The following is a 72,089-nucleotide window of genomic DNA, read 5'->3' as shown; positions in this document are numbered from 1 at the left end:
AGACCACTGCAAGTAACTCTTTTTCTGTAGTTGTGTAATTCTTCTGTGCATCATTTAGAACACGGCTGGCATAATAAATGACGTGCAGAAGCTTGTTATGCCTCTGTCCCAACACTGCACCAATGGCATGGTCACTGGCATCACACATTAGTTCAAATGGCAATGTCCAGTCTGGTGCAGAGATGACTGGTGATGTAACCAGCTTGGCTTTCAGGGTCTCAAATGCCTGGAGACACTGTGTGTCAAACACAAATGGTGTGTCCGCAGCTAGCAGGTTGCTCAAAGGTTTTGCAATTTTCAAAAAATCCTTTATAAACCTTCTGTAGAATCCTGCATGCCCCAGAAAGCTTCTGATTGCCTTAACATTGGCAGGTGGTGGTAATTTTTCAATTACCTCTACCTTTGCCTTATCCACCTCTATTCCCCTGCTTGAAATTTTGTGCCCAAGGACAATTCCCTCAGTCACCATAAAGTGACATTTCTCCCAGTTTAAAACCAGGTTAGTCTCTTGGCACCTTTTCAGGACAAGTGCTAGGTGGTCAAGACAGGAGCTGAATGAGTCTCCATATACTGAGAAGTCATCCATGAAGACTTCCAGGAATTTCTCCACCATATCAGAGAAGATGGATAGCATGCATCTCTGAAAGGTTGCAAGAGCATTACACAGTCCAAAAGGCATCCTACTGTAGGCAAACACGCCAGCAGGGCAAGTAAATGCTGTTTTCTCTTGGTCTTGAGGATCTACTGCAATTTGGTTGTAACCTGAATAGCCATCCAAAAAGCAATAATAATCATGACCAGCTAGCCTTTCTAGCATTTGGTCTATGAATGGTAAAGGAAAATGATCCTTTCTGGTGGCTGTATTGAGCCTTCTGTAGTCAATACACATACGCCACCCTGTGACTGTTCTTGTAGGAACCAGTTCATTTTTTTCATTATGAACCACTGTCATGCCTCCCTTTTTGGGGACAACTTGGACAGGGCTCACCCAGGGGCTATCAGAAATAGGATAAATAATCCCAGCCTCTAGTAATTTAGTGACCTCTTTCTGCACCACCTCCTTCATGGCTGGATTTAGCCTTCTTTGTGGTTGGACCACTGGTTTGGCATTATCCTCCAATAGGATCTTGTGCATGCATCTAGCTGGGCTAATGCCCTTAAGATCACTTATGGACCACCCAAGAGCTGTCTTGTGTGTCCTTAGCACTTGAATCAGTGCTTCCTCTTCCTGTGGATTTAAAGCAGAGCTTATAATCACTGGAAAAGTGTCACCCTCTCCCAGAAATGCATACTTCAGGGATGGTGGTAGTGGTGTGAGTTCAGGTTTGGGAGGCTTATTCTCCTTCTGAGGAATTTTCAAAAATTCCTTTGTTTCCTCTAGTTCTTCTTGATCAGGCTGAGCATCTTTGAAGATGTCCTCAAGCTCTGATTCTAGACTTTCAGTCATATTGATCTCTTCCACCAAAGAGTCAATAATGTCAGCGCCCATGCAGTCAATTGGTGTGTCTGGATGCTGCATAGCTTTTACAGCATTCAACTTGAACTCATCCTCATTGACTCTCAGGGTTACTTCCCCTTTTTGTACATCAATGAGAGTTCGTCCAGTTGCTAGGAAAGGTCTTCCTAGAATGAGAGTTGCACTCTTGTGCTCCTCCATTTCCAGCACCACAAAGTCAGTTGGAAAGGCAAATGGCCCAACCTTGACAATCATGTCCTCTATTATGCCTGATGGATATTTAATGGAGCCATCAGCAAGTTGGAGGCATATCCGGGTTGGTTTGACTTCTTCAGTCAACCCAAGCTTTCTGATAGTGGATGCAGGTATTAAATTGATGCTTGCTCCAAGATCACACAGGGCTGTCTTGGTGCAAGCACCTTCTAATGTGCATGGTATCATAAAGCTTCCTGGATCTTGAAGCTTTTCTGGTAAGCTTTTTAGAATGACTGCACTGCATTCTTCAGTGAGAAATACTTTTTCAGTTTCTCTCCAATCTTTCTTATGACTTAAGATCTCTTTCATGAACTTAGCATAAGAAGGTATTTGCTCAAGTTCCTCTGCAAACGAAATCTTTATTTCAAGAGTCCTCAGATAGTCTGCAAAGCGGGCAAATTGCTTATCCTGTTCCGCTTGGTGGAGTTTCTGAGGATAAGGCATCTTGGCCTTATATTCTTCAACCTTAGTTGCTGCAGGTTTATTCCTTACAGAAGTGGTTGAAGAAGCCTTTTTAAAGGGATTACTGTCAGCACTCTCAGGTGTCTGATCCTCCCTTGGCGTCTGAACGCCAGGATTGGGTGAAGATTGGGCGTTTAACGCCAACTTCTCCCCCTTCTCTGGCGTTTGAACGCCAGAACTGGGCAGGGAATGGGCGTTTAACGCCAGCTTTCCCCCCTTTCCTGGCGTTTGAACGCCAAAAGTGCTCCTCTCTGGGCTCTAACTGTCCTCGGAGGGATTTTGAACAGTGGTTCGGTTATCCTCTGTCAATTGTTCCTTATTTGGCTTTTTGCTACTTTGAGTAGTGTTATTCAATGTCTTCCCACTCCTCAGTTGAACTGCTTGACATTCTTCTGTTATCTATTTAGATATCTGCTGTTTTGCCTGATTCAACTGTAGTTCTAAGTTCTTGTTAGCAATTTTAGTTTCTCGGAGCATCTCTTTAAATTCTGCTAACTGTTTTGTCATCAGTTGTAATTGCTGATTAAGCTCAACCATCTGTTCTTGAGGATTAGGATCAGTGGCTACTGCCATAACTTCTTCCATTGTAGAGGACTCATTGCTAGAGTACAAATATTGATTTCTAGCAACAGTATCTATAAGCTCTTGAGCCTCTTCAATCGTCTTCCTCATATGTATAGATCCACCAGCTGAGTGATCTAAAGACATCTGAGCTTTTTCTGTAAGCCCATAGTAGAAGATGTCTAACTGTACCCACTCTGAAAACATTTCAGAGGGGCATTTTCTTAGCATACCTCTATACCTCTCCCAGGCATTGTAAAGGGATTCATTATCCTCTTGTTTAAAGCCTTGGATGTCCAGCCTTAGCTGTGTCATCCTCTTTGGAGGGTAAAATTGACTCAGGAATTTGTCTGATAACTGTTTCCATGTCTTTATGCTTGTTGTAGGTTGGTTGTTTAACCACCTCTTAGCTTGATCTTTTACAGCAAATGGAAACAGTAATAATCTGTAGACATCCTGATCCACCTATTTATCACGTACTGTGTCAACAAGTTGTAAGAATTGTGCCAGAAACTCAATAGGTTCTTCCTGTGGAAGACCGGAATACTGGCAATTTTTCTGCACCATGATAATGAGTTGAGGGTTTAGCTCAAAGCTGCTTGCTTTGATGGGAGGTATACAGATGCCACTCCCATATGCAGCTGTAATGGGGTTAGCATATGACCCCAAAGTCCTTCTGGACTACTCAATTCCACTTAGGTCCATGATGGAGAAAGGGAAATGATATGGGTTGCAAGTAGATTAAAATATATTTTATTTTTTTTACCGAAAATAATAAAATAAAACAAAAGGAAAATAAAATAAAATGTCGAAAACTAAAAGAAAAATAAAATCAAAGCAAATTGAAAATTAAATCAATCAGTCAATTAAAAAGATTTTGGAATTAGCAATTGAAAAGATATGATTGAAAATTATTTTGAAAAAGATTTGATTGATTTTTTTTTTTGAAATGAGGAAAGAGAAAAACAACAAAATGACGCCAAACTTAAAATTTTTGGAAAATCAAACACTAATTTTTCAAAAATTTTAAGGAAAAAAAAAACACAAGGAGGACACCAAACTTAGAATATGAAACTAGACTTAACTAAAAGACTCTAAACCAACAAAAATAAAACCGTCCTAATCTAAGCAACAAGATAAGCCGTCAGTTGTCCAAACTCGAACAATCCCCGGCAATGACGCCAAAAACTTGGTGCACGAAATTGCAATCACACTTTTACAATTCCGCACAACTAACCAGCAAGTGCACTGGGTCGTCCAAGTAATACCTTACGTGAGTAAGGGTCGATCCCACGGAGATTGTCGGCTTGAAGCAAGCTATGGTTATCTTGTAACTCTTAGTCAGGATATCAATAATTATCAGGGTTGATTGTAAAAAGCAAAAGAACATGAAATAAGTACTTGTTTTGCAATAATGGAGAACAGGTTGAGGTTTTGGAGATGCTCTATCTTCTGAATCTCTGCTTTCCTACTGTCTTCTTCTTCAAGCACGCAAGGCTCCTTCCATGGCAGGCTGTATGTAGGGTTTCACCGTTGTCAATGGCTACCTCCCATCCTCTCAGTGAAAATTTTCAACGCACCCTGTCACGGCACGACTATTCATCTGTCGGTTCTCAATCAGGTTGGAATAGAATCCAGTGATTCTTTTGTGTCTGTCACTAACGCCCAGCCTTCAGGAGTTTGAAGCTCGTCACAGTCATTCAATCATTGAATCCTACTCAGAATACCACAGACAAGGTTTAGACCTTCCGGATTCTCTTGAATGCCGCCATCAGTTCTAGCTTATACCACGAAGATTCTGATTAAGGAATCCAATAGATATCTACTCAATCTAAGGTAGAACGGAGGTGGTTGTCAGGCACACGTTCATAGGTGAGAATGATGATGAGTGTCATGGATCATCACATTCATCATGTTTAGGAGCAAGTAATATCTTAGAATAAAAGCAAGCGTGATTGAATGAAAAACAGTAGTAATTGCATTAATCCATCAAGACACAGCAGAGCTCCTCACCCCCAACCATGGGGTTTAGAGACTCATGCTGTAGAAGATACAATGAGAAACGTGTAAAGTGTCCTCTGGTCCAGATACAATGTCAAAAGATCCTATTAATAGTGAACTAGTAACCTAGGGTATACAGAAATGAGTAAATGACGTAAAAATCCACTTCTGGGTCCACTTAGTGTGTGCTTGGGCTGAGCATTGAAGCCTTCACGTGTAGAGACTTTTTCTGGAGTTAAACGCCAGCTTTTATGCCAGTTTGGGCGTTTAACTCCAATTTTTATGCCAGTTCCAGCGTTAAACGCTGGGAATTCTGAAGCTGATTTGCAACGCCGGTTTGGGCCATCAAATCTAAGGAAAAGTATGGACTATTATATATTGCTGGAAAGCCCAAGATGTCTACTTTCCAACGCCGTTGAGAGCGCGCCAATTGGGCTTCTTTAGCTCCAGAAAACCAACTTCGAGTGCAGGGAGGTCAGAATCCAACAGCATCTGCAGCCCTTTTCAGCCTCTGAATCAGATTTTTGCTCAGGACCCTCAATTTCAGCCAGAAAATACCTGAAATCACAGAAAAACACACAAGCTCATAGTAAAGTCCAGAAAAGTGAATTTTAACTAAAAGCTAATAAAAGTATACTAAAAACTAACTAAAATATACTAAAAACATACTAAAAACAATGCCAAAAAGCGTATAAATTATCCGCTCATCATTCCTCCATCCAGGGTTGTATGTCTTGGAGTATGGATCATGGTTCTGTCTAGGTGAATTCCCAATGTAGTTGGCTTGCTCAAGGTTACCCTCTGTTTCTTCTTCAACTCCTTCTTGGGTTGTTGAGGAGGTGGTGATTGCTACCACTTGGTTCCTCTCCATCTTCTTGGTGAGGTCAGCTAGCTACTTGGAAATGAGCTTGTTCTGAGCTAGCAGAGCATCTACATTGTTTAGCTCTATTACTCCTCTAGTGTTCCCTCTTTCGGAAGCATAGAAGTAATCATTCTCAGCTACAGTCTCAATTACATCTATGACTACTTCAATGGTCTTCTTCTTGTTCAATGATCCTCCAGAGGAATGGTCTACTGCCTTCTTTGATTCATATGACAAGCCTTCATAGAAGATGTGCAACTGCACCCATTCATTGAACTTATTTGGTGGACACCTCCTTGTTAGGTCTTTGAACTTTTCCCAAGCTTCATAAAGTGTCTCTCCATCTTGCTGCCTGAACGTCTACACTTCAGTTCTCAGCCTATTGATCCTTTGAGGGGGGTAAAACCTTGCCAAAAACTTATTCACTACCTCCTCCCAATTTGTCAGGCTTTCTTTTGGGAAGGATTCAAGCCATTTGGATGCCTTGTCCCTGAGTGAAAAAGGGAACAAGAGCAGCCTATAGACTTCCGGGTGGACTCCATTGGACTTCACTGTGTCACAAATCCTCAAGAAGATGGTCAAGTGTTGATTCGGGTCTTCTTGAGTACCTCCTCCAAATGAGCAATTATTCTGCACAAGAGTGATGAGCTGAGGTTTTAGCTCAAAATTGTTGGCATGTATGGTGGGCTTCTGAATGCTACTCCCACAGTTGCCTGGGTTTGGATTGATGTAAGAGGCTAGCACTCTTCTACCCTCCCCAGCATGATTTGCTCTACCTCCTCCACCATGGTTATTAGCTTTTTCTTCATGTTAGTTTTCCATGTTGCCTTCCATGTTTAGTTCAAAGTATTCCTCCTCCTCTTCAGCACCGATTGAACGTTTTCCTCTTGCTTCCCTCCTTAATCTAAGGAGGGTCCTCTCTGGTTCAGAATCGAAGAAAGTTGAAGCCCCGCTTCTTCTCCCTGTCATACAACCAACAAGTACAAGCAAGTAACAATATGTGCAGATAGTATTGCTGTCAGAATTACTGTTAGTTGTCAGTGATGCAATATATCAAACAGTTAGTGGGTTAGCAAACTGAATGGTAAATAACAACGAACACGAAAGAGTAGATGGGGAAGGGGAGAGGTTAACTAATACAGAAAGTAAAGTACTCAAACATAAAATTAAATTAACAAAACAAAAATGCTTAATCTAGTGATCACCTAATTTAATCATTGTTGATGCACAATCAATCCCCGGCAACGGCGCCATAAACTTGATGCAAGTGGAAACTGTCTCTCAACAAATTTCCTTCGGCAAGTGTACCGAATTTGTCGTCAAGTAAAAACTCACAATAGAGTGAGGTCGAATCCCACAGAGATTGATTGATCAAGCAACTTTAATTAGAAGAAAGTTCTAGTTGAGCGAATTCAGAATTTGGGTTGAGATTTGCAGAAATTAAAATGGCGGGAATGTAAATAATAGAAAAAGTAAATGCTAGAATTAAAGTGCTGAAAGTAAATGACTGAAAGTAAATTGCAGAATTGTAAATGGGAATGAGGTGTTTGCTCAAGAAAGTAAATGCAGAAATTAAAGAGAATGGGTGAGATCAGAATTGGGGAGTTCATTGGGCGCAGAAGATGTTGCAATTCTCCGGATCAAGTTCCTTTTCATCTCTTCCTCAATCAATTCACTCATTGATCTCCTTGGCAATCTTAATTGATTGAATTATAATTTCTTGCAATTCAATCTCTCAAATCTTGATCAATAGCCAATTCCTTGGTCAATTGCTCATGAGAAGAGATGAAGTGTGGTCACTGATTATACCACATGCATTTCCCAAATCACGTATTGAGAGGATTATAGTCACATATCCATCCAAACCCAATTTGGTCCAGCATGAGAAAGCATTTCTAGCTTGATCTCTTCATTCCTCTTTCAAGGTTCAGAAGAGATCCAAGTTTGAATAGCTCATTTTCCAAGATAACTACTCAATGGGATGAAGATCGAAAGCTTTCAAGTAAAATCAAGAGAAAAGATAGAAGAAGAAGAATGAAAATTAGTACTGATCCATCAACTTACAACAGAGCTCCCTAACCCAATGAAAGGGGTTTAGTTGTTCATAGCTCTAGAAAATAAAAACAAAGATGGAGAATACATCATGGAACTAGAAGAGCAGAGTAAAATACAGAGAGTAGTGTTATTTTCCCCAACTTTTTCTCCACACCACAATAATTCAATAGCTTCTAGTTGGTTCTTCAAGTCTTGGGCCTTTAGATCTTGAGTTTGAAGCAATTCTGTTCTTCATTTGGGCTTGTGTTTACTTGCAGAGAGAAAGTGTGAAGTGGGCAGAGACTTTAGCTCAGGACGTTAGGGGTGTTAACGTTTTAGTGAAAGAATGAGTTCGAGAACGTTAGTGACACTCAACATCGCGACTAACGTTCCAATGTACCCCTTTGCCTCACGTTAGATCCCACGTTAACTAGGTTAACGTGGCTTCTAACGTGGCCTTGCCATCCTTCGAGAACATTAGTGACACTCAACATTGTCACTAACGTTCCAATGTGCCTCTATGTCTCACGTTTGAGTCCACGTTAACTAGGTTAACATGGCTTCTAACGTGGCCTTGCCAACCTTCGAGAACGTTAGTGACATTCAACATTGTCACTAACGTTCCAATGTGCCCCTATGTCTCATGTTAGAGTCCATGTTAACTAGGTTAACGTGGCTTCTAACGTGGCCATTCTTAGCCATCCCCAACGTTGGTGACAATGTTGAGTGTCACTAACGTTGGCTCATCTTTCACTCATCATCGTTAGCTTTCCACGTTAACTCAGTTAACGTGGAAGTTAACGTGGCTCCTTGGGGTTTTGTGGTTGCTTCCAACGTTAGTGACAATGTTGGGTGTCACTAACGTTGTCGACCACCCTTGCCTCTTACGTTAGCTCCCACGTTAACCAAGTTAACGTGGGAGTTAACGTGGTACATTGCACCTTAGGCCAACGTTAGTGACAATGTTGAGTGTCACTAACGTTGGCTTCCTTCCCCCTTTTAACGTTAGAGGCCACGTTAACTAAGTTAATGTGGACCTTAACGTAGCCACTTATGATCATTGGCCAACGTTAGTGATAATGTTAAGTGTCACTAACGTTGGCTCAAAGTCCCTTCTTCACGTTAGAGTTCACGTTAACTTAGTTAACGTGACTCTTAACGTGGGCAATGATGGCTTCGAGAGCGTTATTGGCAATCACTTTTCTCATTAACTTTGCAAGTTACCTCCCATTCCACGTTAGTAGTAACGTTAATTAGATTAACGTGACTACTAAGTGGTTCTTCCTTGCTTCCTTTGGTCCTAAAATTAAGCAATAGAGTGCATCAAAGTTCTAGTCCAAGTCATGGGTAATGCAACATACAATTTGTTACTAAACTCATGCAAAATCCTCATAAAATCATGTAAAATTCACAATGTATGCTTGAATCAAGGTGTAAGTGAATATCTACCCAAAACTAGCTTATTTCCTAAAGAAATGCATGAAACTACCTTAAAAACAGTAAAGAAAAGGTCAGTAAAACTGGCCAAGATGCCCTGGCATCAACGTGCTTGTCAAAGTTGGTTTAGATCTCATGAACCTTGATTTATTAACTACTATTAAAGATTAAAAGGAGCGGATATAAAACATGGGTTACCTCCTATAAAGCGCTTCTTTAACGTTATTAGCTTGACGTCTGGCCTTTGTCAGGGTGGTTGGTGGTGCTTCAAATATTCCCCTCTTGCAGTGAATCTATCTCCATTGGCTTTGTTAAGAAGCTCCACATGTTCTAAGGACAGAACTTTGCTGATGGTGTACACTTGAGGTAGTTGAGATGGGATGGTGGGGAGATGAGGTGGTGTAGGTGGAAGGTAAGCAGAGACCACTTCATCTCCTCGAGAAAAATCCTCTGCGAGGATCTTCTTGTTCCTCTATCCCCTTGGGGCTTTTTTCCTTGTTTCCCTTGATTTTACTTTGACCCTTGTGGTTCCTTCTTTTAGGATGATTTTGTTGCTTGTCTCATGTGACTCTGGTGGGTCTAGCTCCTCTTGGGTTACACTTGGCTGTTGTTCCTTCTGACCACATTGCTTGTCAACCATAGGGTTCTCAGGTGTGGTGCTTGTGCCCCGTGCTTGTCTCTTCCATTAATTCCTTATTGTGCTCTTTCCTTGACTCTTTGTTATCATGATCTGCTTCTTGTGAGGGTTTGAAGACATTGAAGGTGAGTTGTTCATTATGTATCCTCAATTTTAGTTCTCCTCACTCTAAATCTATAAGTGCCCTGGCTGTGGCTAAGAATGGTCTCCCAAGGATGATGGGATCGATGTGATTCTCTTCCATCTCCAAGATAACAAAGTCTATAGGGAGGAAGTAGTTCCCAACCTTCACTAACACGTTTTCAGCCACTCCTATTGCCTGTTTTTGAGTTTTGTCAGCCAGTTTGATGATTACGTCCGTGGGTGTTAGCTCATTGATTTGGAGTTTTTTCATGAGGGATAGAGGCATTAAATTGATGCTTGATCCCAGATCACAGAGTCCCTTATCAATCATTGCTTCTCCTATAGCACAGGGGATGTGAAAACTCCCTGGGTCCTTATTCTTTGTAGGTAGTTCTGTTTGAATGAGAGCAATGCACTCCTTATTCATCACTATTGTTTGCCCACCCTTCAGTGAACCATTTTTGGTCAGTAGCTCCTTTATGTACTTGATATATGAGGGCATCTGCTGTAGAGCCTTAATAAACGGTATGTTCTCATGAAGGGATGCAAACAGGTCGAGGAACCTTGAATATACTCTCCTTTCTACACCACCCTTGAGCCTAATGATACGTGGTCAGGAGGGCATTTTCGTTATCTTAGAGCTAAGGGACGGAATGGTAATCTTGTCATATTCAAGGATCTGAATACTAGAAGAATTATACCATGCCAGTCTTGGACATCAAGAAAACCAAGAGTCCATCTCAAAAACAGTGGTACTGAAAGGGTGACAACTCATAAAGCCCATTGAGCTAAGTCAGGACAGCAAGAAGCCCAATAATATTTTTCAAATTTAATGTGAGGCATAATTTATTATTAATTTTTGAATTTTTAGGCATTTAAGTTAGTTAAATAGGCACCTAACAAACTAACTAAAAGATAAGATAACTAATTAAAATCAGATTTGATCTTATTGTATTAGATCAGATTTGATTTAAATTTTAAAATCCTAATGATATGATAACTAATTTAAATTAGATTTTATCTTATTAGATTAGATCAGATTTGATTTAAATTTAAAATCCCTAAAAATACTACTAAGCAAATCAGGAGTAATTCAAATCTTTCAACAAACTCTAACAACAAAACAAACTAACTTAAATGCCTAAAAATTCAAAAATAAATAATAAATTATGCCTCTCATTGAATTTGAAAAGTATTATTGGGCTTCTTGCTGTCCTGACTTAGCTCAATGGGCTTTATGAGTTGTCGCCCTTTTCAGCACCACTGTCTTTGAGACGGACTCTTGGTCTTCTTGATGTCCAAGACTGGCATGGTACAATTCTTCTAGTATTCAGATCCTTGAATATGACAAGATTACCATTCCGTCCCTTAGCTCTAAGATGACGAAAATGCCCTCCTAACCACGTATCATTCTCTCTTCCTGCTTTTCCTTTATATTATCTTAGAAGTGTTCTATTTGTGTGTATGCTTCTTCCACACTCCTCTCATCACTTAGAGTGATCATTTTGCATTCCTCCCATCTTACTTTCTTTGCTTCTCCTCTTGGGTTCTTCTCTATGTCACTTGGAAAACTATCAGTAGGTTTGGGCAATTGTTGAGATAGATACCCCACTTGGGACTCCAGCCTTTTGATGGTGTCACCCTGGTTTTTGATATTGGCTCGTACTTCATCCTTGAACACTTTATTGTGTTGAACTTTCTTACATATGTCTTCAAGTAAAGTCTCAATTCTGGAGAGTCTATCTTCAGTTGGTGATGGTGGGTTGAAGTTAGGAGGTTGAGAAGGGTGATTAGGTGGGTGTTGATATGATCTCTGTGAGAGGTGTTGGTGAGTTGCATTGTTGTTGGGATTGTGGTTGTGGCATCTCTGGTCTTGACCTTGGTCTTGTTGGTTCCCCCACCCAAAATTAGGGTGGTTTCTCCAACTGGAATTATAAGTTTTGGAGTATGGATCATGGGTCTGCCTGGGTGAGTTCCCCACATAATTGGCTTGCTCCCAATCACCTTCTTCTCTTGCATTCACTCCTTCTTGAGCTGGTGCTGAAGTGATGGCTGCTGCAACTTGGTGCTCTTCCACCTTCTTGGTAAGGTCAGCTAACTGCTTAGTGATCATCTTATTTTGAGCTAGCAGTGCATCCACATGGTTCAGCTTTATCACTCATCGAGTGTTACTCCTTTCAGAAGCATAGAAGTAGTCATTCTCAGCTATAGTCTCAATGACATCTATGGCCTCTTCAATGGTCTTCTTCTTGTTTAGAGAGCCCCCTAATGAATGGTCCACGGCCTTCTTTGACTCGTAGGAAAGACCTTCAAAGAAGATGTGTAGTTGAACCCATTCATTGAATATGTCTGGTGGGCACCTTCTTGTTAAGTCCTTAAACCTCTCCCAAGCCTCATAGAGAGTTTCACCATCTTGTTGCCTAAAGGTTTGTACCTCAGCTCTCAGCCTGTTAATTCTTTGAGGGGGTAGAATCTTGCCAAATATTTGTTCACCACATCTTCCCAATTTGTTAAACTCTCATTCGGTAAAGATTCCAGCCATTTAGATGCTTTGTTCCTGAGTGAAAAAGAGAACAAAAGCAGTCTATAGACATTCAAATGAACACCATTAGACTTCACAGTGTCTCATATTCTTAGGAAGGTGGTTAGATGTTGATTGGGGTCTTCTTGGGCACTCCCTCCGAATGAATAATTGTTCTGAACAAGGGTGATGAGCTGGGTTTTTAATTCAAAATTATTGGCATGTATGGTTGGCATATGGATACTACTTCCACAATTTCCTGGGTTTGGATTGATGTAAGAGCCTAGAAGTCTTCTCTCTTGCCCAGCATGATTCATAGGGCCCTCTCTGGCATGGTTGTGAGCTTCTCCTTCAGGGCTGTTTTCCATGTTCTCCTCAATGTTTGTTTCAAAGTATTCTTTTTCTTCCTCAGCACCAACAACTCTTTTTCCTCTTACTTCCCTCCATAATCTTGGGAAGGTCCTCTCAGGTTCCGAATCAAAAGAAGTTGAAGCTCCGCTTCTTCTTCCTATCATACAACTAACAGAGTACACAACAAGCAATAAAATGAAGAGATTATTTTCGTTCGAGTGGCTGTTAGTATGAGTGGTGCAATTTATCAAATAGTTAGTGGGTTAGTGAGAAGAATTGTAAATAATAACAAAGAAAAAGAAAACAAAGAGGGGAGAGGGGATGAGGAAGAAAATAACTAAAACTAAAGGTAATTGATCAGGTAAAATAAACAATCAAAAGCAAAGTGCTTGGTGGGAGACAACCCACTGCGGTATGATCGTTCTTTTCTTCACTTTTAGTTTTTCTTCTTTAAATAACTCTTCTCCTTATTAGTGCTTTCGTGCTCTTTCAATTACATGTCTTTATCTTTCTTAAAAAAATAAAAAATAAAATTCGCCGCGCGACGCGATCGCACAAGCGACGCGTCCGCGTGGCAGGGGGAGTAAAGAAAAATATAAATGAACAGAAAGTTACGCAGGAGCAGCGCTGGAGTCGTGCCAAAGGCACAATTTACTCCACGCGACCGCGTCGCTAATGCGACCGCATCGCATGGAAATCATGGCCTCCCACACGACCGCATACTCCACGCGGCCGTGTGCCCTGCATTTTTGACGTAAAAGGGTGCACAATGCTATATTGTGCGAGAGTGGTGCTGGATTGGTGCTGGACGCACAATCCTTGTCACGCGACGCGTGACGCGGCCGCGTCAATTAATTTCTGATGCACACTCACGCGATCGCATGACCCACGCGATCGCGTTACCTTAATTTGGCAATTGAATTATATTGAACAGAGAGTTGTGCTGGAGCGAGGCTGCACTCGCGCCAGCAGCACAATGTAGGTCACGCGATCGCGTGACTGACGCGATCGCGTCCCCCTTCCTGACGCGCATCCACGCGAACGCGTGCCTTCCGCGGCCACGTCGCATGCGCCGTACAGCTCAACCCAATAAGCCAACTTATCTTATCTTTCTCTTCTCCAAACCATACTTTTTCTTTTCCATCCTTCTTTCTTCTTTCTCCCTTTCCCCTTCTACCTCACCTTTCACTTTCTCTCTCTTGCACCACCATTAACAAGGTTTTACCTTCTTCTTCCTTCTTCTCTTTTCTATCATTCTTATTATAGTATGTATATATTATTATTTTCTTTTTCTTTTCTTTTTCTTTTCACATCTTTATTTTTCCTTCTTCTTCTTTTACATGGTGTTAGAAACCTTTTGAGTCATCATTCCTCATTATATGCTTGTGGATTATTGCAAATTGTTTGACAATTATTTTTCTCCTATTTAAGGGATTGCTTGCATGTTCAATTCCATACTTTTTATATCTTGTTTACCATGCATGCCATGTATTTGTGAAAAAGCCCATATAGCACTATGCACTTTTCTATATTACTTTACTCTACTCTGCAATGCTTGCTTTTCACAAATTCCCTTTCATATTTTATTATTTAAATTTAATTGTCAATACAAACATGATAGTTAGTTTGTTACAAATGGTAACCTAACGTGGACATTGAATGTTTGATATATGCTACTCATGCCTTTGCCTGCATGCCAATAAACCTCTTGCATTCCATTGTCCTACATGCACTTGCTATATTTCCATTGATGAGCTTTTCACATGTAATCCGGACCATGTGTTCATGCCATTTATCTTTATTGTGCATTGACTATCACTTACAATACCCTCTTCCTTGCTTTATCTCTATGAATTTAATTTTCTTTCTCTTCCATTCTTTCAGGATGGCCACCAAGAAAGGACAAGAGAAAGCTACTTCCAAACCATCAGCAAGAAGAGGAACTAAAAGAGCATTAGTGGCAGAGCCTTCTTCAACCGCAGTCAAGCCCTCAACAAAAAGAGTTAAGAGGATAATCAAGGTTGACGACAAAGAGAAAGCCTTTCCAGCAAAGGACACTGCGCGATTTCCCAATCGCTACTGTGAGCAGATGTTCCCTATCCTAGCAGAAAGGAACTATAACAAAGAATACCTTCTCATCCTCCCTCCCAATATTGCTACCTTTGTTGAGCCACAAATTGAGCGAAGACAATGGGGTTTCCTACGGAGACAGCCAAGTCTGTTTATGTCCAGCAGAAGCAAGTCCCCATTACAGAAGAGGCCATTCAGCAAGTTCTGAGTCTTTCCCCTATTCCAGAAGGAATGGACGCTTTTCAAGATGCCACCCTTCAGCGCCAGAGATACCAATTTGACTGGGACTCTGTTCTCAGAGACATTGCTTTACCTGGCAGCCGTTGGATCTACAGATACCACTGTAACCGCCCTAAGGGAATCTTGGCTTCCGCACTTACCTTGGAGGCTCGCGTATGGACACAGATCATGTCCCATTATGTCTTTCCAAGCACTCATGAGTCCTCCTTCACTGCGGACATGGCTGTTCTACTATGGTGCATCCTTACAGAGGAACCTCTGAATCTCTCAAGACACATCCGGCATGCTATGGAGCATGTACAAATCGCGGGCAACTTACCTTTCCCCGCATTAGTCTCAAATCTTGTCTCCGCAGCCAGAGTCTCCTGTAGAGCTGGGGACACCAAAGTCATGCTTCCATGGGATGATCAATATGTCCCTAATGGGAATTACCTCAGACTTTCAGCAGCCACTACAAGCCAGCCTACTGAGCCGGTTGAAGATATTCCTTCTTCAACACCACAAGTATCTACCACTGAGAAAGTGCTCCAGTAGATACTTAAAAAGTTGGATCGGCATGAACAAAAAGCAAAGATGAGAGAGCGCCGTAACGAGCACCAATTCAAACACCTCAAGGAGCTACTCAAGGGACGCTTCAGAGACTCAGACACCCCGGACTCCACTTCTTTTACCAGCACCGGGAGCCATACTGGTCCCGACTGTGGAGATACTGCCACCAGCCCACCCCTGTTCCTGACAGATGGCACCAAGGACGGCGCAACGCCTTAAGTGTGGGGAGGTCGGCCAGTACTTGACTTCCGGAGGTAAATTCTCTTCTCTGACACCAATAATTAGGATATTTTAGTTAGATTTTTTCTTTCTTTTGTAGAATAGAATAAATTGCATAGGTTAGGATAGTTGCATGCATGTTCTACTTGATTGAAAAGACAATAAGTTTCTTTAAAAAAATCTATCTTTGGAACAAAATTTCACTAATTTTTTTTTCAAAATTTTTATGATAAATCTGCTTGAGTTGTATTTGGAACATGATGTTTGAGCTAAAGAACACATAACCTGTGAAAGATTTGAGCCTTTATGTATGGTTACACTATTTAACCATAATTATTGTATTCTTGTATGTTTACTTCTCTATGATTGTAATCTATATTTTGTTTTATCTTATATGTCCAATATTTATTATATTTACATGCTTGCACATGATTGAGGCCATTATTTGTTTAAACTCACTTATCCAAATCAAGCCTACCCTTTTCAATTACCCTTGTTAACCACTTTGAGCTTTTAAAACCCCATTTGTTCTATATTTCACCACATTACTAACCTTAAGCTGAAAAAACAATTGCATATCCCAAATTGAATCTTTGGTTAGCTTAAGATAGAATTGTGTGTGCTAGTTAAGTATGGGAAATTGTGGGAACAGAAGTTGTTAAGGGAATGTGTCATGAAAATTTAAAGGAAATTTGGATACCCACTCATGTGAAAATATAAGAATGAAAAATCTATGTGCATTGATAAGCTTTATTTATTCAAAAAAAATTCAATAAATAAGGGGACAAAATTACCCCAATTTTAAATTCAGAATTCAAAGATCAATGCACATATGATAGAATTAAAATACAAGGTTGAAACATGAGTATGGGTTGAAAAAGGGAATTATGGGTAGCTAGGCATGAATTTAAAAGTATATAGAATATATGTATATTAGGTGAGAGCTTAGGTTAATTAAAGATTCAATTTATAAAGCTCACTTAGCCATATGTATATCCTTACCTGCACCTTGGCCCCATTACAACCCTGAAAAGACCTCATGATATTTGCATTGGTATATTAACTGTTGTTGATTGGTTAGGAGAAAAACAAAAGTTAGAAAGCATGACTAGAGAAGAATAGAGTGATTACCCTATACACTAGAGATTAGAGTGTACATACATTATCGGTGAGGGTTCAATGCTTAAATTTTCATGTTTCCAGCCTTTATAAGCTATCTTCTTGCACTTTTATCGGTTTTATTATATGATGATAGAATTAGTGGAATTTGATTTGTAATTGTTTTGAAGGGCTTATTTACTTTTGATCAAGTGGATAATAATCATATAGTTGCATTTATTTATGTATGTAGGATTGCATTGCATTTCATGAGTTTCTGCATGTTCATACTTATTTCCTTGTCTCCTTCAATTTAGCATGAGGACATGCTAATGTTTAAGTGTGGGGAGGTTGATAAACCACTATTTTATAGTTTATATTGTGTTTAATTGTGTGGTTTTGTCGTGATCCTTACCCACTTATTCATCAATTTAGCATGCATTTAGATTTCCTTCCTGAATTTATTACATGTTTGAAAATTGCTTCCCAGAGACTTTAATTATTTAATTTTAATTCTCCTTTATTCCATTCGATGCCGTAATCTATGTGTCAAGCGTTTCAAGCTTTATAGGGCATGAATGAGATGGAGATTGGAGAGGAAGCTAGTAAAAATGGAAGGAACACAAGAGTTTGAGGAGATAACCAGCGAAAAGTGACGCGGTCGCGTGGCTCACGCGACCGCGCGAAGGAGCGCAAATCGCAGTGACGCGGCCGCATGGCTTGCGCAGCCGCGTGGATTGGAAAGCACAAGCAACGCGGTAGCGTGGACGACGCGAACGCGTGAAGAGGAAAAGCGCCAGTGGCGCGTATGCATGGACGACGCGATCGCGTGACATGCGCGATCTGCATAAACTGCAGAATCTGAAACCAGCGATTTTAGACCCTATTTCGGCCCAGTTTTCGGCCCAGAACAGCAGACTAGAGTCAGAGAATATGCAGAAACAACAAGAAAACATTCATTGAGTAGTTTAGATCTAGTTTTTCACTCTCTTAGGTTTTTCTCTCTAGTTTTTAGAATTTTAATTTTCAATTGATCTTAGCATTGGAACATTGAGAAGTGTTATTTTCCTCATCAAGACTTCATCACTCTAGTTTGTTCTCTTAACTTGGTTTTATTCTTCCATGTTCTTTGTTATGTTCAATTTTGTCATTCAGATATTTTTATGATTAATTAATGCAACGATTGTTTCTTTTTAATTTAAATTCCATTCCAATAATCATGTCTTCTTTTAATTCCCTTTCATGTGCCATGGATTCTTTATTTACAATGCGTGAGTAGTTTCATTACTTGATGGGGAGTTAATTAAAAGGAACTCTTGAGTTGGAAGGATTGAAAGAAAAATTTGTAATGGGTTAAATGTTGGATTACTATCCTGTCACCGACGCCAATCCCTTTGAACTAAGTGGGTTGTAAATTATGAACAGATCTGGCATTTCCACTTGTTTGACTTTCTCTTACCTAGTAAGGGATAACCAAACAGAACAACTATTAATTATAAATTAATCTTACAATCACACCATCAATGATAGAGATTCTAACCAATCAATTCCCAGTTAACGCCTCTTATTTTTATTATTTAAAATTCCTCAATTTAAATCCCAATTTACTTAGCTCAACTCTTTTTGGAATATCTGATTAATAAAACAGCACATTTTTCTGCAACTCGTTGGGAGACGACCTGGGACTTAAAACTCCCAGTAATTTTAATTTGAGCTTTCAGTGACATATTTCTAAATTGATAGGCAGATTTTCGGTGAGTTAAGAACTATACTTGCAACATAACCATTTTAATAAATTTTTAATTCACCAGCTTCTGCACTCCATCAGCCATTCCTAAGATCCAGAAAGCCTAAACCTTGTCTGTGATATTTTGAGTAGGATGACTATGACGAGCTTCAAACTCGCGAGTATTGGGCATAGTGACAGACGCAAAAGGATCAATGGATCCTATTCTAATATGATCGAGAACCGACAGATGATTAGCCGTGCTGTGACAGAGCATTTGGACCATTTTCACTGAGAGGATGGGAGGTAGCCATTGACTCCGGTGAAACCCGAACATACAGCTTGCCATGGAAAGGAGTAAGAATGATTGGATGAAGGCAGTAGGAAAGCAGAGATTAAAGAGGGATAAAGCATCTCCATACACTTATCTGAAATTCCCACCAATGATTTACATAAGTATCTCTATCTTTATTCTACGTTTTATTTATCTTTATATTCGAAAACCATTATAACCATTTGAATTCGCCTAACTGAGATTTACAAGATGACCATAGCTTGCTTTATACCAACAATCTCCGTGGGATCGACCCTTACTCACGTAAGGTATTACTTGGACGACCCAGTGCACTTGCTGGTTAGTTGTGCAAAGTTGTGACAAAGTGTGATTCACGTTTGAGAGCTCCAAGTTATTGGCGCCATTGTTGATGATCACAATTTCGTGCACCAAGTTTTTGGTGCCGTTTCCGGGGATTATTCGAGTTTCGACAACTGACGGTTCATCTTATTGCTCAGATTAGTTAATTTTCCTTTCAAAAATTTTTCAAAAATCTTTCAATAATTTTTTTTCTCTTTTTCGTTTTTCCAAAAAATAATTTTTTAAAAAAAATCCAAAAATAATTAATAAAATCATAAAAATAAAAAAAATATTTTGTGTTTCTTGTTTGTGTCTTGTGTCAATTTTTAAGTTTAGTGTCAATTGCATGTTTAAAAAATTTGTGCATTTTTCGAAAATTTCATGCATTGCATTCTTCATGATCTTCACGTTGTTCTTGGTAAGTCTTCTTGTTTGATCTTTAATTTTTCTTGTTTTGCGTCTTTTGTTGTTTTTCTTATGCATTTTTGCATTCATAGTGTCTAAACATGAAAAACCTTTAAGTTTGGTGTCTTACATGTTTTTCTTTTATTGATTTTTTTTTTAAAATAAATCTTGATGTTCATCTTGATCTTCAAAGTGTTCTTGGTGTTCATCTTGACATTCATAGTGTTCTTGCATGCATCATTGGTTTTGATCCAAAATTTCATGTTTTGGGTCATATTTGTGTTTTTCTCTTTCCTCATAAAAAATTAAAAAATAAAAAATATATTTTCCTTATTTCTCTCATAAAATTTGAAATCTTTGGGTTGACTTAGTCAAAATTTTTTAAAATAAGTTGTTTCTTGTTAGTCAAGTTAAGATTTCAATTTTAAAAATCCTATCTTTTCAAAATCTTTTTCAAAAATCAAATCTTTTTCATTTTTTTATTATTTTCAAAAATTTTTAAAATTGATTTTCAAAATCTTTTTCTTATCTTTATTTCATGATTTTCGAAAACTGTACTAACAATTAATGTGATTGATTCAAAAAATTTAAAGTTTGTTACTTTCTTGTTAAGAAAGGTTCAATCTTTAAATTTTTTAGGATCATATCTTTTAGTTTCTTGTTAGTCAAGTAATCAATTTTAATTTTAAAAATCAAATCTTTTTAATTTTCTTTTCAAATTTTTTTCAAAATATCTTTTCAATCATATCTTTTTAATCATATCTCTTTTTAATCATATCTTTTTCAAAATTAATTTCAAAATCTTTTCTAACTTCTTATCTTTTCAAAATTGATTTTCAAATCTTTTTCAACTAACTAATTGACTTTTTGTTTGTTTCTTATCTTTTTCAAAATCACCTAACTACTTTTCGCTCTCTAATTTTTGAAAATCACCTCCCTCTTTTTCAAAATTCTTTTAATTAACTAATTGTTTCAAATTTTAATTGTAATTCTATTTCTTCTTTTAATTTTCGAAAATCACTAACTATTTTTCAAAAACAATTTTCGAAAACTCTTCTCTCTCATCTCTTTCTATTTAGTTATTCATTTACCAACACTTCTCTTCATCTAAAAATTCGAACCCTCTCTTCCCCTTTTGTGTTCGAATTTTTGTCCTCCTTCTTCTATGTTTTTCTTCTTCTACTCACATAAAGGAATCTCTATACTGTGACATAGAGGATTCCTCCTTCTTTTCTATTTTCTTCTTTTTCATATGAGCAGGAGCAAGGATAAGAACCTTCTTGTTAAAGCAGATCCTGAAACTGAAAGGACTCTGAAAAAGAAGCTAAGAAAAGTTAAAGCACAACAATTCAGAGAAAACCTTACAGAGAATCTCGAAAAAGAAGAAATGGCCGAACCCAATAATAATGGTGGAGGCACAAGGAGGATGCTTGGTGATTATACTACACCTACTTCCAATTTTTATGGAAGAAGCATCTCAATCCCTGCTATTGGAGCAAACAATTTTGAGCTGAAGCCTAACTAGTTGCTCTAATACAACAGAACTGCAAGTTTCATGGACTTTCATCAGAAGATCCCTACCAATTTTTAACTGAGTTCTTGCAGATCTGTGATACTATTAAGACTAATGGAGTAGATCCTGAAGTCTACAGGCTCATGCTTTTCCCCTTTGCTGTAAGAGACAGAGCTAGAACATGGTTGGACTGACAACCTAAAGATAGCCTAGACTCTTGGGATAAGCTGGTCACGGCCTTCTTGGCCAAGTTCTTTCTTTTTCAAAAGCTGAGCAAGCTTAGAGTGGATGTTTAGACCTTCAAGCAAAAGGATGGTGAATCCCTCTATGAAGCTTGGGAAAGATACAAGAAGTTGACCAAAAAGTGTCCTTCTGACATGCTTTCAGAGTGGACCATTTTGGATATATTCTATGATGGTCTATCTAAGTTATCTAAGATGTCACTGGACCATTCTGCAGGTGGATCCATTCACCTAAAGGAAACTCCTGCAGAAGCTCAAGAACTCATTGACATGGTTGCAAATAACCAATTCATGTACACCTCTGAGAGGAACCCTGTGAGTAATGGGATGCCTCAGAAGAGGGAAGTTCTTGAAATTGATACTCTGAATGCCATATTGACTCAGAACAAAATGTTGACTCAGCAAGTCAACATGATTTCTCAGAGTCTGAATGGATGGCAAAATGCATCCAACAGTACTAAAGAGGCATCTTTTGAAGAAGAAGCTTATGATCCTGAGAACCCTGCAATTTGTCATGGAAACACCTATAATTCCTCATGGAGAAATCATCCAAATTTCTCATGGAAGGATCAACAAAAGCCTCAACAAGACTTTAATAATGGTGGAAGAAATAGGTTTAGCAAAAGCAAGCCTTTTCATCATCTTCTCAGCAATAGACAGAGAATTCTGAGCAGAACCCCTCTAACTTAGCAAACATAGTCCCTGATCTATCTAAGGCCACTTTAAGTTTCATGCATGAAACAAGGTCCTCCATTAGAAACTTGGAGGCACAAGTGGGTCAGCTGAGTAAGAAAATCACTGAAACTCCTCCTAGTACTCTCACAAGCAATACAGAAGAGAATCCAAAAAGAGAGTGCAAGGCCATTGATATAATCAAAATGGCCAAATGCACAAAGGAGGAGAAGGACGTGAATCCCAGTGAGGAAGACCTCCTGGGACATCCTCCGAACAGAAAGGAGTTCCCTATTGAGGACCTAAAGGAATCTGAGGCTCGTATAGAGACTATAGAGATTCCATTAAACTTCCTTCTGCCATTCATGAGCTCTGAGAACTATTCTTCCTCTGAAGAGGATGAAGATGTAAATGGAGAGCAAGTTGCTAAGTATCTAGGAGCCATCATGAAGCTAAATGCCAAGTTGTTTGGTAATGAAACTTGGAAAGATGAACCTCCCTTGCTCATTAGTGAACTAAATACATGGGTTCAGCAAACTTTACCTCAAAAGAGACAAGATCTTGGGAAATTCTTAATATCCTGTACTATAGGCACCATGACCTTTGACAAGGCTCTGTGTGACCTGGGGTCAGATATAAATCTTATGCCACTCTCTGTAATGGAGAAACTGGGGATCTTTGAGGTACAAGCTGCAGGAATCTCATTAGAGATGGCAGACAAGTCAATAAAACAAGCTTATGGATTGGTAGAGGATGTGTTAGTGAAGGTTAAAGGCCTTTACATCCTTTCTGATTTCATATCCTAGACACTGGGAAGGATGATGATGGATGCATCATCCTTGGAAGACCTTCCTAGCCACATCAGGAGCTGTGATTGATGTTGACAGAAGAAAGTTAGTCCTTCAATTGAATGGGGACTACCTTGTGTTTAAAGCTCAAGGATATTCCTCTGCAACCATGGAGAGGAAGCATGAAAAGCTTCTCTCAATACAGAGTCAAACAAAGCCCCCACAATTAAACTCTAAGTTTGGTGTTGGGAGGTCCTAACAATGCTCTGAACATCTGTGAAGCTCCATGAGAGCTCACTGTCAAGCTATTGACATTAAAGAAGCGCTTATTGGGAGGCAACCTAATTTTTATTTATCAATATTTCTATTGTTCTTTTATGTTTTATTAGGTTTATGATCATGTGGATTCAGAATACAATTGCAAAAATTAAAAACAGAATCAAAAATAGTAGAAGAAAAAGTACACCCTGGAGGAAGAGTTGTCTGGCATTTAAACGCCAAAAACAAGCATCTGTCTGACGTTTAACGCCAGAAACAAGCACCAAGCTGGCGTTTAACGCCATAAACAAGCATCAGGCTGGCATTAAACGCCAGAAACATGCTACATTTGGGTGTTTAACGCCAGAAACAAGTATCAGTCTGGCGTTAAACGCCAGGATTGCACACTAAGGGCGTTTACACGCCTAATTGGAGCAGGGATAACAAATCCTTGACCCCTCAGGATCTGTGGACCCCACAGGATCCCCACCTACCCCACCTCTTTCTCTCTCCCTCCATCTCATCCATTCTCTTATTCTCCCCTTTCTTTCTTTCTTCTTTTGCTCGAGGACAAGCAAACATTTTAAGTTTGGTGTGGTAAAAGCATTGCTTTGTGTTTTTCCATAACCATTTATGGCACCTAAGGCCGGAGAAACCTCTACAAAGAGGAAAGGGAAGATAAAATCTTCCACCTCTGAGTCGTAGGAGATGGAGAGATTCATCTCAAGGGTCCATAGCTCAGTAGTAGAGCATTTGACTGCACATCAAGAGAGCCCACTCATGGACCTCAACAAGAGCATGAGGAATTCTATCATCAAGAAATCCCTGAGATACCTTAGGGGATACATTTTCCTCCACACAACTATTGGGAGCAACTAAGGATAGGAGCACCAAAATCACTAGGGATGAAGCAACAGAGGCAAGGAAGAGACATAGTGTAACGACCCAACTCCCAGTATGCCATGGTCATACAAGAAGCTAAGTGTTACTAACTTATCCTTCCTAATTATTAATTATTATTTAATATATGAGCCTATTCCTTGTTAGAACGATGCCCATTTTTTATGAGTAACTTTTTTTATCGTTGCGAATATAGGGTAAAATAAACAAGCATACATTGAAAGTAATAGAAAAGCAGCATAAAGAAACATAGAAATACAGCTGATAATATACATCATGTACACTATAACAAAACATATAGCATTTACACAAGATCAAGTCAGTCTACATCCTCGTCATCCTATGTAGCTAACATATACACGACACTCCCAGGGCCTGGCCCGTACAAAAAGCCGCTAAACTGGCACCCAGGGTAGCCTAACCACTATATAGCTCCTAGCTCTCGGGTGTACTAACACAAGTGAGAGACTAACTAAAAGATAATGTTAGACTAGAGTGTCATCAAAAGAATGCCCTTTTTGCTGTCAAACTATATCTACACATGGCCATTCAGAGAATCGCCGTGAGGCTCGTCCATCTCCTCATCATGCTCTATCTCTATCTCAGGATCTTCCTCCTCCTTATCGTCCGCAGCTACAGCTATACCCTCAGATCCACCAGAAACACTACTGTCACTGTGTACAAAATCATTCGCGAGCACAGGTCCGTTTGCGTATATAGGGGCTACCCCACCATTCGGTAGTGCCAACTCATCAGACTGTGGAAAGTCAGGGATCGGCTCAGGCGAAAAGTCCCACTCTGGTGGTATCACAGGTACGTAGTCACCATCTAACTCAGGCTCATCAGGAATGATAGGCTCAGGTTTCACCTCATTCAAAGGTGGAGCCGGTATAGGGTTCTCAGGATCATCAGGAAAAGGATGTACAAGTACGTCAAGATGTAACCAGGATAAGGAAAAGTTGTAAGGAGCATCCGGATCGAAATGCGGGCTAGACAGAGGATGTTGAAAGGCTCAATTAGATAACGCATATCATCTAATACGAGGCTCCAATCCCATGATGAAGTAATTATGATGTACCGGATCCTCGTAGACGTAAGGGTCCTCGAACTCATAGAAGATCATGCCCGTCTCCATCTGAGGGGGAGGAAGGGAGAGAAAGGGTAAGAACTGGGGAGTTCTTAGTAGGGTCGGGGTTGTTAGTTACATTTATTTATTCGGTTTTGATTAACAGATGGATAATAGGATACAGTAAAGTAGTAAACACAAGTAAAAATAGATAGAAAAATAGAAAACAGAACACAAACAGAAGAATACAAGAAAACAAAGCATAGACATAGCACTCAAGCAAAGAAATAGATCACACACAAGTAGGAATGCAACAGAGTATAATGCGCAGACAAGAATGATGCATGTCTAGTCCTAGTGCAGGTAATGAGCTCATTTGTCGGTTTCTACCCGCTCCGAACGTAACCCAGCATTACCAGCCAAATATGGCTTTTCTGTTGGTTATACCCCTGTGTACAGGAAAGAACCCCTCTGCCACCACAGGGTCCAGTGCACGCAGGAAATAACACGTCTGTCACTGTAGGGATGTATGCCGACACACCTTCTGTATACAGGAAATAACCCCTCTACCACTACAGAAATGGAATAGGTGGTCACGGTACTTCTGTAGCAAGAAATAACCCCTCTGCCTTACAGAAATGGAATATGAGTTTATACCGTAGGAAAGCGCTCTCAGTGGTCACACCATCATCTATCTGACTGCCACAATGCAACAGATGAACACATAAATATCTCTGGGGTTGCCTTAATGAAACAAATGACCTCTCAATAGGTCTTCTACTCTTTATCATATTACTCTCTTCTCTTTGTCTTTTTATTCTGCTCTGTTTATTCTTTTCTCTGCGCTTCTTTATTCTGCTTTCTCTGTTTAACTTATGTATTTAAAGCTTATGTAAATTTCAGTATGATTAGTTAACCTGCCCCAAGTATAGGTTCGTTAAGTCTATACAGAAACAGTTTAACTTTTCATATAATACCTAACCCTATTCACTATTCAAAGACTAACTATGTTGCCCTAGTTCGTTCGCTAGTCTCTGTCTATTTTTTTGTCATTAATGCTTTACATACTTTTACTTCGATTTTTATCTTTTCTTCAATTTTTTATCTTTTATTTATCTTTGCCTCACTAATATGTTCTTACCACTCCCTAAGTATCTTATGATGGTAATTATGAGATCCTGCGCTTAAAGCTATCTTTCTAAGCTTTTACAGAAAACTGCCTTTTTCGCATTATTTTATTATTTTTATTAAAATATTATTTTTAATTAAATATTATCATTTAATATTTTATTATTATTTATTATTTTATCATTAATTTTTGAAAATTACCTTGCCTTTACCTTTTAACCTTTAAAATTAACTTTTTACCCCAATAACTTTTAATATTTCTACTTTAACCACCCTAACTTTCAGAAATTACCAAATAACCCCTCAAACACCAAAATAATTACAAACTTGCCCTTTCTAAGATCTAAAAGGTGTTCTTCAATGTTCTTCACCACACTCAAAGTGTTACCTGAGAATAGATGCGAGTAATCAGCTTTCATCTTATCTTCCAGTTCCCAGGTGTGCTCTTCTTCTCCTATTTTTCCCTAAGCTACTTTGACTAAGCAAACAGTTTTGCCTCTTAGCTGCTTATCACTTCTTTCTACGATCTGAACTGGTGATGCTTGATATGTCAAATCGTTTCGTAACTATACTGTTTCTAGTTGTAGAATGTAACACTCGTCTGGAATATAGTTCTTAAGTTGCGAGACATGAAAAGCATCATGAAGGTTTGACAGATATGGAGGAAGGGCTATTTGATAAGTTACTAGACCGACTCTTTTAAGTATTTGGAAAGGTCCTATGTATTGAGGGTTAAGCTTTTTAGTCTTAAGGGCTCTATCTATTCCAGTAGTCGGGGTTACTTTTAGAAAAATATGGTCTCCCTCACTAAACTCTAAGGGTCTACATCTATTATCGGCATAGCTCTTTTGGCGGCTTTGTGCTGTCTGAATCTTCTGACGAATCCCTTTTATCTTCTCAGTAGTTTCATGTACTAAGTCTGGACCTAACACACTAGCTTCTCCGTCATCATTCCAACACAATGGTGTCTGACATCTTCTTCCGTAGAGAGCTTCATATGGTGCCATCCCGATACTTTATTAGTAACTGTTGTTGTAGACGAATTCGACCAACAGCAGATACTTATCCCAGCTGCTTTGGTGTCTATCATACATGATCGTAACATGTCTTCTAACGTCTAGATTGTCTGCTCTGATTGTCCATCTATCTGAGGATGGTACGCTGTACTCGTGTGCAATTATGTTCCCAACGCTTTCTGGAAAGCTCCCCAGAATTTAGAAGTAAACCTCAGATCTTGATCTGAAATAATTGACGAAGGTATCCCATGCAATCGTACGATTTCTCGAATATATATATCCGTGCCAGCCTTTCTAATCTATAGTCAACTCAAATCGGAAGGAAATGCACCGATTTTGTCAGCCTGTCCACAATTACCCAAATAGCATCGTGTCCTATTGAGGTCCTTGGCAATCCCGTGACAAAATCCATAGTGATTTGCTCCAATTTCCATTGTGGTATTTATAAGGTTTACAGGGTTTCTGATGTTCTACCTTCACCTTCTGGCATGTTAAACATTTTGAGACATAGTCAGTGATGAGCGAATAATTTATACACTTTTTGGCATTATTTTTAGAATGTTTTTAGTATGTTTTAGTTACTTTTTATTATATTTTTATTAGTTTTTAGTTAAAATTCACTTTTCTAGACTTTACTATGAGTTTGTGTATTTTTCTATGATTTCAGGTATTTTCTAGCTGAAATTGAGGGACCTGAGCAAAAATCTGATTCAGAGGCTGAAAAGGACTACAGATGCTGTTGGATTCTGACCTCCCTACACTCGAAGTAGATTTTATGGAGCTACAGAAGCCCAATTGGCGCGCTTTTAACTGCGTTGGAAAGTAGACATCTTGGGCTTTCCACAAATGGATAATAGTTCATACTTTGCCCGAGATTTGATGGCCCAAATCGGCGTTCTAAATCAGCTCAAAACTGCCCGGCGTTAAACGCCGGAACTGGCACAAGAATGGGAGTTAAACGCCCAAATTAGCACAAAAGCTGGCGTTTAACTCCAAGAAAGTCTCTACACATGAAAGCTTCAATGCTCAGCCCAAGCACACACCAAGTGGGACCGAAAGTGGATTTTTATGTCATTTACTCATCTTTGTAAATCCTAAGCTACTAGCTCTCTACAAATAGGACCTTTTTCTATTGTATTTTCACCTTTCAATCTTAGAATCTTTTAATCATGTTTTTATGATTGAACCCTCTTTGGGAGGCTGGCCATTCGGCCATGCCTAGACCTTGTTCTTATGTATTTTCAACGGTGGAGTTTCTACACACCATAGATTAAGGTGTGGAACTCTGCTGTACCTCGAGTATTAATGCAATTACTATTGTTCTTCTATTCAATTCAGCCTATTCTTGTTCTAAGATATCACTTGTTCCTCAACTTGATGATTGTGATGATCCGTGACACTCATCATCATTCTCACCTATGAACGTGTGCCTGACAACCACCTCCGTTCTACCTTAGATTGAGTGAATATCTCTTGGATTCCTTAATCAGAATCTTCATGGTATAAGCTAGAATTGATGGCGGCATTCAAGAGAATCCGGAAGGTCTAAACCTTGTCTGTGGTATTCTGAGTAGGATTCAAGGATTGAATGACTGTGACGAGCTTCAAACTCTTGAAGGCTGGGCGTTAGTGACAAACGCAAAAGAATCACTGGATTCTATTCCAACCTGATTGAGAACCGACAGATGATTAGCCGTGCTGACAGAGCGCATTGAACATTTTTACTGAGAGGATGGGAGGTAGCCATTGACAACAGTGAAACCCTACATACATCTTGCCATGGAAAGGAGTAAGAAGGATTGGATGAAGACAGTAGGAAAGCAGAGAGATGGAAGGGACAAAGCATCTCCATACGCTTATCTGAAATTCTCACCAATGAATTACATAAGTATCTCTATCTTTATTTTATGCTTTATTCATAAATCACTCATAACCATTTGAATCCGCCTAACTGAGATTTACAAGATGACCATAGCTTGCTTCATACCAACAATCTCCATGGGATCGACCCTTACTCGCGTAAGGTTTATTACTTGGATGACCCAGTGCACTTGCTGGTTAGTTGTGCGAAGTTGTGATAAAGAGTTGAGATTGCAATTGAGGGTACCATGTTGATGGCGCCATTGATGATCATAATTTCGTGCACCAAGTTTTTGGCGCCGTTGCCGGGGATTGTTCGAGTTTGGACAACTGACGGTTCATCTTGTTGCTTAGAATAGGTATTATTCTTCTGAATTTTTAAGAATGAATTCTAGAGTTTCAAATTGATGTTCTTATCATCACCAAAGTTGATTGATTCTCATCAATTTAGCTCTTGAATGTAATGTCCTGCTGAAGCTTGGCTAGCCATGTCTAATTTCTTTAGACTAAAGCTTTAGACTAACATTGCATGATTCCTGGAATTCTTATTAAAAATCTTGAATCTCTTTATTTTCTTTTCCATATAATTTTCGAAAAAGCACAAAAAAAATTATAAAATCTTAAAATCAAAAATATTTTTATGTTTCTTGTTTGAGTCTAGTGTCTAATTTTAAGTTTGGTGTCAATCGCATGTCTTTATTCTTCTAATTTTCAAAAATCACATGCATTATGTTCTTCATTGATCTTCAAGTTGTTCTTGATGATTTCCTCGCTCTGATCTTTAAATTATCTTGTCTTGAGTGTTTTGTTGTTTCTCATATGCATTCTCAACTTGTTAGTGTCAGTAGTATACAAACTTCTAAGTTTGGTGTCTTGCATGCATTGTTTATTTGATTTTAGTTGCATTTTGATTATTTCTCATCATTAAAAATTCAAAAAAAAATTTAATTTGTGTCTTTTCAAGTCAATAATACAGAGAATTGAAGATTCAGAACATACAGCAGAGGAATTACACATAAAAAGCTGGGCGTTCGAAACGCCCAGTGAAGAAGGAAAACTAGCGTTTAAACGCCAGCCAGGGTACCTGGCTGGGCGTTTAACACCCAAAAGGGTAGCATTTTGGGCGTTAAATGCCAGAATGGATACCATTCTGGGCGTTTAACGCCAGGATGGCACAAGAGGGAAGCTTTTGTTTTTAATTCAGATTTTTTTTTAAGTTTTCATAATTTTTCAAAATTAAATCTTTTTCAAATCATATCTTTTCAATCATATATTTTCAAAATTAATTTCTTTCCATTTTCAAAAATACTTGCTAACAATTAATGATTTGATTCAACATTTTAAGTATGTTGCCTTTTCTGTTGAGAAAGGTTTAATGTTTGAATCATATCTTTTCTTGTTAGCCAAGTCATTAATTTTCAAAATCAAATCTTTTTAAATTGTTTTTCAAATCATATCTTATAAATCATATCTTTTTAAAACCATAACTTTTCAATCATATCTTTTTAATCACATCTTTTTCAAAATAAGTTTTCAATCATATCTTTTTGATTTCTACTTTCAAAAATCTTTTTCAAAATCACTTAATTTCTTTCCGACTCTTAGTTTTTGAAAATCAATTACTTTTTTTCAAAATGTTTTTAAAATCTTTTTAATTTATTTTCGAAAATTTCTTCCCCTCTTCTCACATCCTTCTATTTATGGACTAACACTCCTCCTCAATGCACAATTTGAACTCTATCTTTCTTGATAAGTTCGAATTCTTCTACCTCTTCCTTCTATTTTTCTTTTCCTCTGACACCTTAAAGAATCTCTATACTGTGACATAGAGGATTCCATATTTTCTTGTTCTCTTCTCTTTCATATGAGTAGGAGCAAAGACAAAAGCATTCTTGTTGAGGCTGACCATGAACCTGAAAGGACCTTGAAGCGAAAGCTAAGAGAAGCTAAAGCACAACTCTCTGTAGAGGACCTAACAGAAATCTTCAAAGAACTCCAAAATGGCACGCTCTCAATGGCGTTGGAAAGTAGACATCCAGAGCTTTCCAACAATATATAAAAGTCCATACTTTATTCGTAATTAGACGACATAAACTGGCGCTCAACGCCAGTTTCATGCTGCATTCTGGAGTCAAACGCCAGAAACACGTCACGAACCAGAGTTGAACGCCAGAAACACGTTACAACTTGGCGTTCAACTCGAATAAAAGCCTCTGCACGTGTAACATTCAAGCTCATCCCAAGCACACACCAAGTGGGCCCCGGAAGTGGATTTCTGCATCAATTACTTACTTCTGTAAACCCTAAGTAGCTAGTTTATTATAAATAGGACATTTTACTATTGTATTTTCATCCTGGATTGTATTTTTGATCCTGTGACCACGTTTGGGGGCTGGCCTCTTGGCCATGCCTGAACCTTCATCACTTATGTATTTTCAACGGTAGAGTTTCTACACACCATAGATTAAGGGTGTGGAGCTCTGCTGTACCTCAAGTTTCAATGCAAGTACTACTATTTTCTATTCAATTCGCCTTATTCCTATTCTAAGATATTCGTTGCACTTCAATATGATGAATGTGATGATCTGTGACACTCATCATCATTCTCACCTATGAACGCGTGACTGACAACCACTTCCGTTCTACCTAAGACCGGGTGCATATCTCTTGGATTCCTTAATCAGAATCTTTGTGGTATAAGCTAGAATTGATGGCGGCATTCATGGGAATCCGGAAAGTCTAACCTTGTCTGTGGTATTCCGAGTAGGATTCCAGGATTGAATGAATGTGACGAGCTTCAAACTCGCGATCACTTGGCGTGATGACAAACGCAAAAGAATCAAGTGATTCTATTCCAGCATGATCAAGAACTGACAGATGATTAGCCGTGCTGTGACAGATCATTTGGACCATTTTCACTGAGAGGATGGGATGTAGTCATTGACAACGGTGATGCCCTACATACAGCTTGCCATAGAAAGGAGTGACAAAGATTTGGTAAAAGCAGTAGGAAAGCAGAGATTCAAAAGGAACATAGCATCTCCATGCACCTATCTGAAATTCCCACTGTTGAATTATATGAGTAACTATTTACTATTTTATTCCTTCGCGTATACTATAATTTCTTAATACAATTGAATCCGCCTGACTAGGATTTACAAGATGACCATAGCTTGCTTCATACCAACAATCTCTATGGGATCGACCCTTACTCACGTAAGGTATTACTTAGACGACCCAGTACACTTGCTGGTTAGTTGTGCGGAGTTGTGACAAAGTGTGATTTATGTTTGAGAGCACCAAGTCTTTGGAGCCATTGTTGATGATCACAATTTTGTCCACCAAGTTTTTGGCGCCGTTGCCGGGGATTGTTCGAGTATGGACAACTGACGGTTCATCTTGTTGCTCAGATTAGGTAATTTTCTTTTCAAAAACTTTTCAAAAATCTTTCAAAAAAATTTTTATTCCTATTTTTGAAATTTTTTTTAAAATAAATCATTCTATGGCTTCAAAACATTTAAGAATGGATTCCAGAGTTTCATGAAGCATGTTGAATCATGGCTGGCTGCAAAGCCATATTCAAACTCCTTTGGAATTGGTCTTCAACTAATCACCGCAATGCATGTAATTCCATCCTAAAGCTGACTGGCCATTAAGTCATGTCCAACCCTTTGATTGGAGCTTTGGGCTAATATTGAAAGATTCCTGGAATTATTCTTAAATATTTTGAATGTCTTATTTTCTTTTTCCTATATGTTTTTCGAAAAAATAAAATAAAATACAAAAAAATTAGAAAAAAAATCAAAAATATTTTGTGTTTTTTGTTAGAGTCTTGTGTCAAGTTTTAAGTTTGGTGTCAATTGCATATTCATCATGCATTTTTCGAAAATTGCATTCATGCATTGCATTCATCATGATCTTCAAGTTGTTCTTGATGAACTTTCTTGTTTGATCTTCATATTTTCTTGTTTTGTGTTGTATGGTGTTTTTCATGTGCATTTTTGCATACATAATGTCTAAACATGAAAGATTTCTAAGTTTGATGTCTTGCATGTTTTCTTTACATTGAAAATTTTTCAAAAATATGTTCTTGACGTTCATCATGATCTTCAAAGTGTTCTTGGTGTTCATCTTGACATTCATAGTGTTCTTGCATGCATCATGTGTTTTGATCCAAAATTTTCATGCATTGACTATTTTTAGTATTTTTCTCTCTCATCATAAAAAATTCAAAAATAAAAAAATATATTTTCCTTTTTTCTCTCAAAATTTTCAAAAATTTGAGTTGACTTAGTCAAAAATTTTTTAAAATTAGTTGTTTCTTACAAGTCAAGTCAAATTTTCAATTTTAAAAAAAAATCTTATCTTTTCAAAACTTTTTCAAAAAATCAAATCTTTTTCATTTTTTATTTATTTTCGAAAATTTTAAAAATATTTTTTTCAAAAATCTTTTTCTTAATTTTATCTTTATTTTTGAAAATTATGCTAACAATTAATGTGATTGATTAAAAAATTTAATGTTTGTTACTTTCTTGTTAAGAAAGGTTCAATCTTTAAATTCTAGAATCTTATCTTTTAGTTTCTTGTTAGTTAAGTAATTAATTTTAATTTTAAAAATTAAAATCTATCTTATCTTATCTTTTATATCATATCTTTTTCAAAATCTTATCTTCTTATCTTTTCAAAATTTGATTTTAATATCTTTTTCAACTAACTATTTGACTTTTTGTTTGTTTCTTATCTTTTTCAAAACCACCTAACTACTTTTTCCTCTCTAAATTTCGAAAATATCTCACCCTTTTTTTAAAAATTCTTTTTAATTAACTAATTGTTTTAAATTTTAATTTTAATTGTATCTCATCTTTAATTTTCGAAAATCATTAACTCCTTTTCAAAATTAATTTTCAAATTCTCTCTCTCATCTTCTTCTATTTATTTATTCATTTACTAACACTTCTCTTCACCTCTCTTCATCTCCAATCACTGCCTCTATCCTTACCCTTGCATTTGGATTCTCCTTTCTTTATTTTTTTCTTCTTCTACTAATAATAAGGATCCTCTTTACTGTGACATAGAGGATTCCTCTTCTTTTCTTGTTCTTTTCTCTTTCATATGAGCAGGAACAAGAAAAAAGAGAAGGAGATGGCAGCCGAACCCAACAACAATAATGCAAGGAGGATGCTTGGTAATTTTACTACCACGTCCAAGTTTGATGGAAGAAGCATCTCAATTCCTGCCATTGGAGCAAACAATTTTGAGCTGAAACCTCAATTAGTTGCTCTAATGCAACAAAACTGCAAGTTTCATAGACTTCCATCTGATGATCCTTACCAGTTTTTAACTGAGTTCTTGCAGATTTGTGAGACTGTTAAGACGAATGGAGTAGATCCTGAAGTCTACAGGCTCATGCTTTTCCCTTTTGCTATAAGAGACAGAGCTAGAACATGGTTTGACTCACAACCTAAAGATAGCCTGGACTCCTGGGATAAGCTGGTCACGGCCTTCTTGGATAAATTCTTTCCTCCTCAAAAGCTGAGCAAGCTTAGAGTGGATGTTCAGACCTTCAAGCAAAAAGATGGTGAATCCCTCTATGAAGCTTGGGAAAGATACAAGCAGATGACCAAAAAGTGTCCTTATGACATGTTTTCAGAGTGGACCATATTAGATATATTCTATTATGGTCTATCTGAGTTTTCCAAGATGTCATTGGACCACTCTGCAGGTGGATCCATTCACCTAAAGAAAACGCCTGCAGAAGCTCAGGAACTTATTGACATGGTTGCAAATAACCAATTCATGTACACTTCTGAGAATAATTCCGTGAACAATGGGACGCCTCAAAGGAAGGGAGTTCTTGAAATTGATGCTCTGAATGCCATATTGGCTCAGAACAAAGTGTTGACTCAGCAAGTCAACATGATTTCTCAAAGTCTGAATGGATGGCAAAATGCATCCAACAGTACTAAAGAGGCATCTTCTGAAGAAGAAGCTTATGATCCTGAAAACCCTGCAATGGCAGAGGTAAATTACATGGGTGAACCTTATGGAAACACCTATAATTCATCATGGAGAACTCATCTAAATTTCTCATGGAAGGATCAACAAAATCCTCAACAAGGCTTTAATAATGGTGGAAGAAATAGGCTCAGCAATATCAAGCCTTATCCATCATCTTCTCAGCAACAGACAGAGAATTATAAACAGAATACCTCTAACTTAGCAAATTTAGTCCCTGATCTGTCTAAGGCCACTTTAAGTTTCATGAATGAAACAAGATCCTCCATCCAAAATCTGGAGGCACAAGTAGGCCAGCTGAGTAAGAAAATCACTAAAACTCCTCCTAATACTCTCCCAAGCAATACAAAAGAGAATCCAAAAAGAGAGTGCAAGGCCATTGATATAATCAATATGGCCGAATGCAAGGAGGAGGGAGAGGACGCGAATCCCAATGAGGAAGATCTCATGGGACATCTCTCAAGCAGGAAGGAGTTCCCTATTGAGGATCCAAAGAAATCTGAGGCTCATATAGAGACCATAGAAATTTCATTAAATCTCCTTCTACCATTCATGAGCTCTGAAGATTATTCTTCCTCTGAAGAGGATGAAGATGTAACTGGAGAGCAAGTTGCTCAATATCTATGAGTCATCATGAAGCTGAATGCCAAGTTATTTGGTAATGAGACTTGGGAAGGTGAACTTCCCTTGCTCATTAGTGAACTTGATACATGGGTTCAGCAAACTTTACCTCAAAAGAAACAAGATCCTGGGAAATTCTTAATACCCTGTACCATAGGCACCATGACCTTTGAAAAAACTCTGTGTGACCTAGGGTCAGGCATAAATCTTATGCCACTCTCTGTAATGGAGTAGCTGGGGATCATTGAGGTACAGCCTGCCTTATTCTCATTATAATTGGCAGACAAGTTAGTAAGACAAGCTTATGGATTAGTAGAGGACGTGTTGGTAAAGGTTAAAGGCCTTTACATTCTTGCTGATTTCATAATCTTAGACACTAGGAAGGAGGAGGATGAATGCATTATCCTTGGAAGACTTTTCCTAGCCACAGCAGAAGCTATGATAGATGTTAACAGAGGAGAATTAGTCCTTCAATTGAATGGGGACTACCTTGTGTTTAAAGCACACAGCTATCTTTCTATAACAAGGGAGAGTAAGCATGCAGAGCTTCTCTCAGTATAGAGTCAAACAGAGCCCCCACAATCAAACTCTAATTTGGTGTTGGGAGGCCACAACCAAACACTAAGTTTGGTGTTGAATCCCCACAACCAAACTCTAAGTTTGGTGTTGGGACTATACAACATTGACCTGATCACCTGTGTGGCTCCATGAGAGCCCGCTGTCAAGCTATTGACATTAAATAAGCACTTATTGGGAGGCAACCCAATTTTTTTATCTAATTTTATTTTATTTTCATTGTTATCTTATGTTTTATTAGGTTCATGATCATGTGGAGTCACGAAAAAAATATTAAAATTAAAAACAGAATCAAAAATAGCAGAAGAAAAATCACACCCTGGAGGAAGGACTTAAAGGAGCATCTGGCTGGCGTTCAACGCTAGAACAGAGCATGGATCTGGCGCTGAACGCCAGAAACAAGCATGAAATTGGCGTTCAACGCCAGAAACATGCTGCACATGGGCGTTGAATGCCTAGAACATGCATCACTTCGGCGTTTAAACACCAGAATTGCGTGCAATGGCATTGTACATGCCTAGTTGGTGCAGGGATGTAAATCCTTGACACCTCAGGATTTGTGGACCCCACAGGATTATCTCAAGATCTGTGGACCCCACAGGATCCCCACCTACCTCAACTCTTAACCAATCACCTCTTCACCACTCACATCCATCCATCTATTCCCCACCCAATCCCACCCATATGGCCGAACGATACACATCTCTCCCTCTCCTCCATATCTTATTCTCCTTCCATTCTTTCTTCTTTGCTCGAGGGCGAGCAACATTCTACGTTTGGTGTGGTAAAATCATATCTTTTTTGTTTTTCCATAACCATTAATGGTACCTAAGGCCAGAGAAACCTCAAAAAAAAAAAAGAGAAGAAGAATAGAAAAGGGAAGACAAAAGCTTCCACCTCTGAGTCATGGGAGATGGAGAGATTCATCTCAAGGGTCCATAGCTCAGTAGAAGAGCATTTGACTGCACATCAAGAGAGCATGAGGAATTCCCTCATCAAGAAATTCCTGAGATACCTCAGGGGATACATTTTCCTCCACACAACTATTGGGAGCAACTAAGGATAAGAGCACCAAAATCACTAGGGATCAAGCAACAGAGGCAAGGAAGAGACATAAAGGAGCTCAAAAAGCACCATTAGTCCTTCAAAAAGGCGCCACCCTCACTAAGGTGGAATCATTCCTTAACTTCCTTGTTCTTATCTTTGTTTTTCGATTTTTATGCTATATGTGTGTTTATGTTTTGTGTCTCTACCTCATGATCATTAGTATTGAGTAACTATGTCTTAAGGCTATAAATAATTCCATAAATCCTTCACCTTTCTTAAATGAAAAATGTTTTTTAATTCAAAAGAACAAGAAGAACATGAATTTCGAAATTATCCTTGGATTTAGTTTAATTATATTGATGTGGTGACAATACTTTTTGTTTTCTAAATGAATGCTTGAACAGTGCATAATTTTGATCTTGTTGTTTATGAATGTTAAAATTGTTGGCTCTTGAAAGAATGATGAACAAAGAGAAATGCTATTGATAATCTAAAAAATCATGAAATTGATTCTTGATGCAAGAAAAAGCAGTGAAAAAGCAAAAGCTTGTGAAAAAAATGGCGCAAAAAAAATCAGAAAGAAAAAGAAAAAGCAAGCAGAAAAAGCCAATTGCCCTTAAAACCAAAAGGCAAAGGTAAAAAGGATCCAAGGCTTTGAGCATCAATGGATAGGAGGGCCCAAGGAAATAAATCCAGGCCTAAGCGGCTAAATCAAGCTGTCCCTAACCATGTGCTTGTGATCCAAAGCTGAAAGAGTGTGCTTAAGAGCACTGGACACCTCTAACTGGAGACTTTAGCAAAGCTGAGTCACAATCTGAAAAGGTTCACCCAGCTATGTGTCTGTGGCATTTATGTATCCGGTGGTAATACTGGAAAACAAAGTGCTTAGGGCCACGGCCAAGACTCATAAGTAGCTGTGTTCAAGACTCAACATACTTAACTAGGAGAATCAATTAACACTATCTGAACTCTGAGTTCCAAGAGAAGCCAATCATTCTAAACTTCAAAGGATGAAGTGAGATGCCAAAACTATTCAGAAGCAAAAAGCTACAAGTCCCGCTCATCTAATTAGAATTAATATTCATTGATATTTTGGAATTTATAGTATATTCTCTTCTTTTTATCCTAATTGATTTTCAGTTTCTTGGGGACAAGCAACAATTTAAGTTTGGTGTTGTGATGAGCGGATAATTTATATGCTTTTTGGCATTGTTTTTAGGTAGTTTTTAGTATGATCTAGTTACTTTTAGGGATGTTTTCATTAGTTTTTATGCTAAATTCACATTTCTGGACTTTACTATGAGTTTGTGTGTTTTTTTGTGATTTCATGTATTTTCTGGCTGAAATTGAGGGACCTGAGCAAAACTCTTATAGGAGGCTGACAAAGGACTGCTGATGCTATTGGAATCTGACCTCCCTTCACTCAAAATAGATTTTCTGGAGCTACAGAACTCCAAATGGCGCGCTCTTAACGGCACTGGAAATTAGACATCCAGAGCTTTCCAGCAATATATAATAGTCCATACTTTATTCGTAATTAGAAGACGTAAACTGGCGCTCAACGCTAGTTTCATGCTGCATTCTAGAGTCAAACGCCAGAAACACGTCACGAACCAGAGTTGAATGCCAGAAACACGTTACAACTTGGCGTTCAACTCCAATAAAAGCCTCTGCACGTGTAACATTCAAGCTCAGCCCAAGTACACACCAAGTGGGCCCCGGAAGTGGATTTATGCATCAATTACTTACTTCTGTAAACCCTAAGTAGCTAGTTTATTATAAATAGGACATTTTACTATTGTATTTTCATCCTGGATTGTATTTTTTATCCTGTGACCACGTTTGGGGCTGGTCTCTCGGCCATGCCTAAACCTTCATCACTTATGTATTTTCAATGGTGGGGTTTCTACACACCAAAGATTAAGGGTTTGGAGCTCTGCTGTACCTCAAGTTTCAATGCAAGTACTACTATTTTCTATTCAATTCGCCTTATTCCTATTCTAAGATATTCGTTGCACTTCAATATGATGAATGTGATAATCCGTGACACTCATCATCATTCTCACCTATGAACGCGTGACTGACAACCACTTCCGTTCTACCTTAGACCGGGCGCATATCTGCAAAAGAATCAAGGGATTCTATTCCAATATGATCGAGAACCGATAGATGATTAGCCGTGCTGTGACAGAGCATTTGGACCATTTTCACTGAGAGGATGGGATGTAGCCATTGACAACGGTGATGCCCTACATACAGCTTGCCATAGAAAGGAGTGACAAAGATTGGATAAAAGCAGTAGGAAAGAAGGGATTCAAAAGGAACGCAGCATCTCCATGCACCTATCTGAAATTCCCACTATTGAATTATATGAGTAACTATTTACGATTTTATTCCTTCGCGTATACTATAATTTCTTAATAGAGTTGAATCCGCCTGACTGGGATTTACAAGATGACCATAGCTTGCTTCATACCAACAATCTCTGTGGGATCGACCCTTACTCACGTAAGGTATTACTTTGACGACCAAGTACACTTGCTTGTTAGTTGTGCGGAGTTGTGACAAAGTGTGATTTATGTTTGAGAGCACCAAGTCTTTGGATCCATTGTTGATGAGCATATCTCTTGGATTCCTTAATCAGAATCTTCGTGGTATAAGCTAGATTGATGGCGGCATTCATGAGAATCCGGAAAGTCTAAACCTTGTCTGTGTTATTCCGAGTAGGATTCAGGGATTGAATGACTGTGACGAGCTTCAAACTCGCTTTTGTTGGGCGTGATGACAAATGCAAAAGAATCAAGGGATTCTATTCCAACATGATCGAGAACCGACAGTTGATTAGTTGTGCCGTGACAGAGCATTTGGAACTTTTTCACTGAGAGGATGGGATGTAGCCATTGGCAACGTTGATGCCCTACATACAGCTTGCCATGGAAAGGAATAAGAAGGATTGAAGAAAGGCAGTAGGAAAGCAGAGATCCAACAGGGACAAGCATCTCCAGACACTTATTTAAAATTCCCGCCATTGAATTACATGAGTAACTCTATCTTTATTTTTTGCTTTATTTATTATTCGAAAACTCCATAATATTTACTATCCGCCTAACTGAGATTTACAAGATGACTATAGCTTGCTTCATACCAACAATCTCCATGGGATCGACCCTTACTCACGTAAGGTATTACTTGGACGACCCAGTGCACTTGCTGGTTAGTTGTGCAGAGTTGTGACTAAGTGTGATTCACGTTTGAGAGCGCTACCAAGTTTTTGGCGCCATTGTTGATGATCCCAATTTTGTGCACCACCATACAAATAGTGCCTCCAGATCTTCAGAGCAAACACCACTGCAGCAAACTCCAAGTCATGCGTCGGATATTTTCGTTCATGAGGTCTCAGCTGCCGGGAAGCATAAGTGACGTGAGCGGAAATTGGCAGATTAAGAAATAACTAGAAAATGGCGTTGCGAGTACAGTTTTTAACCGGCAAAAATCCACTCGTCAATTTAGAAAGGGGTTGTCACAAATTTTAGAAATAAAATACTAGGAGTATGAGTCCTAGGTCGTCGCCCAACGAGTTACAGGAAGATGTGCTATTTTATCAATCAGGGGTTTTCAAAAGAGGTTTTGAATTTGATGACCAAAAAATTAAATTAGAGAAATTATATGATTTTTAAATAAAATCTTGACCGGGAGAAGATTAATTGGATGTTCTATCCTTGTTAGAATTTTATCAAGAGCAATTAATAATTAGTCATTGTTTTAATATAGTTAACCCTCAACGAATGAAGGAAAATCAAATTAAAAGTCAACTTCTATTCACAAGTCCTAATCCTCTCCCTTGGGAAGGATTAGAGTTAGTGATTTACAAGTCAACCAACAATAAACCAATTACATTTGAACTCTTGAGCATTCTAACTCAAGGTTCTCCTTTTAATCATCTCCCAATCATGTGTTGGGACTACTTGATGAGCGGATAATTTATACGCTTTTTGGCATTATTTTTAGGTCGTTTTTAGTAAGTTCAAGCTACTTTTAGGGATGTTTTCATTAGTTTTTCTGTTAAATTCACATTTCTGGACTTTACTATGAGTTTGTGTGTTTTTCTGTGATTTCAGGTAATTTTTGGCTGAAATTGAGGGACTTGAGCAAAACTCTGAAAGAGGCTGACAAAAGGACTGCTGATGCTGTTGGAATCTGACCTCCCTTCACTCAAAATGAATTTTCTAGAGCTACAGAACTCCAATTGGCACGCTCTCAATGGCGTTGGAAAGTAGACATCCAGAGCTTTCCAGAAATATATAATAGTTCATACTTTATTCGGAAATTGACGATGTAACTTGGCGTTGAACGCCAAGTACATGCTGCTGACTGGAGTTAAACGCCAGAAAAACGTCATGATCCGGAGTTGAACGCCCAAAACATGTTATAACTTGGAGTTCATCTCCAAGAAAAGCCTCAGCTCGTGGATAGATCAAGCTCAGCCCAAGCATACACCAAGTGGGCCCCGGAAGTGGATTTATGCATCAATTACTTACTCATGTAAACCCTAGTAGCTAGTCTAGTATAAATAGGATAAGTTACTATTGTATTAGACATCTTTTGACAGTTTAATCTTTTGACTTTGTAGTCTTTGATCATTCGGTCTTTTGATCATGGAGAGGGCTGGCCATTCGGCCATGCCTGAACCTTTTACTTATGTATTTTCAACAGTGGAGTTTCTGCACACCATAGATTAAGGGTGTGGAGCTCTGTTGTACCTCAAGTTTCAATACAATTACTATTACTTTCTATTCAATTCTCTTCTATCCTTATTCCAAGATATACGTTATACTTAACTTTGATGAATGTGATGATCCGTGACACTCATCATCATTCTCACCTATGAACGCGCTTGATTGACAACCACTTCCGTTCTACTTTAGGCCGGGCGCATATCTCTTAGATTCTCCAACAGAATCTTCGTGGTATAAGCTAGATAGATGGCGGCATTGATGAGGATCCGGAAAGTCTAAACCTTGTCTATGGTATTCTGAGTAGGATTCTGGGATTGAATGACTGTGACGAGCTTCAAACTCCTGAAGGCTGGGCGTGATGTCAAGTGCAAAAGAATCAAGGGATTCTATTCCAACCTGATTGAGAACCGACAGATGATTAGCCGTGCTGTGACAGAGCATAGGAACGTTTTCACTGAGAGGATGGGATGTAGCCATTGACAACAGTGATGCCCTACATACAGCTTGCCATGGAAAGGAGTAGGAAGGATTGGATGAACGTAATAAGAGAGTAGAGATTCAAGAGGAGCACAGCATCTCCATACGCCTATCTGAAATTCCCACTATTGATTTACATAAGTATTTCTATCCCTTTTTATTTTCTTTTTATTATTAATTTTCGAACTCACCATAAACCAATTTAATCTGCCTAACTGAGATTTACAAGGTGACCATAGCTTGCTTCATACCAACAATCTCTGTGGGATCGACCCTTACTCACGTAAGGTATTACTTGGATGACCCAGTTCACTTGCTGGTTAAGTTGAACGGAGTTGTGGAAAGAAAGTGCTGAGTTAGTCTTTTTTGGCACATGCCAGAGAGCCATTATTGTTGATCACAATTTCGTCCACCACTACTCACTCATCATAATTATAGACTTCACAAAATCAATGGGGAAAATAAGAGAAGACATAATAAATAATAATAAAAGAGATTAATTAAAAATAAAGATAGTCTGTATTAATAACTTGTGAAAATAATCCAATGTCAACTCTGGAGGAATTAAGAATGTGGAAGAATAAATGAAAAGTAAATAACAAGCTATAATGACTAGTACCGGAGGTAGACTCTTCTCAAAAGCTAAAGCCAAAATTCTTCAAACTCCTAATTTAGGAATGTTCAAGTGAGAAACCTAGGGGAGGAGTAAATTCAAATCTAAAAACTTGAAATTATGTGGAATGAATTCTTTTTCTGTCTCTGCATGTTCCCTGGCTCTAATCTGTGTTTCTGGGCCGAGAACTGGGTTGAAATCTGGCCCAGAATCTCTGTCAGCGACTTTTGTAATTCTGCAGATCACGCACGTCACGCGGCCGCGTCGTCCATGCGATCGCGTCACTAAGCGTTTCTCGTACCACGCGTGCGCGTCGTCCATGCACTCGCGTCGTTCGTGCATCTTCCATTTCGCGCGGTCGCATGAGCTATGCGACCGCGTGACTTCTCGCTGGTCATCTCTTCAATTCCTTCTGTTCATTCCATTTTTGCATGCGTCCTCTTCATTTCTTACGCCATTCCTGCCCTATGAAGCCTGAAACACTTAACACACAGATCACGGCATCGAATGGTACGAAGGAAGATAAAAATATACAACTAAAAGGTCTTTAGGAAGCAAGTTATCAATCATATAATACTTTTAGGAAGGAATTGTAAATACATGCAAATCATATGAATAAGTGGGCAATGATTTGATAAAACCACACAATTAAACACAATATGAATCACAAAATAGTGGTTTATCAACCTCCCCACACTTAAACATTAGCATGTCCTCATGCTAAGTTGAAGGAGATAAATATGAATGAATAGGAACATGTAAGACTCATGCAATGCAACCTATATACATATGAATGCAACTATATGATTTTGTCTACATGATTAAAAATAGATAAGTTCTTTAAGACAAAACATGGGGCAGATTTCACTAATTCAAATCATATTGTAAAAGCAGATAAATTTGTAAGAAGATAGCTCGTGAAAGCAGGGAGTACAGGATTGAGCATTGAACCCTTACTGTTGGTGCGTGTGCACTCTAATCACCTCTAGCATATGGGGTAATCACTCTATCCCTCTCTAGTTATGCTTTCAAAAATTTTGTTTTTCACCAAATCAATCAACAATTTTAAAATGCCAATGCAAACATCATGAGGTCTTTCCATGGTTGTAATGGGGCTAAGGTAAAGGTGAGGATACACATATGGCTAAGTGAGCTTGTATATTGAATCTTTAATTAACCTAAGCTCCTACCTAACATACATATACTCGATATAAATTTAATATTCATCTTAGCTACCCAAAATCTCCTTTTCACGTTCCATATTCATGTATCAACCTTTATTTTAAATTTTTATCATATGGGCATTGATTATTAATTCTGACTTAACATTGGGGTGATTTTGTCCCCTTATTCACTAAAATAAAGAAAATATTTTTTAAATTTTTTTATTTTTTTTCATTTTTATAAAAATGTAAATGTAGTATGCAGATGAAATGCAAGATATAGGCATTAGTACTGAGAAGAGTTATAGATGAGGGAAGATAAGGAGAGAGGGAGGAACGATCATACCATGGTGGGTTGTCTCTCACCCAGCACTTTGCTTTAACATCCGTAAGTTGGACGCTCCACTAGCTCAGTCTTCTGCTGTGGGCGGATCTTCCAAGAGGAAGACCTCTAGTTCCTGGTTTTTCGCCATCTTTTCGCCATGGAATAGCTTCAAGCGATGTCCATTGACCTTGATAAGTTTAGAGCTTGAACGATGGCTCAAGTGAAAGACTCCATATGGTTCCACCCGCTCTACTCGATACGGACCATCCCATCTGGATCTCAGCTTGCCTGGCATAAGTCGTATTCTAGAGTTGTAAAGTAGGACTAAGTCCCTAGGTTGGAATTCTCTTCTCTTAATGCTTTTGTCATGCACAGCCTTCACTTTCTCTTTATACAGCCTAGAGTTTTCATAAGCTTCAAAGCAAAGGCTCTCTAATTTTTACAGTTGCAACTTCCGTTTAGCTCCGTCTCTCTCATAGTCCATGTTGCATTCCTTTACCGCCCAGAAGGCCTTATGTTCTAACTCGACTGGAAGATGGCAGGCCTTTTCATAAACCAAGTAGAAAGGACTCATCCCAATCGGTGTCTTTTATGCTATCCGATATGCCCAAAGCGCGTCTTGGAGCCTGGTGCTCCATTCCTTCCTATGAGGCTTGACTACCTTTTGTAGTATGCGCTTTATTTCTCTTTTAGACACCTATGCTTGCCCATTAGTCTGGGGGTGATAGGCGGTTGATACTTTATGAATGATCCCGTGCCTCTTCAGTAAACCTGTTAGTCTCCTTTTACAAAAGTGAGTACATTGATCGCTCACGATTGCTCGTGGTGATCCAAAGCGACAAATAATATGATTTCTAACAAAGTAAACAACGGAGTTAACATCATTAGTACGGGTAGGAATGGCTTCCACCCATTTAGAAATATAATCTATAGCTAACAGTATATAAAGGTGGCCATTAGAATTTGGAAATGGACCTACGAAGTCAATGCTCCAAACATCAAAAATTTCACAGAAAAGCATAATTTGCTGAGGCATTTCATCCCTCTGTGATATATTACCAAACTGTTGGCATGGAGGACAAGATTTACAAAGATTAGCAGCATCTCTAAAAAGAGTAGGCCACCAGAATCCACAGTCTAAAACTTTTCTAGCAGTTCGTTGGGGGCCAAAATGTCCTCCACTCTTAGATGAGTGGCAGGCCTCTAAAATGGACTGGAATTCTGACTGAGGTACACACCGTCTAATTACCTGGTCCGTGCCACACCTCCATAGATATGGGTCATCCCATACATAGTATTTGGACTCGCTTTTCAGCTTGTCTCTCTGATGCTTAGTAAAATTAGAAGGGAAAGTATGGCTAACTAGATAATTAGCTACAGGTGCATACCAAGGGGCTACATCAGATATTGCCTGTAAGCTATCAAAAAGGAAATTATCATTGATAGGAATGGAGTCATCTTTAATGTGCTCAAGGCAACTCAAGTGGTCAGCCACTAAATTTTAGTTCCCACTCCTATCTTTAATTTCCAGATCAAATTATTGCAACAGTAGCATCCAACATATTAGCCTTGGCTTAGACTCTTTTTTAGCTAATAAATATTTTAGAGCTACATGATCTGAGTACACTACTACCTTAGTACCAAGTAAGTAGGTTCGAAATTTATCTAGAGCAAAAACAATAGCTAGAAGCTCTTTTTCAGTAGTAGTATAATTAGATTGAGCAGCATCTAAAGTCTTAGATGCATAAGCAATTACAAAGGGGTCATTACCTTCATGTTGAGCCAGTGCTGCTCCTACTGCATGATTGGAGGCGTCACACATGATTTCAAATGGTTGACTCCAGTCTGGTCCCCTCACAATTAGAGCTTGAGTCAAGGCGGTCTTTAGCTTATCAAAGCTTGTTTGCAATCCTCACTGAAGTCGAACTCAATGTCTTTCTGCAGTAGTCTGGTCAAGGGTAGTGCTACCTTACTGAAGTCCTTAATGAATCTCCTGTAAAAACCTGCATGGCCAAGGAACGAACGGACTTCCCTCAAAGAGGAGGGGTAAGATAAACTAGAAATAACATCCACCTTTGCTGGGTCTACAAAGATACCAGTATCAGAAACAACATGTCTTAGAATAATACCTTGTTTTACCATAAAATGACACTTTTCAAAATTTAAAACAAGGTTTGAACTAACACACATATCTAATACTTTAGACAAACTATCCAAGAAAAGGTTAAATGAATCACCATAGACGCTAAAGTCATCCATAAAAACTTCCATACAAGTCTCAATGAGATCAGAGAAAAGACTCATCATGCACCTTTGGAAAGTAGCTGGTGCATTGCACAAGCCAAAGGGCATTCTTTTGTAAGCATAAGTCCCAAAAGGACATGTAAAAGTAGTCATTTCCTGCTCTTCTGGAGCTATATGGATTTGAAAATAACCTGTGTAACCATCTAGAAAGCAGTAGTGAGATTTACCTGACAGTCGATCAAGCATCTGATCAATGAATGGCAAGGGATAGTGATCCTTGCGCGTGGCTTGGTTGAGACGCCTGTAGTCAATGCAAACTCTCCATGCGTTCTGCACTCTAGTTGTCAGAAGCTCTCCTTGCTCATTCCTTATTGTTGTGACCCCAGACTTCTTGGGCACTACTTGTACTGGGCTGACCCATTCGCTATCTGAAATAGGGTAAATGATATCTGCCTCAAGTAGTCTGGTTACTTCCTTCTTGACAACTTCTAAGATGGTGGGGTTCAATCTTCTCTGAGGTTGATGGACAGGCTTTGCTCCTTCTTCTAAGAATATTCTATGTTTACAAACTTGAGGGCTGATGCCTACTATATCCGCCAAGCTCCATCCAATTGCTTTCTTATGCATCCTCAACACACTAAGAAGTTGTTCTTCTTCGTGGGAAATGAGCTCCCTTGCAATGATAACTGGAAACTTCTGCTTGTCCTCAAGGTATGGATACTTGAGGTATGGGGGAAGGGGCTTTAATTCCATTTTCTGCTCATGGTTCGGTTCTGGATTCTCTGGCCCTGGCGAAAATGGTGATGAATCTTCAGTATGTTCAGAGAATGTCCCCACACTTGGATCTTGCTCCATGTGACTCTCTTCCGTTTCTTTCTGGTGAGTTGCAGCTATAATCTCATAAATGATGTCATATTGGAATATGGAGTGATCTTCTAGGGGATGCTTCATAGCTTCATCTAGATTGAAGCTCACTGTTCTGCCATCTACTTCAAAGGAATAGGTACCCGATAAGGCATCCAGCTTGAATTTTGAAGTCTTAAAAAATGGTCTACCAAACAGGATTGACGAAGGTCTCCCTGAGTCATTTTGGAGCATCTCCAGGATATAAAAGTCAATGGGAAACGTGAGCCCCTTAATGCTCACCAATACATCTTCAGCAATTTCAACCACTGTGATAATGCTCTTATCTGTTAACACAAAACGAGCTACCGACCTTTTTAAGGGAGGGAGCCTTAAAGAATTATATATAGACAAGGGCATATACTCACACATGCTCCTAAATCACACATACAGTCAGAAAATATCACACCTCCAATGGTACAGTTAACCATGCATGGGCCTGGGTCACTACATTTTTCAGGTATATTTCCCATTAAAGCAGATATAGAACTACCTAAAGGAATAGTTTCTAATTCATTAATTTTATCTTTATGTCTGCACAATTCTTTTAGAAACTTTGCATATTTAGGCACTTGCTGAATAACATCAAAAAGGGGAACAGTTACCTCAACCTTTTTGAAAATCTCCACCATTTTTGGATCATGTTCCATCTGCTTTCTGGGCTTCTTAGCAAGGTGTGGAAATGGAACAAGAGTGGCGTCTTTTATAGCTTCAGCTTGCTGGGGTTCCACACTCTTTGGTTGGGCTGTTTCCGTTTCAACCATGCCTTGTACTTCATCTTCTTCTTCAACATTCTCTACCTCAAGCGTGTCTACAGCTGGGGCGTGTTCTGATGGGCTTGATTCCTCTGGATTCCTCTCTTGCAGTGTGGTTCTAGATCTCAGGGTAATGGCATTGACGCCACCCTTGGGGTTGGGTAATGGTTGAGAGGGGAGTCCACCAGAGCTTGAGGACTGGTTGTTAGAGTTATTCAGTGATCCAATCTGTGAGACAAGGGCTTGTAAGGTAGAATTCAGACCATTTAGAGTAGAAGTAAGGTTGTTTTCCATGGCCTGCTATCTTCGATCAATAGATTGTAGCAACTTATCATTAGAAGATGAAGAGGGGTAAGTGATCTGAAGGGTCTGCTGAGATGTTTGAGGTTGTCTTAGATGAGGTGCTTTGTAGGCCTGATTCTGATTCTATTGCCTGAAGTTGTTATTGTTATTCCACCTCTGGTTTCCATTGTTATCCCTGCCTCCTCTGTTGTGATTGTCCCTCCAACCCTGGTTAGAATTATCTCTCCAGCCTTGGTTGGGGTTATCCTGCCATCCATGGTTGTAGCTGCCACCTTGGTTGTACCCTTGGTTGGGGCGATCATAGAAGTTGTGAGTGGCTGCCACAGTGTGATCTTCCGGTTGGAGTTACAGACACTCATCAGTATAATGACTGTAATATACACAGATTCTGCATACTCTTTGGGGAACCAACTGTTGGCTGTGCTGTCGTGGAGAAGGCTGAACTTGCTGAGCTTGTTGTTGACTTAGTTGTATCTGCTTTAGTAAGTTGGTCATTTCACATAAGCTCTGAGTTATAGCAACTGTCTCTTTGCTAGAGGACACCTCTGCAACAGCTCTTGACCGACATTTTTTCTGCCTGTGCCTCTTTCGTAGTCTTGTACTTTTTCATAGACCCATTGCAAGCACCTTCCAATGTGGTCATATCTTGAGATTTCATGCCCTGTGTAAAGTAGCCGAGCAACACTATCTTGTCAATCATATGGTGGGGACATACTTCCAGAAGATTATTGAAGCGTTCCAAATATTCATAGAGAGCCTCAGATTCATCCTGAACGATCATGGACATGTCTTTCCTCAGTTTATCGGCAACCTCAGCTGGAAAGAATTTCTCCAAAAATTATCTTCTAAGCGTATCCCAGTTAGAAACAGTTGCTCCGGATTGAGTGTAGTACCACTCTTTTGCTTTCCCCTCAAGAGAGAATGGGAAAGCCTTTAGCAAAATAGAAGTTTCGTCAGTACCATCACGCTTAACAGTAGAACAAGCTGTCTGAAAATCCCTAAGGTGCTTGATAGGCTCTTGAGTAGGTAAGCCATGAAACTTGGGCATTAAGTTGAGTAGTGCAGACTTAATTTCAAAATCCACAGCAACTGCTGGGTGGTGTGCCTGGAATGGTTGTAGCGTAAAATCAGGGGCTGCAGCCTCCTGGATAGTGACTCTCCTAGGTGCTGCCATGTCACCTACACGTAAATCAACTGGATCAGTAGAGATGAAGCTTGTTTCTTCTTTAGATAACGTTTCAGGTTCGTCCTCAGAGAGGACTAGCCGATGCCGAGCTTGCCTTATACATGAAATAGTCCTTTCAATCTCATGGTCAAATACTGGCAAGCTTGGATGAGGAAGTGAACGAGTCATTCAATGAAAGAAATGTGTAGCTCATAGTAACAAAAATAAAAAGAAAAATGCAATTAAATAAATTCCAATCAATAAATTAGAACACTATTGCAACTCCCCGGCAACGGCGCCAAAAATTAACGTGAGCGGAAATTGGTAGATTAAGAATTAACTAGAAAAATGGTGTTGCGAGTATAGTTCTTAACCGGCAAAAATCCACTCGTCAATTTAGAAAGGGGTTGTCACAAATTTTAGAAATAAAATACTAGGAGTATGAGTCCCAGGTCGTCTCCCAACGAGTTGCAGGAAGATGTGCTATTTTATCAATCAGAGGTTTTGAAAAGAGGTTTTGAATTTGATGACCAGAAAATTAAATTAGAGAAATTATATGATTTTTAAATAAGATCTTGACCGGGAGAAGATTAATTGGAAGTTCTATCTTTGTTAGAATTTTATCAAGAGCAATTAATAAATAGTCATTGTTTTAATTTAGTTAACCCACAACGAATAAAGGAAAGTCAAATTAAAAGTCAACTTCTATTCACAAGTCCTAATCCTCTCCCTTGGGAAGGATTAGAGTTAGTGATTAACAAGTCAACCAACAATAAACCAATTACAATTGAACTCTTGAGTATTCTAACTCAAGGTTCTCCTTTTAATCATCTCCAAATCAAGTTGGGGGACTACTCACTCATCATAATTATAGACTTCACAAAATCAATGGGAAAAATAAGAGAAGACATAATAAATAATAATAAAAGAGATTAATTAAAAATAAAGATAGTCTGTCTTAATAACTTGTGAAAGTAATCCAATGTCAACTCTGGAGGAATTAAGAATATGGAAGAATAAATGAAAAGTAAATAACAAGCTATAATGACTAGTACCGGAGGTAGACTCTTCTCAAAAGCTTAAGCCAAAATTCTTCAAAATCCTAATTTAGGAATGTTCAAGTGAGAAACCTAGGGGAGGAGTAAATTCAGATCTAAAAACTTGAAATTATGCGGAATGAATTCTTCTTCTGTCTTTGCATGTTCCCTAGCTCTAATATGTGTTTCTGGGCCGAGAACTAGGTTAAAATTCGGCCCAGAATCTCTGTTAGCGACTTTTGTAATTCTGTAGATCACGCACGTCACGCGGCCGTGTCGTCCACGCGATTGCGTCACTCAGCGTTCTCAGCGTTTCTCGTACCATGCGTGCGCATCGTCCATGCACTCGCCTTGTTCGTGTAGCTTCCAATCCGTACGGCCGCGTCAATCACACGAGCGCATCACTTTGATTTCTTCCATTTTGCACGGTCGCGTGAGCCATGCGACCACGTGAGTTCTCGTTGGTCATCTCCTCAATTCCTTTTGTTCCTTCCATTTTTGCATGCTTCCTCTTCATTCCTGATGCCATTCCTGCCCTATGAAGCCTGAAACACTTAACACACAGATCACGACATCGAATGGTATGAAGGAAGATACAAATATACAACTAAAAAGTCTTTAAGAAGCAAGTTATCAATCATAGAATATTTTTAGGAAGGAATTGTAAATACATGCAAATCATATGAATAAGTGAGCAAAGATTTGATAAAACCACACAATTAAACACAATATGAATCACAAAATAGTGGTTTATCAATAAGCCACCACATTTTTTTCTTGCATTAGCACACATCCAAGTCCTTTACGAGAGGCGTCACAGTATACTTAAAAAGGTTTCTACGGATCGGGTAGTACTAATACAGGTGCAGTTGTTAGCTTTTCCATAAGCATCTTGAAACTTCTATCACAGTCAGCCGTCCAGATAAATGGAACCTCCTTTCGTGTAAGGTAAGTCAAAGGTAAGGCTATGTGAAAATCCTTTGATGAACCTCCAGTAATAGCCAACAAGTCCGAGAAAACTCCGAACTTCTGTAAGGGTCGTAGGTGGTTCCCATTGCGCTATTGCTTCAATTATCGAAGGATCCACTGCAATTCCTCCCTGTGATATAACATGTCCCAAAAATGACACCTTCTTTGTCCAGAATTCACACTTTGATAGTTTAGCATATAACTTCCGAGTCCTCAGTATCTGCAAGACAGTCTTTAGATGTTCTTCATGCTCTCTTTCTGTCTTCGAATAGATGAGAATATCGTCTATGAAAACTACTACGAACAGATCAAGGTGCAAATGGAAAATACGATTCATGTAATCCATAAAAATCGCAGGAGCATTAGTTAGTCCAAACGACATAACCGTATACGCATAGTGACCATATCGAGTTCTAAATGCATTCTTCGGTATATCTGACTCTTTCACTCGAATCTAGTGATAGCCTGATCGCAAATCAATCTTCGAGAACACAGTTGCACCTTTCAACTGATCCATCAAATCATCTATCCGTAGAAGTGGATACTTGTTCTTGATAGTGACTTTATTTAACTATCGGTAATCTACGCAAAGTCTCATTCCACCATACTTCTTCTTTACTAGCAATACCAGAGCTTCCCAAGGTGATACACTGGGACGAATAAATTTCTTTCCAAGTAGCTCATCCAACTGCTTCTTTAATTCTGCAAGTTCCAATGGTGACATCTGGAACGGTGCTATGGAAATCGGTCCGGTTCCAGGTACTAGTTCGATGCTGAATTCTATCTCATGTTGAGGAGGAAACTCAGGTATGTCATCCGGGAAAACATCAAGAAATTCCTTCATGACTTGGATTTGTTCCAGGCTTAATTCACTATCATTCGAGCTAGCCTTTAACAGAACGTACCCCTCACAATCACTCCCGGCTAAGGTAACTCTTATAGAATTCAGATATAAGGTGTGAGGTAGAAACGGTTTAGTATGTAGACTATCATATGGAATAACAGCAGTTCTTTCAAAGCAATCAAGGAAAATATGATACTTAGATAAGCAATCTAATCCTAGAATAGCTTCTAAACCATATAGAGGCAAACAGATTAGATCATGTATAAAAGTCTTATTCCTAATAGTAAATGGTACTTACAAGCACACTAAACTGGTCAAAGAATTTTAGGATGCAGGTGTATAGACGATTAAATCAAAATTTAACTCAGAAAAATATAGTCCCAACTCACGAGGAACAGTTAAAGAGATAAAGGAATGCAATGCACCCGAATCATACTGTATAGTTAAAATTCGATTCTTGACATAACACTAACCGTGGATCAGGGCGTCTGATTGCATAGCATCATCAGCAGTCATGGCAAACACTCGACCTTGTTGCTGGGTTCGCACTGGATTCTAAACAAACTTTCTTGGATAGATCCTAGCTGTGTGTCCAGATTCCTCACAAGTAAAACAAGCGTTCGTCCCTTACAGCATCCAAATATAACATAGCCATAGCCATGGAGATCATAATAGTTATGAGGATAGCTGTGGTTCGCATTGATTCGTCGTTCGAAACTCGATTAAACTTTGCTTATTCGCAGTCATTACTGTCCTAACCACACCAAACAATCAACATTAAGGTGATCAGTCTTAATATTTCAAGTAAGGCACGAAAATTTCCAAAATGAGCACTCATAGACATTCATGCCAAATGTATCTTGAAGATACCCTAACAGCATGAGACACACAAGCAGAGTATACAATGAAGCATAGTCAGTCCACTCCCCAGGCTCTATTGGGAACGAACTGCTCTGATACCAAATTGTAACGACCCAACTCCCAGTATGCCATGGTCATACAAGAAGCTAAGTGTTACTAACTTATCCTTCCTAATTATTAATTATTATTTAATATATGAGCCTGTTCCTTGTTAGAACGATGCCCATTTTTTACGAGTAACTTTTTTTTATCGTTGCGAATATAGGGTAAAATAAACAAGCGTACATTGAGAGTAATAGAAAAGCAGCATAAAGAAACATAGAAATACAGCTGATAATATACATCATGTACACTATAACAAAACATGTAGAGTTTACACAAGATCAAGTCAGTCTACATCCTCGTCATCCTATGTAGCTAATATATACACGACACTCCCAGGGCCTGGCCCGTTCAAAAAGCTGCTAAACTGGCACCCAGGCTAGCCTAACCACTATATAGCTCCTAGCTCTCGAGTGTACTGACACAAGTGAGAGACTCACTAACAGATAATGTTACACTAGAGTGTCATCAAAAGAATGCCCCTTCTGCTATCAAACTATATCTACACGTGGCCATTCGGACAATCACCATGAGGCTCGTCCATTTCCTCATCCTGCTCTATCTTTATATCAGGATCCTCCTCATCATCATCATCCGCAGCTACAGCTATAACCTCAAATCCACCAGAAATACTGCTGTCACTATGTACAAAACCATTCACGAGCACAGGTTCATTTGCGTATATAGGGGCTACCCCACCGTCCGGTAGTGTCGGCTCATCAGGCTGTGGAAAGTCAGGGATCGGCTCAGGGGGAAAGTCCCACTCTGGTGGTATCACAGGTACGTAGTCACCAGCTAACTCAGGCTCATCAGGAATGATAGGCTCAGGTTCCACCTCATTCAAAGGTTGAGCCGGTATAGGGCCGGTATAGGGTGCTCAGGATCATCAGGAAAAGGATGTATAGGTGCGTCAGGATGTAACCAGGATAAGGGAAAGTCGTAAGGAGCATCCGGATCGAAATGCGGGCTAGATAGAGGATGTTTAAAGGCTCAATTAGGTAACTCATATCGTCTAATATAAGGCTCCAATCCCATGATGAAGTAATTATGTTGTACCGGATCCTCGTAGACGTAAGGGTCCTCGAACTCATAGAAGATCACGCCCGTCTCCATCTGAGGGGGAAGAAGGGAGAGAAAGGGTAAGAACTGGGGAGTTCTTAGTAGGGTCGGAGTTGTTAGTTACATTCATTTATTCGGTTTTGATTAACAGATGGATAATATTATACAGTAAAGTAGTAAACAGAAGTAAAAATAGATAGAAAAACAGAAAATAGAACACAAATAGAAGAATACAAGAAAACAAAGCATAGACATAGCACTCAAGCAAAGAAATAGATCACACACAAGTAGGAATGCAACAGAGAATAATGCGCAGACAAGAATGATGCATGTCTAGTCCTAGTGCAGGTAATGAGCTTATTTGTCGATTTCTACACGCTCCCGACGTAATCCAGCATTACCAGCCGGATATGGCTTTCCTGTTGGCTATACCCCTGTGTACAGGAAATAACCCCTCTGCCACCACAGGGTCCACTGCACGCAGGAAATAACACGTCTGCCACTGCAGGGATGTATGCCGACACACCTTCTGTATACAGGAAATAACCCCTCTGCCACTACAAAAATGGAACAGGTGGTCACGACACTTCTGTAGCAGGAAATAACCCCTCTGCCTTACAAAAATCGAATATGAGTCTGTACTGTAGGAAAGCGTTCTCAGTGGTCACACCATCATTTATCTGACTGCCACAATACAGCAGATGAACACATAGATATCTCTGGGGTTGCCTTAATGCAACAAATGACCTCTCAATAGGTCTTCTACTCTTTATCATATTACTCTCTTCTCTTTGTCTCTTTATTCTGCTCTGTTTATTCTTTTCTTTGCGCTTCTTTATTCTGCTTTCTCTGTTTAACTTATGTATTTAAAGGTTACGTAAATTTCGGCATGATTAGTTAGCCTGCCCCAAGTATAGGTTCATTAAGTCTATACTGAAATAGTTTAATTTTTCATATAATACCTAACCCTATTCGCTATTCAAAGACTAACTATGTTGCCCTAGTTCGTTTGCTAGTCTTTGTTCGTTTTTCTGTCATTAATGCTTTACAGATTTTTACTTCGATTTTTATCTTTTCTTCAATTTTTTATCTTTTATTTATCTTTGCCTCACTAATATGTTCTTACCACTCTCTAAGTATCTTATGAAGGTAATTATGAGATCCTACGCTTAAAGTTGTCTTTCTAAAACTTTTACAGAAAACTGCCTTTTCCACATTATTTTATTATTTTTATTAAAATATTAATTTTAATTAAATATTATTATTTAATATTTTATTATTATTTATTATTTTATCATTAATTTTCGAAAATTACCTTGCCTTTACCTTTTAACCTTTAAAATTAACTTTTTACCCCGGTAACTTTTAATATTTCTACTTTAACCACCCTAACTTTCAGAAATTACCAAATAACCCCTCAAACAACAAAATAATTACAACCTTGCCCTTTCTAAGATCTAAAAGGTGTTCTTCAATGTTCTTCACCATACTCAAAGTGTTCTTCATGTTCTTTGTATATTCTTCAGATTCTTTCTCTGTTTTTACCCATTTTTAAGTCTTTTCAGCAACCGATTTTTACCAAAATTCAAAATAAATTTCCAGCCACTAAAACCCCATCTTTTCTACATGGTTTAAACATAAATTGAACCCCAATTTAAGGGTTAGGGTTTCGTTTTCCAGCAGCCATAAGAACACAAGTTCATAGCTTGAATTTCATCAAATTTCATCAAAATTTCACCAAATTTTCAACAAGAATCACTCATATAAACAATCAATTTCAAGTATAGCCAAACAATATCATAATTACACAACTTAAACACAATCAATCAAGATTAAATTCGTCAAATACTACCTTGATTTGCTGCTCCAAATCCGGTTACTCTTTGAAGTGTTCTTAAAGCACTTTTTCCTCCTAAATCACATCAAGAACAACTTTAAATCCACAAACCCTCAACTGACCAAATCTCTCTCAGCACGTTAGGAAGGGATATATCACCTTAGACTTTCTGGAAATTAACATTTCTTGGCCCTCAAGTCAAGTTAAGCATGATTCCTAAGGAAGAACATCAAGAAAACACATGTTTAAGCATGTTTCCTTGAAAACCGAATTGAAAGGGGAAAGGAATAGCCATCTCACCTTATTTCCAGCCTTGATAAGTTACATGGTTATGTAGATGAAGAAGAGAGGATTATTTTGGCGAAATCGGAATTTTGATTTGAGTTTTAGTTCAGAAGAAATCAAGCTTTGAAGATTAAGTGTTCATGAAAGTTTCTCTCTTTTCTCTCTTGTTATTTACATCCAAAGGGAGTAAATGACCAGCCTTCGAGTGTCTTGGGGGTGTAGGGTGAGTTGTAATTGGTTGGCTTGGAGGTGGATTAAAATAATATTAAAATATCTCAGGTGTATAACTACTAAAACTAGATGTATCGGAACACTTGTAAAAACATCTCTAAAAATTATTTTCTGAGCTACTAGCATAAATGACACTAGTAACATATTTATTGTGAGAATAAAACATGTTTAAAGAGGCCTTAGCATTGCTAAAGTCATCAGAGAGTGCTGGTGCTAAGCTGCACCAGTAAACTGTGAATCCGGTTAAACCGATTTTCTATTTTTAACTAAAACTAACCAGGTAACCATATAATATTATTCAAGAAGCCTCTAATACTCATATAATGATGATATTATCCTATTATCTCTCTTCTCTCATGAATTGAGTCTAGTTCATCAAATTGAGACTATTTACGAAAAACCGAATCAAAACTCCTAACCGATACTGTTCAAAGACTAGGTTCTTCATCACTGCGTTATCGAGCTTGCCTCTAAAAGGTTCTAGCTTAAATATGACATAATGACAATAAGGATTGAGATACTTGTTGATATATTAGAGGTTCTCCCCTTACTGATCCTCTGGAGTTTTCCGTACTTTCAGAAAATATCTCGCGTACTCGAAAACCGGGGTTGTTACACATAGAGGAGCTCAAGTGCACCATTGGTCCTTCAAGAAGAAGGTGCCACCATCACTAAGGTGGACTCATTCCTTAACTTCCTTGTTCTTATCTCTCTGTTTTTTGGTTTTTAAACTTCATATTTGTCTATGTTTGTGTCTCTATTATATGATCATTAGTATTTAGTAACTATGTCTTAAGGCTATGAATAATTCCATGAATCCTTCTCCTCTCTTAAATGAAAAATGTTTTTAATACAAATGAACAAGAAGTACATGAGTTTTGAATTCATCCTTGAAATTATTTTATTGATGTGGTGACAATACTTTTTATTTTCTGAATGAATGCTTGAACAGTGCATATTTTTTATCTTGTTGTTTATGAATGTTAAAATTGTTGGCTCTTGAAAGAATGATGAAAAAGAGAATGTTATTAATGATCTGAAAAATCATAAAATTGATTCTTGAAGCAAGAAAAAGCAGTGAAAAATAAAGCTTGTGAAAAAAAAGTGGCAAAAAGAATTAAAGAAAGAAAAAGAAAAAGCAAGCAGAAAAAGCCAATAGCCCTTAAAACCAAAAGGCAAGGGTAAAAAGGATCCAAGGCTTTGAGCATCAATGGATAGGAGGGCCCAAGGAAATAAAATCCAGGCCTAAGTGGCTAAATAAAGCTGTCCCTAATCATGTGCTTGTGGCATGAAGGTCTAAGTGAAAAGCTTGAGACTGAGTGGTTAAAGTCGTGATCCAAAGCAAAAAGAGTGTGCTTAAGAGCTCTGGACACCTCTAACCAGGGACTTTAGCAAAGTTGAGTCACAATCTGAAAAGGTTCACCCAGTCATGTGTCTATGCCATTTATGCATCTGGTGGTAATACTGGAAAACAAAGTGCTTAGGGCCACGGCCAAACCTCATAAAAGTAGCTGTATTTAAGAATCAACATACTTAACTAGGAGAATCAATAACACTATCTGAACTGTGAATTCCTATGGATGCCAATCATTCTAAACTTCAAAGGATAAAGTGAGATGCCAAAACTGTTCAGAAGCAAAAAGCTACAAATAGAACTTCAAAGGATAAAGCTCAAGCTCAGCCCAAGCACATACTAAAGTGGGCCCCATAAGTGGATTTCTGCACTTAGACTTATTTTTGTAAACCCTAGTAGCTAGTTTAGTGTAAATAGAACTTTTTACTATTGTATTCAGTGTCTTTTTGACCAGGGTTCTCTTTTCCCTATTTTCAAATTCATATACCATTTTAGGGAGGTTGGCCATTCGGTCATGCCTAGACCTTGTTCTTATGTATTTTCAACGGTGGAGTTTCTACACACCATAGATTAAGGTTTGGAGCTCTGCTGTTCCTCGAGTATTAATGCAACTACTACAATTCTTTTATTCAATTCATGCTTATTCTTATTCTAAGATATTCGCTGCACTTCAACATGATGAATGTGATGATCTGTGACACTCATCATCATTCTCACTTATGAACGCGTGCCTAACAACCACTTCCGTTCTACCTTAGATCGAGCGCATATCTCTTAGCCTCCATTCTGAAAGATCGGAGTCTTCGCGGTATAAGCTAGAATTATTGGCGGCCATTCCTAAGATCCAGAAAGTCTAAACCTTGTCTGTGGTATTTCGAGTAGGATCTGAGATGGGATGACTGTGACGAGCTTCAAACTCGCGAGTATTAAGGCAAGCTTGTGGCACATCAGGTCGGGATCTATGCCAGGAATGTCAGAGGCCTTCCAAGCAAAGAGGTTGGAGTTTTTCCTTAATAAGTCAATGTGCTGTTCTTTTAGATCCTCTTTTGAGTTTGCCCTTATGCTCATCATCTTATTGGGGGCATTTCCGATTTGGACCTCCTCAACTTCGCCTTCGAGATGGGGGTGCAGTTCATCCTGAACTCGGGTCCCTCTTAATTCAAAGGTGTTGACTTCCTTTCTCCCTGAATTAGTTTTCAAGTTAAGGCTTTCATTATAGCATTTTCTTGCGAGTTTTTGGTCCCCCTTTACAGTTGCGATTCCCTCATTCGTAGGGAACTTCATGTAGAGGTGAGGGGTCAAGACGATGGTGGCTAGCTTGTTTATGTTTGTTCTTCCTATTAGGGCATTATAGTACAAGTTTACATCGACTACAATGTCATCGATGCTTAAGGTCCTTAACCGCGTACCCTTTCTAAAGATGGTGTATAACGAGATGTATCCCAAAGGTTGGATTGTGGTGTCCCCAAGTCCGAATAAACTGTCAGGGTAAGCTTTTAGGTCTTTTGCTTCTAGTCCGAGCTTGTCAAAGGCAAACTTGAATAGGATGTCGACCGAGCTTCCTTGAGCTATCAAGGTGCGGTGGATCCGGAGGTTTGCATTGGCTAGGATTACGGTTATCACTACAGGGTCACCGTGTCCGGGTAACAGGCCTAGCGCATCCTCCTTTGTGAAAGAGATGGTGGGTAGGTCAGTTGGTTGGCTGCTTTCCCCAACTTCATACACCTCCTTCAGGTGTCTCTTTCGCGAGGATTTTGTCATTCCCCCACCTGTGAATCCTTCGTTAATCATATGGATGTGACGTTTTGGGGTGCGAGGAGGGCATTGTGGTCGCCCTTCCTCTTCTTCCCTTCTTCACTTCCTTGGGTCACCCAACCTATCTGCTAAGTATCGATCGAGCTGGCCTTCTCTTGCCAGCTTCTCTATGATGTTTTTTAGGTCGTAGCATTCATTGGTGGGGTGTGAAGAGTTTATGGTATTCGCAGTACTTTGTCCGACTTCCCCCCTTTTGTGTTTGATCGGGCGGGTTGGTGGGATTTTCTCTATGTCGCATATTTCTCCGTAGACGTCTACTAGGGAGACCCTGAGGGGAGTGTAGCTATGGTACTTCTGAGGTTTCTCCGAGCTTGGCTCATCTTTCCTCTTGGGTTCCCGCTCTCAATCCAGGGGTGAATATGGTAGGTTGCGCTTTGAAGGGGTTTTCCTTAACCGAGAATTTTCTTCAATGTTGATGTATTTTTCCATCCTTTCCTACACTTCATTCAAAGAGGACAGGTGTTGCTTGGATATGGACTGGCTAAACAGTCCTTCTTTCAGGCTGTTGACCAGACCCATGATTGCTGCTTTGGTCGACAGGCTTTGGATTTCCAAACACGCTTTGTTAAATCTCTCCATGTAATCCCGGAGACATTTCTTGTCTCCCTGTTTTATCCTTTGCAATCTTGGTGTGTGCTTAGTTTTGTCTTTTTGGTTTGAAAACTTGGTCAGGATTTTTTTGGCCAGGTCATCAAAACTAGTGACCGATCTGAGGGGTAGACCGTTGAACCACTTCATGGCCACTTTTGTTAAGGTGGTTGGGAAGGCCTTGCAGCGAGTGCGTCAGAAGCGTCGACCAGGTACATCCTACTCCTGAAGTTGCTTAGGTGATGGCTTGGGTCGGATGTCCCATCGTATAGGTCCATGTCAGGTGGCTTAAAATTTATGGGGACTTTGGCTTTCATAATTTCTTTAGTGAACGGATCCTGCTCTCCTAAGGGGCTTTCTTCCCGACCCGGTCGTGTAGTCCAGGCTCGGAGATCAGTCTCCATTTTTTGGAGCTTCTCTTCTTGCTCTCTGCGTCACCTGACTTCTCTTCTCAATTCCTGTTCGGCTTTTCGCTACTATTCTGATTCACGTTTGACCTGTCTCAGTTGGTCATGCTGTTCGTGGACCATGCATAAGATTTCTGCCATCGGAGGGTATTTTTCCCTTCAGGATGGCGTGCATCGGAGTGGGTTTTCTTTGGATGAGGCTTTTCTGGGGGGTTTCCCCGTGGTATGGCAATGGAGTGGGAGCGCGACTTTGTGGTCCTCCGTCTGTGCTCCTTCCTCGGGTTCAAATGTTACGAGACCATAGTCGGGTTGTCTATCCGCCATGATGGTGGGGTGACTTCCAGGTCCCCAGCAATGACGCCAATATTCTGAGGGTTACCTGAAATGTTGAGTCGGGTCAGAACATGAGGTTCGGATCCCTTTGAGCAGCAATGTCCGACTTGTTGAAGCTGAGGTGCTACCGGTTCTGAGTTCCTCGTGAGGAGGTTGGGAAGTGGTACCTGCAAGAGACTCCAATGCTTAAGTTAGCATGGGCTTTAGGCAAATTTTTAGTAGATTTGAGCGTGAGTTATACCTGGGGGTTCCAGTGTATTTATAGTAGAGTGTGATGACCTCTCTAGGGTGATAATCTTATCTTATCTTATATCATGGGAGTTTGTTGAGATCCTATCTTTCTTGGTTACCGCTTCCAAAAGCAGTGACCTCCCTACATTAGGTATTTTACTCCTTTGGACTCCTTGGTCGGTGTCCGACCTCTTCTAAGAGGTCGGCTAGTGATTGGAGGGCCTTCCTATGAAGTCGGTCCTTTTGCCTTGATGGGTCCCGGCTTTGTACTCGGGACAGGGTATGAACAACACTAATTTTTGAAAGATTTGGCCCAAAATTGGATCGAACGGGCCGAACCAAGCATATCGGGTACAAAACGGGCCAAAGGCCCAACCCAATAACAAGTTAGTAAGTGAGCTTCAGCTCTTCTTCTCCTTACTCATTGGAGGCATGCTAGTTCTTGGGGAAAAGGGAGCAAAGAACATGCAAACCCTTGGCTACAAATTCAATCTCACATAACTTTCAATCTAGAGCTCCAATTGACAAGCCGTTAGCGGCAACGCATTCATCTTGAAATTCTCTATAAAGTCCACTAACCAATTTGGTTAGAAATTCACTTTTTCTTACCTAACTCTTTCCTCTTAAATTTCGAATTTAAGGGGTTTTGGTATTGAGAATTATGTGATTTTGATGTTTTAGGACCGAATTAGCTTGTGAAAATTGTTGAATTTTTCTTAGTTTTTATTAGATTGAATTTCGATATTTGTTAAGAGTTGATTGATGATGTGGAGCAAGTGATGCGGAATTGAACTTGTTGGATTGAGAATTGGAGCTGGAAGCTTATGGTGAGAGGGACTTTTAAAAGGTTTTGTGGCTTAGGGAGGAATTGGCTAAGGTTTGATTTTGGTTTTCCGTATGTAATATGTAATGTCTTGTGAAAACATAGGCTAGATGACCATAGGATAGGTTGAAATGTATGTTTATGCTAGTGTTAGTGGTCTTGATGAAAACTGATGAATTTTGATGATGTATTATGGATTATTATGAATAAGGAATGTTAATAAATTGAGAATTTGATGAGCAATATGTATTTATGTGCAATTGTTGGGTAATGCGTATGTTGGAGTTGAAGAATGTGGGGATCTATTGTTGAGATGGTAAATATTGAGGATAGAAAGTGTGACGATAATGATGATACTGAATTCACAATAATAATGCCTATAAGAATGGTGATTTATGTGTGGCTTGAGTTAAAAAGGGTTAAGAGAGTTGATAATGAGAAATGTTTGAGAGAGTTGGGGTTGTTACAATTGTGAAAATAATCGAATGTGAATTGAAGTTTGGTAAAATAGGAGATTGGTGATTTGAATGAAAACTCTTTGGTTTTGAAATGGAAATTGCGAAAATAGAGGTTTGTGACTTTTATGCAAAACTTGGTTTTTGACCGAACTTTGGCCAGCCATAACTTAGCTTTGGGACCCCCGATTTCTATCAAATATATTTTATATGAAAATTGGGTCCGTAAAGTTTACATCGTTTGAAGAATAGACCAAAAATGATTTTTATCAAAAAAGTTATGCTCGTTGAAATTTCAGTGAGTAAAAGTGTTGTCTGCAGAATTTAGCATCTTTTGCTATGTCTGAGGGACTCGTATACGCGGAGACACACGCAACGTGGACGTTCTACTCTACCTTGAGGTCCCGCGTATGTGGGAGTGTTTATGCGTACACGGGAGTGAAATTTCAAGTCTCGTGCACGTAAGCAAGTGCACGCGACGTGAGCAATCTATTCTGTCCAAGGTGGCTCACGTACGCAGGCAGTAGTCGTGTATGCAAGTGGACTAAATTACACCTCCCGTGTACTTGCAACATGGCATGCGTATTCTTGATCCTATTTTTAGCAAATTGCTGTTTCGTGATTTAAACATGATTTCTAACTTCTAAACCCCTATTTTTGCTTTCTAAGACCCTAAAACGTAGTTCTAATCATAGGGAGAGGGGTAAGCTTAGAGAAGGAGTTAACTTAATAGAGAAGAAAAGTTTGAAGTAATTAACTGTGATTGAGAAAGTGCGGAAATGATGGTTTGTAAATGAATGTGATATGTGACCCCCAGGTAGTAAGGAGTGAAATTTTCTGCTTGCTCCAAGTATGAGACGAGGAAGAAGAATTATGAAAATTTGAGTTTAAGGATGGAATTATGAATGTATTTGGTAAATGAGTCATGATTGAAGATGTTGGATAATGAGTCTACTTGCATTTTCTCTCTGGTTTTAAGGTTAACAGGGCACATATTCCCTCTAATGGTGACAGATCACGTAATCCCTCTAATGGTGACAGGGCACGTATTTCCTCTAATGGTGACAGGGCATGTATTCTCTCTAATGGTGACAAGGGCACGTAATCCCTTTAATGGTGACAGGGCACGTAATCCCTCTAATGGTTATAGGGTACATATTCCATATAATGGTGACAAGGCACATATTCCCCTCTAATAGTGACAAGGTATATATTCCCTCTAATGATATTAATGCACAACAGAGAGACTGTGCCCGAGTTAGCTACCAGACTTGTCGGGTTGGCTGTATAACGACAAATGAGCTCATTAGTCATAGGACAGGAATGTGTATTCTACTTGTATTTCGTTTTGTTTGTTTTGTTTGTCTATGTGATTCTGTTGGAGTTCTTGAGGATTTTGGAGGAAGGAAAAGGATTTTGGAGGGGTTTAGTTAGAGTTTGGGCAAGATTAAGAAGTTTAGAGAACCACCCTGCTTATGGTTTCCATTTTAAATCTTTAAGTTTTATAATATGAGTGTCTGAGTTCTAGGATCGCCTCTGGCTTTCTCGGAACCTTATATCTTATGTATGTGGCACATTTACCATGCTGAGAACCTCAAGTTCTCATATCATGCATGTGTTGTCTTTTTCATATGCAGGTCGGGATGCACCTCGATGAGCGTTTGAGATCTCTGGAAGCGAAGTCTATTTTGGGATTTTATATTTTTATATCAAATGATGTATTTATGTTCTAGAATTCTCCTATATGTATATATAGCTAGCCATGTCCCTCTTAGAGGTTGACGATGGAGAAACAGGTCGTTTATTCTATATTTTGATATTCCTTGGGGTTATGACTATGTGTATGTATACACACACCTCTAGCCAATATTTACTTTGCGGGCTGAGTGAGGAGCTTGCTATTCCATAATTTTATCCTCCACTTCTTATCCGGTTGCGCTTTTCCATGTGCAGTGCATTTTATTTTTGAGGTTTTTGTTTAAACCTTCTTTTAAGACTCCTAGTTATGAATTTATTCAACTATATTACGTATATATTTTATTTTAGAGGTCGTAATATCACACCACCTTTGTTTTAAGGCTTAAGCATAAAGCTCTCTATTGTAGGGTGTTACACAACCCGATGCACTTACTGGTAAGTTGTGGTTTACCACACCACAAACCCTAAGAGCCCAAAGATGATACAATTATATGTCACATATCACATTATATCCAGACAATTGAGGAGTTGTGAGAAAGGGTTTCAAGCTTTAATTCTAATGATGTAACTTTTTCAAGATTCAAAAGAATTCAAGTTAGATCATAGTTATTTTCCAATACACACACCATAGGATGAAGAACAAAACCAATTCTTAAACATAAATCAATGCATTAATCAAGAGTAGAAGAACAAATAATTATTAATCCATCAAAGTAAACAAAGCTCCTAACTTTAACAATGGAGGTTTAGTTACCCATAGTACAGAAAATTGAAATCGTCATAGTGCAAAAAATTGAAATCTGGTGCACGAAATTGCAATCACACTTTTGCAATCCGCACAACTAACCAGCAAGTGCACTGGGTCGTCCAAGTAATACCTTACGTGAGTAAGGGTCGATCCCACGGAGATTGTTGGTATGAAGCAAGCTATGGTTATCTTATTAATCTTAGTCAGGATGCCAATAAGGTTAATTGAATTTAATTGTAAAAAGTGAAAGTGTTTGGAATAAGTAATTGTTACTCAATAATGAAGAATATGTTGGAGTTTTGGAGATGCTTTGTCTTCTGAATTCCTGTAACATAATACTTTCTCACTTTCATAAATGCAAGGCTCCTTCCATGGCAAGCTGTATGTAGGGTGTCACCGTTGTCAATAGTTACCTCCCATCCTCTCAGTGAAAATGGTCCAAATGCTCTGTCACAGCATGGCTAATCATCTGTTGGTTCTCGATCATGTCGGAATAGGATCCATTGATCCTTTTGCGTCAGTCACTACGCCCAACACTCACGAATTTGAAGCTCGTCACAGTCATCCAATCCCAGAATCCTACTCGGAATACCACAAACAAGGTTTAGACTTTTTGGATCCTCATGAATGCCGCCAACAATTCTAGCTTATACCACGAAGATTCTAACTAAGGAATCTAAGAGATACTCATTCAATCTAATGTAGAACGGAGGTGGTTGTCAGGCACACGTTCATGGATTGAGGAAGGTGATGAGTGTCACGGATCATCACCTTCTTCATAGTGAAGCGCGAATGAACATCTTAGATAGGAACAAGCATGTTTGAATGGAAAACAGAAATAATTGCATTAATTCATCGAGACGCTGCAGAGCTCCTCACCCCAACAATGGAGTTTAGATACTCATGCTGTCAAAGAGTATAAAATTCAGATCTAAAAAAATGTCATGAGATACAAAATAAATCTATAAAAGTTGTTTAAATACTAAACTAGTAACCTAGGTTTACAGAAAATGAGTAAAATAGGATGGATAGTGCAGAAATCCACTTCTGGGACCCACTTGGTGTGTGCTGGGGCTGAGACTTAAGCTTCTCACGTGCCTGGGCTGTTTCTGGAGTTGAACGCCAGGTTGTAACCTGTCTCTGGCGTTGAACTCCAACTTGCAACCTGTTTCTGGCGCTGAACGCCAAACTGTAACATGGAACTGGCGTTGAACACCAGTTTATGTCGTCTATAATCGCGCAAAGTATAGAATATTATATATTGCTGGAAAGCCCTGGATGTCTACTTTCCAACCCAATTGAAAGCTTGCCAATTGGACTCCTGTAGCTCCAAAAAATCCATTCCGAGTGTAGGGAGGTCAGAATCCAACAACATTAGCAGTCCTTTTTCAGCCTGAATCAGATTTTTGCTCAGCTCCCTCAATTTCAGCCAGAAAATATCTAAAATTACAGAAAAACACAAAAACTCATAGTAAAATCCATAAATATGAATTTTTCCTAAAAACTAATAAAATTATACTAAAAACTAACTAAAACATACTAAAATCTACATGAAATTACCCCCAAAAAGCTTATAAAATATCCGCTCATCACAACACCAAACTTAAACTGTTACTTGTCCCCAAGCAAATAGATAAAAAAATAGGATAAAAAGAAATTAAGAAGCAATAATATCTCAGTTTTAAGTGAAGCTCAGATTCTAATTAGATGAGCGAGGCTAGTAGCTTTTTGCTTCTGAACAGTTTTGGCATCTCACTTTATCCTTTGAAATTCAAAATGATTGGCATCCATAGGAACTCAGAATTCAGATAGTATTATTGATTCTCCTAGTTTAGTATATTGATTCTTAAACACAGCTACTTTATGGGTCTTGGCCGTGGCCCTAAGCACTTTGTTTTCTAGTTTTACCACCAGATACATAAATGCCACAGACACATAACTGGATGAACCTTTCCAGATTGTGACTTAGCTTTGCTAAAGTCCCCAATTAGAGGTGTCCAGAGTTCTTAAGCACACTCTTTTGCCTTAGATCACGACTTTAACCACTCAGTCTCAAGCCTTTCACTTGGACCTGCATGCCACAAGCACATGGTTAGGGACAGCTTGATTTAGCCGCTTAAGCCTGGATTTATTTCCTTGGGCCCTCCTATCCATTGATGCTCAAAGCCTTGGATCCTTTTCACCCTTGCCTTTTGGTTTAAAGGTCTATTGGCTTTTTCTTTTTCTTTATCCATTGATTCCTTGTTTTTTTTAATGCTTTTTCTTGCTTCAAGAATCAATTTCATAATTTTTCAGATCATCAATAATATTTCTCTTGTTCATCATTCTTTCAAGAGCCAACAATTTTAACATTCATGAAATTCAATATAAAAAATATGCACTGTTCAAGCATTCATTCAGAAGACAAAATGTATTGCCACCACATCTAAGTAATTAGAAAAATATTTTATTCATGTTTGATGACGATGAGAAAAATAAATTATAGCTTGATTGGAAATAAAATCAAAATAGATATACTAATTACTACTACTCCTATATAACTTCTAAGGTAAATCTATAAGATAACTATCAGAGAGTAAAGCTAATATTAGGACTCAACAACCTTTATTTTGGGAAGTGGATGTTCCTCTAGTCTGTGGGGTGCTTGATCCTTCAAGAGATAATTTCTGACGCTTCAGTTCCTTCAAGTCACGCATTTGCTCCTCTTATTCCCCAAGCAGTTTGCAAAGCATGCCATTTTGATTATTCTGTTCTTCCTTTATTTGGTCCAAAGCTTCTTGCAACTTGGTAACCGATGCTTCAAGATGCTCCCAGTATTCAAATCGAGGAAATTCCGGGAGGAATTCCTGTGCTCTCCTCTTAATGGGTTCATCCTGCCCTTGTTGTTTTTCCATTGATGTTTTGGTGATTGGTCACTCAATTGAGATATACTTAGTTATTCCCATCTTTACTCCAGCATCTTTACGTAGCATAGATATTAAGCTAGGATAAGCCAATTTGGCATCTTTGGAGTCCTTATTTGCAATTATGTAAAGTTCACATGAAATCAACTGATGAACTTCCACTTCTCTTCCTAACATAATGCAGTGGATCATCACTGCTCTTTTAACAGTGACCTTAAAGCGGTTGCTAGTGGGCAGTATAGAACTCCCAATGAAGTCCAGCCAGCCTCTGGCGACTAGTTTGAGATCTTCTCTTTTGAGTTGATTTGGGACGCCCTTGGTGCTGGTGGTCCACCTGGCTCCAAGGGGGCATATGTCCTCTAGAATCTTGTCCAGGCCTTAATTTTTCTCATCATTCTCCTATTAAAAGAGTCTGGGTCATCTTTCAGCTGGGGTAGCTTAAAGATCTCCCTGATTTTATCAGGGTGGATGTGAACAATCTTTCCTCTAACCAAGGTCCGATAGTCATAGAGAGCAGTTCCAAATATTCTCTGCCTGTCTGTTTGCCATAGATTAGCGTTGAATTTCTGAACCATGTTTCTTCCTACCTTTGTCTCAGGATTAGCTTGGATTTCCCAGCTCTTATTTTGAATTTGCTCTTGGATCTCCGGATATTCATCTTCTTTCAGATCGAATTTGACTTTCGGGATCACTGACCTTAGACCCATTATTTTGTAGTAATGGTCTGAATGTTCTTTGGTTAAGAACTTCCCTTAATTCCAAAGTGGTTTTCGAACTTAGAGATTTGCTTGTCCTCAAGCAAAAGAAAGGAAAGAAGAGGGATAGAAGGATACTAGTATCGAATGGTGGATGAGAGGAGGGAGGCCGAATGTTGATTTAAAGGGAGGGGGTGGGTTCACGAAAATTTTGAAGAAAGATAAGATAGAAGATATGATTGATAAAAGATAAATATGATAAGAAAAAGATATAATTTAAAATTGAAAAGTTGTGAATGATATTTGAAAAAGATATATCTGAATTTTTACTTTTGAAAAAGATTTTAAAAGATAATTGAGTTTTTAAAAAAAAATTGAAAAGGAGTTGGATGGGATTTGAAAAGGATTTGTGTTTATGAATTAAGATACATTTGATATTTTTGAAAAAGGGATTTTAGAAATTAGGATTGTAATTTTTGGAATTGAAGGATGAGAGTTTGTAACATGTTTATGCAAGAAATCATGAATTGGAATATAAAAATTTTGAAAAATGTGAATTAAAAACGGAATTACCTCCTCCCCACAATCCTGGCATTAAACGCCCAAACGCTGCATGTTTTGGGTGTTTAACGCCAATTTGTAGCTTCTCCTGGGCGTTCAACGCCCAGCTATTGCTTCTAACTGGCGTTGAACGCCAGGAACTCCTTTCTCACTGGGTGTTTTTCTGAACGCCCAGGACGCTATAAATCTGGCGTTGAACACCTAGAAGGTGCTTCTTTCTGGCGTTCAACACCCAGAAGATACTTTTTTCTGGCGTTTAACGCCCAGATGGCTATCCTTACTGGCGTTGAATGCCCAATAAGTGCTTCTTTTGGGCGTTCAGCGCCCAAAACAGCTCTTGCTGTTTTTTTTTTCGCACCAGTGAGCTTCTTTTTGCTGGCTTATCCTCTGAATCCTTCTGTAACTCTGTGAACTCAAGTAATTGCTATTTTACCTTGAAGATAATTGACATAAACCTGTAAAAATCAATTAATTAATAAATAAGCTTTGTATATGGCTGGGTTGCCTCCCATCAAGCGCTTCTTTATTGTCTTTAGCTGGACTATTACTGAGCTTTAATCAAGTCTCAATTTTGAGCATTCTTGCTTAAAATTGCTTTCAAGATAATGTTTAACTCTCTGTCCATTAACAATGAACTTTTTGTTAGAATCATTATCCTGAAGCTCCACATATCCATATGGTGACACACTTGTAATCACATATGGACTTCTCCACCGAGATTTCAATTTCCCGGGAAATAATATGAGCCTAGAATGAAATAGCGGAACTTTCTGCCCTGGCTCAAAGACTCTGGATGACAGTCTCTTATCATGCCATCTTTTTGCTTTTTCTTTGTAAATTTTTGCATTTTCGAAAGCATTGAGTCTGAATTCCTCTAGCTCATTTAACTGGAGCAATCGTTTTTCTCCAGCTAACTTGGCATCAAGGTTTAGGAATCTGGTTGCCCAATAGACCTTATGTTCCAGTTCCACTGGCAAGTGACAGGCTTTTCTATACACCAGCTGGTATGGAGAAGTTCCTATAGGTGTCTTGAATGCTGTTCTGTATGCCCATAGAGCATCATCCACGTTTTTTGCCAATCCCTTCTATGGTTAATCACAGTCCGTTCCAGGATTCTTTTAAGTTCTGTATTAGAGACTTCAGCTTGCCCATTTGTCTGAGGATGATATGGAGTAGCTACCCTGTGGCTAACTCCATATCGAACCAAAGTAGAGTAAAGTTGTTTATTGCAGAAATGAGTGCCCCCATCACTGATTAGTACTCGAGGGATACCAAATCTGCTGAAGATGTGTTTCTGGAGGAATTTCAGCACTGTCTTAGTATCATTAGTGGGTGTTGCAATAGCTTCCACCCATTTGGATACTTAATCTACTGCCACCAGAATATAAGTATTTGAGTATGATGGTGGGAAAGGTCCCATGAAGTCAATACCCCATACATCAAACAACTCAATTTCAAAGATCCCTTGTTGAGGCATGGTATAACTGTGAGGTAGATTGCCAGATCTTTGGCAACTATCACAATTAAGTACAAACACTCGGGAGTCTTTATAGAGAGTAGGCCAGTAGAAGCCACATTGGATACGATTGTAGCTGTTCACTCACTTCCAAAATGTCGTCCATACTGTGATCCATGGCAGTGCTAGAGGATCTTCTGTGCTTCTTCTTTAGGCACACATCTACAGATTACTCCGTCTACACATCCCTTGAAGAGATATGGTTCATCCCAAAGATAGTACTTTGCATCCGTGATCAATTTCTTTGTTTGCTGCCTACTGTACTCTTTGGGTAAGAATCTCACCGCCTTGTAGTTTGCAATGTCTGCAAACTATGGCACTTCCTGGATGGCAAATAAGTGCTCATCCAGAAAGTTTTTAGAGATTTCAGTAAGAGGGAGGGACGCCCCTTCTACTGGTTCTATTCGGGACAGATGATCTGCTACTTGGTTCTCTGTCCCTTTTCTGTCTCTTATATCTATATCAAACTCCTATAGAAACAACACCCATCTGATGAGTATGGGCTTTGAATCCTGCTTTGTGAGTAGATATTTAAGAGCAGCATGGTCAGTGTACACAATCACTTTTGATCCTACTAAATAAGATATAAACTTGTCAATGGCGTAAACTACTGCAAGTAACTCTTTTTCTGTGGTTTTGTAGTTCTTCTGTGCGTCATTTAAAACACGACTGGCATAATAAATAACATGCAGAAGCTTGTCATGCCTTTG

At 38.9% G+C, this 72,089-nt stretch overlaps 2 non-coding genes across 2 annotated transcripts; both read right to left on the bottom strand.

Moving 5' to 3' along the window:
- Positions 1–21,429: 21,429 nt before the first annotated feature.
- LOC112711685 (small nucleolar RNA R71) lies at positions 21,430–21,537 on the bottom strand. Its single transcript, XR_003157573.1, has one exon. It is a non-coding gene; the product is annotated as a small nucleolar RNA R71 (small nucleolar RNA).
- Positions 21,538–34,622: 13,085 nt separating this feature from the next.
- Positions 34,623–34,726, bottom strand: LOC112715907 (small nucleolar RNA R71). The gene has a single exon (XR_003160054.1). It is a non-coding gene; the product is annotated as a small nucleolar RNA R71 (small nucleolar RNA).
- Positions 34,727–72,089: the final 37,363 nt, after the last annotated feature.

This window comes from Arachis hypogaea, chromosome 1, assembly GCF_003086295.3.
Source record: "Arachis hypogaea cultivar Tifrunner chromosome 1, arahy.Tifrunner.gnm2.J5K5, whole genome shotgun sequence".
Classification (NCBI taxonomy): Eukaryota; Viridiplantae; Streptophyta; class Magnoliopsida; order Fabales; family Fabaceae; genus Arachis; species Arachis hypogaea.
The sequence above is the reverse complement of the archived record's forward strand: the minus strand, read 5'-3'. Positions and strand labels throughout refer to the sequence as shown.